Here is a 72,089-nt window from a genome sequence, read left to right on the forward strand (position 1 = left end):
GCGGCGGTGACTATCCTCGATGCCTCCCCGCACCTTAGGGTTTCTGGGAGATGAAGTACGCGAAAGGGCGATGGCCGAGGGGGTCGTGGGCCCCCTCCCCACGTGGCGGCGCGCCGGCCTTGGTGGACGCGCTGGCCTATGGGGAGGGCCCATGGCAGCCCTCCCCGGCCTCCCATTTTGGCTGGCTCCGTCATTTGGAAAAATAGGAGCTTCGGTATATTTTCCGTCAATTGTTGATCTTCAGAAATATTGTATCCTCACGGCGCTTTTTCCAGCAGAATCTTGACTCCGATGAGTAATTCTCCAATAATCATGAAACATGCAAAATAGGTGAAACAACACAAGTATCATCTCTAAATATGAAATATATCAATGAATAACAGTAAATTATGATATAAAATAGTGATGCAAAATGGACGTATCACGCGCCAGTACCTTCTTCTCTGTCGCGACGATCCAGTGCTGCGCAGCCCTCGACGCCCCTCGACGCCGCCGCCCTCGACGCGAAGCACTGCCCGGCCCGACGCCACCGCCGTCGCCTGTCCCCGCACCGCCGCCGCTGCCCTCGACGGTCTGCTTCTCCGCGCGCGAAGCACTGCCGATCGACGACGCGCCGATCGACTCAACGCGAAGCTAGCGCTCCCCGCGCCGCCGCCTCCACCGTATGTCCCCGCCGCCCGCCGCGCGCTTCCCTCCGCCGTTCCTGGCCCTGCGTCCGCCGCCGTCCACCGTACCGCGCGCCGGCCGGCCGCGCCGCACAGCACACCTACGGGAGGGGCGCCACAGTACATCGCCCCTCTCTCACATTTGTTTTTAAATTAACAAAAAAAATGAACTTAATAAAATTGTAACTTATTTTAACAATAATTTTAACTTAAAACAATAAATGTCACTTAACCAAAAAATTAACTTAATTAACCAAAATTTTAACTTAACAAATTTTTAACCAAAAAAAACACTGCGACCCCGCGCGTATACGGAGGGGCGGCGAGGGGGCGGCGCACAACACAACTAGTTGTGCGCCACCCCCCTCGCCGCCATGGTGACTTCACCACCGCCACCGCCCCCCTTTTGCCACCGCCACCGTCCCCCTTATTTACCAGGATTAATTAGTTTTTACTAATGTTTTCAGGAGTGACACATATGGCGGACGATAGAGCCGACCCGATAAGGGAAAACTATAATGCGGAAGCTGAGGCACATATTTTCGGCATCATAAACGGCGACATTCCTTATGTGGCGGCCGAAGAACATGAAGAACAGGATGTGTCTTCTTATCTGAACCTTGACGGCGACGGTGAAGGTCGTCAACAAGGTGATGACGAAGGAACAGGCACTGTCGATGGAGGTGAACCGTCGACGACAAACGACGATGGAGATAAGCAATTAGCAACCACCTCCGGCGAGGTATATATATACATTGAGCCTCTGGTGATACAAATTTACCGATTGAATAAATATGTGTATTAACTCAACTCTCTTTCTTATTTTAGCCGTCGGCCGGATCGTCGAAAAAATCGGTGAAGACAAAGCGTGGCAAAACCAAGACGCTGAAACAAGGAGTAACATATAACATCGATGTTATCAGTCCAACCGGCAGGCCGCTGGAGCCCGAAGCGCATTACACCAAGTTCATCAACCAATGCGGAGTCGTTGTTAGAGACAGCGTCCCGATCACCGTCCAGGAATGGCATGAGCCAGTGAAGGCACATGTTGGTTTCAGTTTCGTCAGCAAGAGAACGAAAAAGGAATGCTGGAGAAAGCTTATGGAGCATTTAGTTCTACCTCCGGAATACAACAAAAAAGATGAAGAGGGTAACGAGGTGGAGGGTGGACGTCAGAGGAGGAGGCTAGTCAAAGAGTTCGCTCTTCAGAAGATGGCCACAGCATTCCGGACCTACAAGAAAAATTTAGCGGCTCAATATGTCGAGAAGGGGAAGACTCCGGATTTCACTGGACAGTATGAGATGCTGAAAAATAATTGGCCCGAATTTGTGAGGCAAAAGCAATCGGAGCATTTCAAGGCCATATCAGAAAAGAATAAGGCAAATGCGGCTAAGAAAACGTACAATCATATTATGGGGCCAGGAGGATACCGCCTTTCGGAGCCTAAGTGGCAGAAGATGGAGGACGACCTGAGGCGGCGAGGAATCCCTCTAGGTACAGAGGGATGGGACCCAAGGGCCAAAAGCTGGTGGTACGGGCATGGGGGATCGCTAGACCCGGTGACAGGGGAGTGTGTTCACCGACAGACAACGTTTAAACCCACCCAAGCCCTTATTGACGCAATGAGGGATGCTCAAGAGGGGAAGATCAAGTTCAAAAGAGAGAATGACGCGCTGTCTAAAACCCTCGGGAATCCTGAACACGGAGGACGTATACGAGGCATGGGGGCCATTCTGTGGAAACTAGGGTTTTCCTAGGAAAATGACCCCTACAGTTACAGAAGCCGTAAGAGAAAGGCGGATCGGGATGCAGATGTTGTGGCGCGGTTGGCATCGGAATTCGATGAGATGAAGAAAACCCTGAATGTACTAGTACAAGAAAGATCGGCAGCTGGGACGCATGAAGATCATCCAGCGGATATCGGAAGCCAGCAGCGGAGAAGCAGCATGGCTTCCACGGAGGCCCCGCCGGCTGGTGCTAATGCACCGACGATCGATATTACTGCACCGGAGCCTCCTCGCTACCCCGTGGACGATGTAAAGGAGATGAAAGAATGTCATCTGCATTATCCAGTGGGGAACATTTCCATGAAGGTAGCCATCGGCAGTGCTTTACGATGTTTACCTGGAGCACTCCACCACAACAACCCCATTCAAGATGGCTATGCTCGTGTCACGGTGGAGGACATAGTCCAAGGGTTTGAGGACCTGGAGATTGACTATGCTACACCCGAAGGGGAGAGAAGACTTGGAGATGTCAAGCGCCAGTTCATTCTATGGAAAAAGAAGTTTATCAAGTTTCCAGGCGAGGCGCCAAGGCCAACAAGTCCACCCCCCTCCGGTGGTGGTGGTGGTGGTGGTTCACCTACACCTCCTTCACGTCAGCCGACGCCGCCCCCCAATCCACCTCCGGCGGGTAAGCAGACGCCACCCCCAGTCCGCCTCCGGCGGGTAAGCAGACGCCGCCCCCCAATCCACCTCCGGCGAAGAAGCAGAAGCAGTCCCGGACTATTAACCCGGACCCTTATGTACCTAAAACCACAAAGGTACCGGAGCCATCACTGAAGCCTCTCCCCACAAGGCCTTGGGAACGTAGTGCCGAGGAAGTCGACGCGGCCGCGGCTGCTCACCATGAGAAATGGAGGGCGGAAATGAAGGCGAAAAGAGAGCCCGAGCCCAAGCCAGTATTTTCTGAGAAGGAAAAGAAGTGGGCTAAGTCATTTTTGAGCACACCGTCCCAAGCCGAGAAGAATATGCCTGACGACTATGGACGTGAACTTCGTAGGCAAGCACACATATTGAAGGAGAAGAAAGACTTGGCGGAGAAGCAGGAGAAGAAAGCCTTGGAGGAGGCCGATAAAGAAGAAAGTAAAAAAAGCGGGAAACAAGTTGCCCAACTCGGGGAACAAAGTAAACAATCCATCCCCCCGCTCATAGTGAAAGCCGCCGGTCCGGATGCTGAACTAATGGACCCCGCTATCATAGCAGCTGCGGTGGCACAGTGAATGACTGTAACGGGTGCCAGAGAAAAAGCGGCCGAGATCGGTATGACTCTTCGTGCAGTGTTAGGCCTTGAGGAGGCGCCAATGAGTGAGGTATCAATTACATATGTGCCGAATGGGCCTCTCGTCGAGCCTGCGCAGGAAGAGGATCTACCTCCACAAATGAAAAATCTGCTACGTTGGTACAAGGGTTACATAAAAACTAACGTCGGCAAAGAATATATTTATGCGGAAGTTAGACATGAGCATCACTTCAAACATTACTATGTAACAATTCATATGAGTGAATTGTTCCAGCTGTTCAATCTGCGCGAGCTCGACAAATCTATCATCAGTTGCTACGTTACGTAAGTGATTTATTTCTACCTCATCTCGTTCATTGCCTGCACTATATATATTGTCCTAACTATATTGTTGTGTACGCTATTATGCAGAATGAAGATTCGGGAAATGCGAATAAGGAACATCCGTGATGTTGGGTTCATTGACCCACAAATCGTTAATGGATATGTGTTAGAAAGACACCCCCGAGACGTGGAGCAAGACCTGTGGCATTTTCTTACAAAGCAGGAAATCAAAAGTCAAATTCTATTTCCTTACCATTTTGGGTGAGTGTTTCTGTCTTGAGCACATTCTCTTTTGTTTACTCCATGCATGGTATGTCTAATCGATGAGTTATGCATGACTGTGCATGTATCGTGTCCGCAGGTTCCACTGGATTCTGCTCATAATTGAATTTCACACCTCCAGAGTTCTCTACATGGACTCTCTGAATATGGATCCAAAGCTTTGGCAAAACATGAGAAATATGCTGCAAACATAATTATTTTCAATCATTTGCGCTCTATATCGATCGGCCTCTTTCATTCATTTCCTAATATGAACTAATAACTCCCTTGTTCATTTAATTTTCTTTTCCCTGTAGGGTTTGGAGACGGTTCTCAGATCAAAGGGTCGGTGAATTCGAAAAAGAGCTAGATTTTAGAAAGATAACAAATGTGGATATTCAGCCAAAGGGGACCAATCTATGTGGATACTATGTTTGTGAGTTCATCCGGAGATTCACCTCTGAGCGGAAGCCGTCGGAGAACAACGGCAGGAGGAATGCGTTCCGGAAGACGCTTAGTCTAGAAGTTCGCTTCCGACCAATTCAAGAGGAACTAGCAGGATTTTTGATGAGGGAAGTCCTCCATCCTAAAGTAGAACACTATTACGAGGACGTAGAACTTCTGATGTCGTAAATTGTGTACGGAAACTTGTTCGAAATTATATATGGTCATCCGAGATTTAATATATATTGTATATTCCTCTTGAATTCTTCTTGGTTCTAATTTCAAACTTGTTTGAAATTGTACATTCATATGCATGTATATAGTAGCGTAGAATATGTGTACTGAAACTTCTTCAAAATTAAAATAAAACACAAAATAAAATATAAAAGAAATAAAAAAATACAAATTAAAAAGAGACCAGATTAGGGGGGAGGGGGCCAAAACCCTAAACCTGCGCAGGCCTTTAGTCGCGGTCCTCCGCCCTGACGCTCGCCTGCCACCCACGTGGACGGGCCTTTAGTCGCGGTTCGCAAGAAACCGCAACTAAAGGGGGAGCCTTTAGTCGCGCATATTTAATCCCGGTTGCGCAACCGGTATTAATGGCAGTTGCGAACCGGGATTAAAAGCCCTTTTTCTACCAGTGATAACACATAAAAGTACGTTACACTTAATATTTGGAGGGCTCGTCCATGAACAATAGTTTCTACTCATATTGCACATACAAATTCTAATAATTAATTAAACTGAAAGTCCTCTTGAGCACTCCCTTTCTAGGAGCATGAAAGGTTTTGATCCGACATGGTGTCAATGGATCAACCAGTATGTGAGTAAAGGAAGTGTTGGAATTAAAGTTAATGATCAATTAGGCCACTACTTTCAAACTAGAAAGGGATTAAGACAGGGTGATCCGTTATCACCAATTCTTTTTAATATCGTAGCGGACATTTTGGCCATCCTAATTGCAAGAGCAAAAGAGGATGGACAGATAGGTGGCCTAATTCCAGACTTAGTTGAAGGAGGAGTCTCAATTCTTCAATATGCGGACGATACGATTATTTTCATGGAACACGATTTTGATAAGGCTATGCATATGAAATTGATACTTAGCTTTTTTGAGCAACTATCGGGACTGAAAATAAATTATCACAAGAGTGAAATTTATTGCTTTGGTTAGGCCAAAGAAGCAGAAAATGAATATACAAATCTTTTTGGATGTGAGGCAGGCTCATTTCCACTAAAAATATCTAGGCATACCTATTCATTACCTTAAGCTCAAGAATAGTGAATGGAAACCGATTGAGGATCGCTTTGAAAGGAAGCTTGCGAATTGGTTGGGTAAACTTTTATCTTATGGGGATAGATTGATTCTTATTAACTCAGTTCTCACAAGCCTACCCATGTTCATGTTATCTTTCTTTGAAATTCCTAAGGGAGTACGAAAGAGATTAGACTTTTTTCGTAGCAGATTTTTTTGGGATAGTGATGGTCTGAAGAAGAAGTACAGACTTACAAAGTGGAATATCATTTGTCGGCCCAAGGACCAAGGTGGTCTAGGCATTGAGGTATTAGAAATTAAGAATAAATGCCTCCTTACTAAATGGCTATATAAAATACTTCATGGAGACGGGGTATGGCATGAGTTAATCATGAACAAATACTTGCATTCAAAACCACTATCTCAGGTTCAAACAAAAGATTCGGACTCACCGTTTTGGAAGGGTTTAATGAAAGTGAAAGATGATTTCTTCAGTAGAGGTCAATTTCAGGTAGGAAATGGGTTGGAAACACGATTTTGGGAAGATTCTTGGTTGGGTAATGAACCTCTGTCCATTCAATATCCCTCGCTTTACAACATAGTGCAAAACAAAAATGTCACGGTAGCCTCTGTCCTAACTAATACCCCTCCCCTTAATATTCGGTTTAGGAGAAGCCTTACAGGAAATAAATGGGGACGGTGGCTACACCTTGTTGAGCGGCTCATGCATATCCGAGTTAAATGATCAAGAAGATAATTTTACTTGGAAGTTGACAAGTAATGGTGTTTTTACGAGTAAAATCACTATATTTAGATCTCATGAATGACAACACTCAATTTTTGCATAAGGATATTTGGAAGTTGAAAGTACCACTAAAAATAAGAATTTTTATGTGGTTTCTTCACCGCAAAGTTATTCTAACAAAAGATAATCTAGCGAGGCGTAATTGGCACGGTAGTTTGAAATGTTGCTTTTGTAATCAAGATGAAACAATAGAACATCTCTTTATATCTTGCCCGCTGGTTAAAATTATGTGGCGCATAATACACATAGCTTTGAATATCACACCTCCCAACAATATTACACATCTCTTCGGTGACTGGCTGTTGGGTGTTGATAAACATGAAAAAATGCAAATCCAAGTTGGAGCTTGTGCACTAATATGGGCTATATGGAACACTAGGAATGACTATGTGTTTAACAAAACAAACAAAATATCTTTTTTGCGGGTTATTCCCCTCACTACACACTGGATCCGTACGTGGTCCTTGCTACAGCCGGAGGAGCGGCGACAGGATATGGCTATTGGGTGCAGCCGTTTGGAGATGGTTGCTCGGGATTTGTTCAACCAGTTCAGCTGGCGACCTGTTTTTAGAGTGACATGTTGATTAGACATATCACGTATCTCTTAGTTTTATTTCGATGGTTGATTCATGTAGCGACCTTATGTGATCCTTGAATTGTAACAGACACGATACCAAATAATGAAATAAATGAGGCCGTATGCATCAATTGATGCAGAGGCCGGGGTATTCCCATTTCGAAAAAAGGAGCATGAGGCCTTAGCAGCGCCGCCCGCTCTCTTGGTGGACGTGCACTTTTTTTTTCTATTCGGCTTGGGGTCTTCGGGTCTTCGATGTTGCCATTCTTATCATATATGTTTGCGATAGTTCGTTCGGCATAGCCTTAGAGAACTCCAAGCGACGCACCTGGCATACTTCACGATGCCACGGTGTGGTGGAGATCTTCGGTGAGTCAGGCTCCTCCAACGACGACTTTAGGCTGACCATAGTGCTAGTATCATAGGTAGTATCATGCATCCTAGGCCCATAAAAATGATGATGTGGCATCTAATTAAGGAAGAGAGATAGAACTAGAGTAACATAGGTGGATACAGTATCATAGCGCACGTTACGAGAAAAGTAAATGTCAAGTAGATCTTGTACATAGATTTACATTGAGATTCTACAAAACAATAAATTTAGAAGTTTATGATACTACTCTATAATACCACCCACTATAGAAATAGTATCATAGATAAGTATCATATGCATGATACTAGTATATGATACTATGCACTATGACCAGCCTTAGACTAGGGTCGGTGACCGGGGACGCGCGTTCACCAGGCATCAGAATTAGGACCGGGACACCAAATGCCTATGACTGGCCAGACGGCTCTACAGAAATCAGAGCCCTTAGTGCTGCCTCCATCTGCGCACTGAGGCGGCGAGGCATTGTTCCTGCATTTTTATCCAACCATTTTTGCATGTATAAGCTACCAGAGACACTCACTGTATTTATAGATGAGACGGGAGTGGTGGGAAGACAGCTAAATGGTAGAAAAGGGAAGCAGGAAAGGAAAACTAAGCGCGAAAACATCACACACAATTCGGCAAGAAATAGTCTTCATTGATAAAAGTACATCACACAGTTTTTTCACGTGGAAAAGTTTGCGTTATATCACATACGTATTTAATCCTTAGAATGTGTGCTATGTTTTTGTGGCTAGGTGGCAGACGGTGGTTTTTTTGTGCATCAGCATTCTTCCGCACTGCACACAAAAAAAGCTTTTCATGTGCTATGGAATGCTTTAAAAGGCCCCATGTGTAGTTGAGTTTGTTTCAGAAAAAAAGTACAGTAAAGTAAATGACACTATTAATGTAAAAGGAACAGGTAAAAGTCAAAATTTGTTGGGTTCGACAACTGGAATGGTAAAAAAAAAATTTGTTGGGTTCGACAACTGGAACAGGTAAAAGTCAAAATTTGTTGGGTTCGACAACTGGAAAGGTGGTCGAGCGAGAGGACGGGGTGATGTGCAAAAAAAAAAAATCCTCTCGCTCGACCACCTTTTTTTTTGCACACAAAGCGGGGTCAAACGACCCCAGAGGAGCTTTTTCATATATCCACACGTGGCAGGTACAAATTGCAGTAAGGTCCTCTAGCATCTCTTGCACTAACAAACCTAATATTTGAAGTGAGGACCTGACACTTTACACAAAGCACCCTACAAACATTGCAGAAAACGCGATCAAGTCCGGTGCCTCTGCCACCAGTCGCCGGCGAGCTCCAGGCGTCTCCGCCGAGCTCCAGAGCAGGATGCTCGCTAGCTCCTCTCCGGCGAAGAGATCCAGCTGCTGGCTGCCAGAAGAGGGCCGGGGACGAACCACTTGGACTTCTACCGGCGGCGAGCTCCAGCAGATGAACACGCAGGCCTCCGAGACGGAGGTAGAAGAAGGGTCTCCCAACAGACCAAGGATCACGGCGACAAACCTGTTCGCCGTGTGTTGCGCGCAGAGAAGATCAGCAGCTCCAGGTAGTCCCTCCATGGAATCCACAACAACCGCACCATCCAGCCTTCCCTCATCTTGCCCACCACCGCAGTGATTTGGAGGAGGAAGAGGCAGGGCGATGCCGCCCAGATCCAGATCCAGGGAGAGGATGAGCTTTATTGAAGGGGGCGGTGCAGCGTTTCCGCCATCCGCCTGCGGCTCCATCCCTTGGAGCACCACGGCCAGCATCAACACCACCACCTGCCATCGGGAGACGCTCGAGCTCCGCCATGGCCAGACCCTAGCGCCAAACTCCACAGGGGTAAACTCTACAAGAGAAAACCTAAACCTAGCCCTAGATCTAGCCCTATCTACTCCGGCACCTCTCCGAGACCAACTCCGGCCGGCTACTCCGGCGGAGAGGCCCTGGATCGGCCCGGCCGACCACGGGTGACTCTCAACGATACTGTAGCGGACTAGAAGAGGAGAAGGGGGAAAGTGGGCGGTTTGCTTGATATGATGCCCGCTCGACCACCTCACCGCTGACCATCTTCCAGCCCAAGTGGTTCCACAACAAAACGCTGGCCCGACCACTCCAAATCGAGGGCTTCGTCCGCCTACGTCGCCAAGGAGTGAGGCAAGTAGCCTGCTCGATCTGCCCGAGCTGGCAGCTCCAACTGCGAGGGAGCTATACACGCATGAGGCTGCCCCATCTTCTCCCTCAAGGTTCTCTAATATGGGTGCAGCAGCAAGCATATCGGAAATTTCTCCCTTGGCTTTCTTTTGGGTGAATCTTTTGCTGCTTCTATACCGGTGTGTCTTTCTGCTCCTGAGATGAGCGCATCAATTGTGCCATCAGCTACTGCTGATGTCGCCCGACTGGTGTTTGCTGAAATACCAACACCAAGCTCTTGGCATGGAACACATGCTACAACACCAAACTATTGTTATGGGCATCAAACACCAGTTCAGCGTTCCTGTATGCAAGATGGAAACACCAAGCTCAGCTGCAATCATCAGTCTTTTACACCTCCAAGGAATGACCAACTTTCAGAAAAAGGAGACATGTTCTGTCAGTATCCGTGATAAGATGGCGCGGATTCAGACTAAACTAAAGACCATGAGTGAGACTCAGGCCGTCAAGCATATGAAAGGTCCTGAGAGTAAGCAACCTACAGCATCACAACCTAACCCTTCCACTCAAGAGGCAAAAAACATGTCAGATGAAATGCCATTATATGATGTGTATGCTGAAGAAGAAAATAGTTGTTCGATTGGTTTATGTTTCAGATACCAACCTTGTCATTCAACAAGATGGAGAGGGCAAACCAGATATTGAACATATTCCCAAGTACTTCAGCAACCCATCAGAAAAGGAGATACCGTCCCAGCAGCCTGCGATGTCTGCTATTGCTACTCACCAAATACAGTTTGAGACATCCGAGAGCACGCCAAATTCTAATGTGTATGAGAAAGAAGATATTGCTTGCCTGAACATTATCTCAGATGTGTTGGATTTCACTCTTGAGCTGTAGCACCAACATGATGAGAGCGCATGCAAATGTCCAGTCCTAAAGGCCTACGATTCAGATGTCACAAGGTCCAGCCATGTCAGTATTGAGCATAGTATGAGTGAATACAGGCTACAATGGGATCCAGGAGCAGATACAATTCTGAGTTCAACATCGACTAGAGATAATGTAGGTTTTCTTCAGACCTCAGTACTGCCAAGAAGTGGTGTTTTTATACTCAATGATGTGCTATCAAAGAGAAGCCAATTTGGCATACCCAATTTTTGTGTCCCACAACGATGCTACTGCGGAATGCCATCAAGGCTGATAAATCATGGAAAATAAAATTCAATTTTTATGGGATCCAGGCATTGTGAACCAAATGGATATGATGCTATTAGTACTCTCTCCAAGTTACAGGGAAGTTCTAGAAGATTGCCTTGCTGACCAGGAGCTCATGTCAAATACTTCTTGCAAAGTCGCAGCGCTTACATGGCAGCTCAATAACCGGGACTCCATTCCTGCTACTGAACAATACTAATTACACGTGGGAATTGGGATCCTGGTGTTTTGTATATCATACACATTCGCAAAAAAAAAGTATATCATACACGATATGATGCTAGATAAATATGCAGTGGGCCATCAAGTTCAGTTCGTCCAGACGACGGCTGACTACTTATTTCTTAGCTTGAGTGCATGCATACAATATATTGCTTCTGATGGCATTAATCCTGTACTCCATGCTGCTGCTTGCTGGAGTTGCCTACATCTTAAAGTCGACATCACCAAACTAGACACTGAAGAAGTTAAGGTCAAGGTAAACAGTGGCGACCCAATAATTAGTCCTGGGGGACCTAGTGGTGGTATTCAGTTTCACCAATGGGATTCAACCGGATACTGCACTGCTTGTTGTGTGTTTCAACAACGCCTCAGATCATGCATTCAGTGAAGAGGCTGCAGATTTTACATTTCCACATGGTCCTGGCATCTTATATGAGCTACTAGATCATAATGGCGCACGTTGCCGCGCCCATCTATTATTCAGTAAATTGGTTGTAATTTTTTAAATATATGGCAACATGAAAGACGAAAATTACACTTGCAAGAACTGAATCATACATTTGGCATAACTGAATAGTTGATTTTTAACAAGTAATATTACAACCATTGTTGGAACTAAAAGCCCCAAATTTTTCTACAACACACAGATAATTAAGAGATCTCGGGGACTGAATAGATCAATGGTTGGGAGATCAGTGGTTTAGGCTAGCCAGACAATTTTTTCTATACTGTGGTCGAGTGAGTAAGACGAGGTTGAGTCTTGAGCCGATAGTACCCAGGATACAAGACCTGGACGTGACATTAGCAGGTCAATTGACCTTGGACGGATTCCAAACATCATCCATGTTGAGTGAGATCCCAATGCATTAGTGCGCATGTATGTTCAGTAAAATCGTTTACAATATTTTTCTTCAGTTAAACATAATACAAATCTCTATACAGCAGCAAACGTGTGGACCAAGGGAAAGTGTCGCGGAGGGGCATGGTGGGCGTGGCACCCAGGAGCTCCAATGCAATTCTCGACAAGACTGGTTATATAATAGGTTTGGAGTTGCTTTGAGCTTGGACCTTCAACTATATATGGTTATTATTAGGACATGTAGATGGTGAATACAAGTCAGTTCAATTGACCGAGAATACGAGCCATGGTGTGCTAGCTTAGCTGGTTGCATCAAGTCTAAGCATATCTGTGACAATCTTAAGGTCTTTCCTGTGGCTGGAAGGCGGTCTACATACTGGACATAAAACGATTTTAGGTTTTGTTATGGAGCCACCAAGCCAGATACTGACAACAAAAGATAGGGTAATACTCACAGTTCAAAAACACTAAAAGTTTATTGTCTCAAAAGGAATTCATTTAACGAATTTGCTTCAAATATAATTGTCCAGAAGCAAAATATAATAGCTGCAAATTTATGCTACAGTGGTACTATCAATAGGGGGGAAAAATATCATCAATAGGTTGCCATATGTGAATTCGTGGCACTTAGTGCCCACTTGGTGTCATGAGAAGAGGGTCAATCAGATAGCATACTGACCACCTTCAGATCTCGTATTTATGGTTTCCTGGTCTGTTTTGGTTATGTCTGCATCAGTCTTAGCATCACCACACTGCATAGAATGAGCTAGTGCAGTTTAGTTTACTCTTGGATGCGTAAACTGGATTGGCCTCTGGCCACTTTATGTACTACAGTACCTTGTTTCATCTTCGTCTATATATAAAAGAATGCAGCGCTGACTGCTTTCGTAAAAAAAGAACATGAGGTAATAGCCCCAAAATAACGGTGTTGTTTTTGAATTGGAGAATGCCACAAGAATATGTGAAGATAATTTAAATTAAATTGCTGTAGAACAGACCACCAGTTTATATGATTTTCTAAAATGAAAAGCAACTTACGTGCAATTACCTAATTGAACTTCCCAAGTCACAGACCTTCCACTCAAAAAGAACTTTATTTTGCAGTTAAGTACTAAATGAGCTTCACATCAAGCAAGATCTTACAGTCAGAACACCTTATTGCGACAGATGAGCATATCGTTTAATATCTACATTTAGAAGGACGCAACTGCGGGATGTGTGAACAAAAGGGAAGATATATACATATTACATACCTTGGACAACAACGACCCTCCAGAAATTATATGAAGAAACAGGTGAAGAAGAAATTGGAAAATGGATATGTGGCAAAGACAGCAACAAAAGCCAGTTCAAGGTACTGATTTGATGCATCAGTTAAACAAATATGCAAGGCTAAAATTGATCATTAAATCACTAAATATTGCATGTTTTGCTCTTTGTGATGAAACGTGGCGAGAAGAAGGCAGCAGAACATACAAAGAAACAAAATCCTACAGAGGCGTATTATGGAAAATGTATATAGAAGAACCATAACGATAGATTTGGGAATATAAATAATCTCATATATGCATAAAGTACTCTTTACAGAAACACAAAAAACACAGAAACACATAAACAAAATTATCAAATCACCATTGTGCTTACCAACATCATGCATCAATCTCTTAATATATCTTCTGTGCATCAATTCTTTCGGGGAAGAAAGTCACATCACCAATCTTCCAACAGATTTTGGGCTGTTGTACAGAAGTCCTGATGTTTGGCTTGTATAGTACACAAATAAAGAACTCTGATAGTCAAGGCTCATATTTCATTAAAAAAATCTTGAATAAGATATCATATTTTTTGGCAATGTAGTTGCAAATACCTGAAAGTGTCCATCTTGCTCACAATATGCTAGAATGAATTCGATGAAGAATCAGACATACACAGTAGAGCTTCCTATCTTTTGTCATGTACTGTTGTGGCACCACCGTCTAATTATCTCCACATAAATCTTCTAGATCAATCGATTCAGTAAGCGCTGAAACCAAACCATGATAAAAATGAATACAGAAAATATATATTCTTAACTTTGTAGCCAAAGAAAGTCAAAAATCAATGAGAAAATTGCATAATCAAGAACAGAACCTCACATTCCAAGTACCAAACTTTGATGATTCATCCAAGCTGGACTAACTCTGGTTTAGATAGTCCGAGTAATTACAGTTCAGATTTTGCAATAACGGAAGACAAAACAAAAACATGAGATTAATTAGTACGATGCAGAATCCATGATAGCACAGCAAGGGAGCCTTAGTTACAGTTCCAGAAAGAACTTGTAATTTATAGTCCAAGTTCACTGCTGCATCAAACCTACAGTTGTAGACAGAACTGTTTTCTTTTGATGCCACTTTCCTGAATATTATAAGTAACCATCACAAGGGGGCGGATGAATCTTTACATCATAGTCCATAGCTAATATTGTCTACTTTACTGACCCTCATGGTTTGGCGGGAGCTACAAACCTTTATTATTTCGACCAATTGATCAACTCCACATTCTGCAGGAAACATAATCTGCAATTTACCATGCTAACGGGAAAAAATAGTCAATAAAAAGTCCATCTCATGTACAAAAAGCAGTTTGCAAACAGAACAAACAATTATGAACTTGATTGACCAAGCATTAGCATTCTAAAATGAAATAACTTCAAATAAATATGCACCATACTTCAGTGATATGATATGTGGCGTTCTAGATGCTGCTGATCCACTCCAGTGTTCACAGACTCCAAAATTCTTACTTTCAGCAATAAACCAATAATAGACTCTATAATCGTAAAATAAAATCCTTCTTACGAAATCAATTTGTATTGTTTAAAGAAGTATAATATGAACTAATGAACTTGGATGGAAGAAATCTGAGCTTCCAGAATCAGATTATATACCTGACCAATCAGAAGCTCAGCTAGTACACAACCAACACACCAAATATCAGTTTCTGTTGTAAACTCTGTAGCTCCAAACATAAGTTCAGGAGCCCTATAATACCGGGGGGAAATGTACAAGATGTTTGGCTCTCCAGAGACCTGAAATTGGATCGTATTATCAGCAAAAGGACCATATGACTGAAGAATTGAGTTGGGACATTTGGGCATAGTCATTTCAAAAGCACAACATGCAAAATGAATATCAGGATTAACTTGAGTACTCAGAACAAATTGCAAAACAATTGTACTTAGTAGCGGTTAGGCAAAAATAAAGGTTCAGCATAAGGTTCTTAACAAATAAATAAATAATTGGATGTACTGCCAAAATTAAGCTTCACAACGCCATGAAATTATGTATACCAATTATGTTATTGCAAACTTAAGCAGCCCATCAGTACAGAATACATAACGAGGGTAGTGAATCAACATTGTTTTTAGTTGTTGACATCAAAGACAAAGTTATAAACCCGGAGAGCTAACCATGTCTGGTTATTGCAAAGTGATACTATCGGGGGCAGTACTCTCTCAGGTAATGACCAAACTAAATTTAGGACCCAGCAGATGCAAGTAAAACATAATAGAATGTTCACAACAGAAGCATTGGTAGTCAAAGCTGGGACCTAAATAAACTGCTACCTCATCAGTCATATGTAGAGGCCTCTAAACTGCTACCCAATCATGCTGCTCTTGCCCTGACCGCACCAGCCAGCAATGGAACCATCAAGAGCAAAATAAGGAAAACAAAACATTTTAAAGCGGCGTATGAGGAGTTAAACGAACATACTTCCTGAGCCGTGAAAAAACGTGGTTGGTAGGCATGGTTAACTTGGATTCGTGGTCGAGAACGCTTTGTGATTTTTTTCTATGGAGGCTTATCCTGTGATATATAGACGGTTACGAAGGGAAGGAAAGGAAGGTCGGGTACATAGAAGGATGCAGTTAGATACCAATGTTTGCTGAACTAAATAGTAGCACGCAGTATGAAACTATTTTAAGTGGACAAATAAATAACAAATAATCCATAAAGAGTGGTACAGTCCAATGAATCAGCAAGTGTACCTGTCCAGCCCCATTGTGAAATAATGAAGGTCACACAGTTGCTCCGAGAAATCCGTGAATAAGAATCTGGAAGAAACGAAGGCGACAATCCCTGGAACAAGTAAGAATATGTCATTTGGCAACCTAATTTTCGCGAGAATGTAATCATAACCAGAGATCAAAAACGTGATTGCAGCCAAGCAGAAAGTCAAACCTAAGCAACAAGTATCTTGGATGAATAATGAGACGTCCAATGTGAGATGGAAGTACTGAGGAAAGACATGGGCTGTGTCCACATATTTATATGAACGAGAAGGGAGAACTCAAAGTAACGCTCCAACTAATCGTCATAATCACGGGAGGGAGCATAATTGCAAGAATTAAGAATGGGTCGAAATTACCACCATCATCAATCCATCATTACGGCACCGGCAGATATAGTTAACTCGTGTAGAAGGAGAACCGTTCTTCCCATTCGGATGATGGGCCTGCTCTTCGAACGTGATGGACAATCATTTTTTCGATTCCAATGATGGGTCTGGTAACCGTTTTTCAGATTCTAATGATAGGAGCCCACTCGACGGCCTGAACGGTACTCAAACTTGGCCGGCGCCGTAGCCTGAGAAGAAACAAAATTGGTCAACGCAATTCTACAAATCAGGCTGAAATAGAACTAAAAAACGCCAAGATTGGGTAATTCGTAACCTACCTTCGTTGTTTAGCCATTCGTGCCCTTCTCGATCGGATCCAGTCGCTCAAACGGGAACAACACCGCCGCTGTCCTCCTCACCTTTCTTCTTTTTTTTTGGTGTAACTCCTCACCTTTCTTCGGGCGGGGGTAGCTGAGAGGGGCTCCAGCAGCAAGTTGGGAGGTGTAATGTGGTTCTCCTAATAGACGATCGTGGGCGGCCGCAAGGGATTTGCAGGTCTCGCCGGCAGGTGCTGTCATGCGTAACGGAGGATTGGCGGCCAGAGGAAAATAGGAGGCGCACGCGAACGAGAAGGTGGAAGATAGCATTTTTTCCGGGACCGACAGGTGAGTGTATTTGTTTGAAGCCCAAAGTACATAGGCCCTTTAACTGTTTTCGGGCCCAAGTAGTGTGAGGCGGCCTAACACAACTTCGGGTGTAGCAGCCCTAGAATGAAGATGGGCCTACAAAACGATAGAAAGCCTTTTTAGCGCGGGACCGATGCCTGTTCGGGAATGACATGGCTGTTCTGATCGCTATGAATTTTGGTCCGTCAGATCGTTCGATCAGACGGCTGACGAACTGAAATTGCTGTGGTGAGGCTATACTCGTTCCATTATACTGTTACTTAATGGCGGTTGACTAAAGGGACTGGATATGTATTGAGACATCCACTGGCTGTGAAGTTTGGTACTCACAATTACACTTACTTCATTGATACTACTGCCAGTATGTGTTGGCCTCCTACAAAATTAATGCAGCAAGGAAGAAAAATTGCAGCGCTGCTTTATTTTCGTCAATGCATCTAACCTATAATAGATGCCCCCCAACGGGGACCTCACAGGGCATCCACGCACGCCACCAGGCGAGCAAGGGCTGGCCGGTTGCCTCATTTCTTACTCCACCAAGTGGGCCACGTGTCGCCATTTAATTGGCTCAGGTAAGTCAACCGTGAAACAAAATCGGCAAACCCCGTCCCACGACCCCCAATCGCTCCCCAATCCCCAATCCTCTGCCCCGTCTCCACCCATCTCGCCGCTCGCAGCGCCGCCGCGTCGTGTCTGTCGCGAGGAGGAGCGCGGCCGGTGGCCGGCAGATGCGGATCGGTCCGTCTGCTCGGACCGCGCCGCTCGCCATGCTTGGCCGGGGAACAGCTGGTGGATCTCCATGGCCGGCAGATGCAGAGCAGCTCGCTGATCGCACCGCCGCCGCGCGCCATGCGTTGCCGCATGAGCAGCTGGTGGATCTCCGTCCGTCATATCTGTGTCGCCATAGATCCTCACGCTAGCCTCGCCCCAGGAGTACCAGTCGTCAGACACGGTGAGTCGCACGTCCGTTCCGGTGTGATTTTGCTGCCTTTGCTAGGTTGGATGGTGCGGGCGATCGGATGGAGTGGGCGAGTTAGCCCAAGACGCTGGTGGAGGTTAGGCTGTTTGGAAAGCTCCGACAAGGGATAATAATAAGGAGCGAGCGGGGATTGGACGAGAGACCATATGCGGCGCTGTCTGTATTCTTTTCTTTCTAATTTTTAAATCGCTTGATCAATTAGATCTTACATGTCCTCTATGCCATGCCGAGCCGATCCTGTAGAAGGAAGACCGGATGAATACAAACGTGAATATTTACGTGCGGTGCCGGTAATCATGATTAACCGATGATTGGTAAATCATTGGTCGATGATGTTGTTATTCCACCCGATCTACTTTATTTTCTACAACCGGAGTTTAAGATTATAGATAGGAATGTAGTGAATTATAGCATCCGGCTTTGACAATGAAAATGCATCTCCTTAGTAGTGATAAAAAGCTGGTCTCCCTGAAATTTTAATAGGTTCGAGATATGCTCAAATTAATAGGCCGAGCACCTTATAATCTATTTCTCACATAAATTGATTACTTATTACGAATGAAAATGAGGTGATATGGGAAAGAAAACTTTTTGATTCATTCTTGTTTTTGTTTTGACCTTTAAGCATATGTTTTGATAAGTGTGTTGATTGTCATAATTATTTCGAAATAATTATCATTTGAAGCAACCTATTTTCTGCGAGTTAAATAAGTATGTTTACTTATGTTTATTGATTTATTTTCAGGTGTATCTTCCTTTCCGATAGTGCAGCAAGTTGAACAGTCCCTACCTCCTCCTCGCCGCAACGGGAGGGCTCGCAAAGGTCGGGCGGGTCCCGGCTGCATGTGGAGGTCTTCAACGACGGAGTGCTTGCGCTTCTTGGATGCTAAAATTTCCCAATTCCGTGATGCGCCCCATTTTCGTTTACATCGACACATCATCCTCCAATGGAAATCACAGGCGCCGCCTCCTCTCGCCTTGCCTCCCACCCTCCTCCCTTACGCTTGCGGTCCTCCAGTGCCTTATTACTCCAGACCGAGGCCTCCTCACTTCATCCCCCAAGCACCGTACCTACAGGTTCTCCATTTGTCCCTTCCTCTCCCAGTTGAAGTGATAGTTTTAGTTTATAGGAATTGTTCAAGAAAAAGCTTAATTTTAAAATTAGAGATTGGAGAAGATCGGGGTAGGATTGGTCTCTCAGCCAACGACTTGTGTTAGTATGCCCTATGTGTTGGTGACTCATCATGGTACCTTGAGGGAGAGGTTTAGAAGTTCATTAAAGCTGGATCTTAGCTGAGTTAGCAGTTTCAAGGTTCGTAGCTACTATTTGGAATTATTCCTTAATTCCTCATATTATCATGTTTATCTTTCCTGATTTTCGAGGCTTCTTTGCTGATTTATATTAGCGACATGGGAAAGAAATAACTAATTCGCACTCTTGTTCTATTGCAGATTCGCTCTAAAAGCTATTTTAACGTTAGCAAGAATTAACTAATTCACTTTTATTCTACCATTGCAGATTGGCTTCAAAGACTATTTTCACCAGATTGACAATTGGCAGATTTTTTTTATCTCGCCTTGCAGGATTTTCAATATGATTTCAGTGTTTCCACATGAAGCTTATATTAATTAATGAACTATGCCGTTTATTTTAATTCAGTAAAAGGAGACAACATTTAGACTTCCATTATTATGTACAAAGATTGATTGACATCAGCTCTGTGATGTATGGGTATGCACAACAACTCACAAGCACAACAACCTTCGGATCAAACATTTCAAGCTGTACCGGCAAAATTGGCAAGTCTCTTATCATGTTTTTTAACTGGTTGATTTGAAGGTAACGACTAATCTCAATGGCAGTGGCTAATAATACTTTTACGTGTGAGTCATTGGAATGTTCCAGTAATATTTTCCTGGTGCAAATCAGCTCATCATTCACAAGAATGAAAAAATGGTCAACAAATGATGAAGTGGCAAGCCACTGAATTGCTGGCATAAGAAAATAGAGCATGTATTTCGTAATTTCAGTTAAGTTGTATGCTCTCCTTTTTTCCCCAAGTCGTCATACTCTCATTGGCTAACGATTTCATATTCATCGCGCTTGTTGACCTACCACTAACAACATTTCAGTAAAAAATGTAGCGATGCCCTTGCAGCCAAATATTTATTTCAGTAAATGATGCCTAATTTATCATGGTTATGTTTTGTTGAAGGAATATAGATGGGTAATTGACATGTGTTTTGGATCTTGATTCCTGTATACTACTGCCTACCAATGTGCTTGTCTTTGTTTGCTATAATATCGTTTCTTTTTACTGTAATTAAAATGGAATTGATAGGTGTGTTTGATGTTCTATCTTGGATTATAATTAGGTGAGTAGCTTCGGATGGCATGTTTTTCAATCTTTTGTTTTCTAAATATTATATGGTTGGTAAATTGTTCATGTGCGCACAACAGGGTCTTCCGGGCCAAGCTTATTGATTAGTTTCTAATCGTTTTTGCACATGTGCTACGTTTTTTGATAGTTTTATTTATGGTTTGACCTGCCAATGATCTTTGTTAGCAGCTGATAAAACACCACAGTTCGTTTCCTTATAAGTAGTTTTGCTGTCTAAAATTCAGCCTTCATGGTAGATTGGCTGGCGATGCAAGTCTAGTGTAAAATGTTTGTAGGTGCTGAGCGCTGCCGCAGAAAGCTCAGACTAATTGACCGCCCAAGGAGGCAGCGTAAATCTGGAGCAGGTATAATGTCTCAAATGTTTTGGATATATATAACTTTGTGTACTTTTGGGTATTCTTGCAATCCTTCTTACGAGAAGTAAATGTTAGGCATATAATCTTTATCTTGTGCTTGTTATTTTGGAAACATATGTTATTTCAGAACCATATGATCTATGCAACTCCTACGTACTGCTTCAAGTTGGGTTTAGTACTTGTGTTCAAAACATCCACCGTATCCAGGTCACACTTTGTTTAGTGCCTTTTCTCTCGCTAACCAAAACTACTCTTGCTTAATTACAAATTTATAAGCTGAATGGAATGAAAACGGCTTATGGTTTCTTGGAAAATTACTTTGAATATTCTTATGCTTTTCGGTTTTCTAAACGTGAGTATTTACTTAATCCTCTAGAACTGCGTGCAACTCAGCCTGGTCCTTCTAGCTAAGAAACACCCACCTGCACCTGATTGTTCAACTATGTGATCAAGAACAACTCGTGGCATGCCATTAGCCCTTCTACTATGTATATCAAAGGACATGTTCAATATGCTACTGTTCAATAGGCAACTATGTGCTCAGGAACAACCCCTGGCATGCCATTTCGTCTTTTTTTTTAGATAACAGGCAAGATATTGCCCGACTTTAAAATAATAAAGCCATACGGTTTTAAGAATACGATTACACATTGCTTGGGCATACAGCTTCGCCAAACTAAGGAATAGAACAACCGAGTTTAACAAAGCATAGGGTCGGCTCCCCATTTCGTCTTTCACTATATCGAAGGGCATGTTTCGTATGATCACTGTTTTCTCACATTCTATGCTCCAAATTTTAAGTCGATGTGCTGATGTGTTTCTTGGTTCTTGCAGCTTTGTGCGACTCCCATGGCTAAAGAGAAAGAAATCACTGTTACAAATGTAAATCTCCTCCATTTTCGTACATATCTTAGCTTTACATTTACCAAAAGGTTTACTCCTATTTGCAACAACAAAAAACATAAGTGCGCTGGTGCAAAATTGCTGGCTACATTTGATGCATCTGGTCCTACCCTGATATTATGAGGTATTGTGAAGAAGGTTGGCTAAACTTGAAACCTGAACATGCAATGAATTACTACAGCATCGCTTCCCGTACTAACACATTGTGGAACTTATGTGCATATTGTCCTAAACAAAACTCAAACTCTGAACATGCAAAGAGTTACGGGTAGTACATGTTTTTTTAGCTTCACGTTCGTTATGCATGTTGAAATTTAATTTTACGTGCCACTAAATTATCGGGTTCTTAAAAAATCAGTTTCTATGATCTCTCCGGTCTTCGAGGATGGATGTGGACACCGACTTGTCTTTTCAAATAAACATGAAATAAAAAATGATTGCTTGCATTTTACGGAAGATGACTATCAAAGAAGAATGTTTCTTTATAAGCAAGCTGGTCCATTCAAAGTTACCTCCCCACTGTGCACACTGATTTTCCTACAATACTTGCATGCAATGATTTTTTAAATTATTTATATGCTATAATGATGAAATCCGTTTCACGGGCATGGATACATAGCCTTCTTTTGCTCTACATGTGAATATAATCCATCGGAGCTACTTCCTTGGCCAATATCATTTGTTCTCTGCAGGACCGTGTTATTAAACTTGAATAAAATTCCCATATTGTACATATGAATTCCATTAGCTATGTTATGTAATAGACTTTCAACATTAAACTTATATGCCCTCCATGAGACATATTCACAAGATTGTGTCAAATAACCTAACCCCAAAATTGAGATACATGCGATCAACATTTCATTGATTTTTATTATCTTTATACAAAGTCTGCATCGGCACAAGTTTCACGGGATCGTGCGCCAAGGCGCACATCTAAATCTAGTATTACTAAGCAGTGTAGTATGTCCGTGGCACCCTGGCTGGCTGGAACTGACAGCAGTGAAGACATCAACTTGGTTACAAAGTCCATCACCAATGAGCAACACCTCTGGTAATGAAGACAACAGGAAGTTTATCTGTCAGCAAGGGTGTCCATCGAAATTACAATACAAAGTGTTTGCTGCTATCTTCAAAGGATGGTGTTAAGATTCGAGAAATGAGTATTATCTTCATAACATTTCTGCCTCCTTGATATGGTGAATGAATCCTCGAGGATAATTTACAATGATAAAAGTTTCTGAAGAAACTTATCCATTGCTGAGCAATGGTCTCAAAGGGGGGAGTAATGTCAGGGACTAATATGCACTACAGGAATGGCTCGCTGCGCCGACGGCCAAATGTCGGGGCCGTCGGCGTACGTCCGGTCCATGGCAGCGGCGTATGAATACCCTCGGCGTAGAGAGGGCTACGCCGACGGCCACCCTCGGCGTACGCAAGGCCGTCGGCGTAGCACAAGCATGTGCTCCGGTCCCGCTCCGGCCGTGACGGCTCGGTCACGGCGTCAACGAGGCGCCGAGGGCCACCCTCGGCATAGGGCATCACCCACCTATGCCGACGGCCACCCTCGGCATACATATTTTTTTTCTTTTTTTCTTCTCTCTCATTTACTTTATATTATGTTTGTTTTATTTATGTACTAGTATGAATTATGTAAAAATAGTTACTTTTTTAAAGGAAAAAATGGTAGATGGCATATGTAGATCCCACGAGTGACGCTCTTCGTAGACGGGTCGACGGGAGCCGATGAGGCCCAACATCTGCTATCGATGTACATATGTCCTAAAACAAAGGAAAAAAGTCCATTGCTAACCCTAACCCTAACCCTAGGGGTAGATTTGCATGGTCCCCGCCGTAGGGTTTATTTTTATTTTTTCCTCTCTTATATTACTTTATATTATGTTTGTATTATTTATTTACTAGTATGAATTATGTAAAAAATGGTTCTATTTTTTTAAGAATTGGTAGATGGCATATGTAGGTCCCACGAGTGACGCTCTTCGCAGACGGGTCAACCGGAGCCACTAGGCCCAACATTTGCTATCGATGTACATATGGTGCGGGGTCCCCGCCCTACGGTTTCCCTAACCCTAGCTCTAACCCTAGCTCTAACCCTAACCCTAACTCTAACCCTAACCCTAACCCTAGGGTTTCCACATACATTGCTAACCCTAACTCTAACCCTAACCCTAACCCTAGGGGTAGATCTGCGGGGTCCCCGCCCTAGGGTTTCCCAAGATACGAGATCATCGGAGCGTCAGAATTGTTGGAAAACTTGCATCTGCCCCTAACATATATGTACAAGTGTGATGTAAGGTTTGGCTAACCTTGCATGTACCCGGCGTTGACGATTTCCGCATACATGGGCTAGCACTTGGTAAAATGCAGAATCTGTATGTGTAAACTTCCGCCACGGCTCAAACAGAGCCTATTTTATGGTAAAGTATGCCCAACCTATGGTTTCCATGTACATATGTCCTAAATAAACCAAAGCAAGTAAAAAAGTCCATTGGTAAACCCTCACACGGAGAAAGCTATAGGGGTAGATCTGCGGGGTCCCCGCCCTAGGGTTTTTCAAGATACAGACCATCGGATCGTCGGAATCGCTGGAAAACTTGCATATGCCCATAATATATGTGTACAAGTGTGATGTAAGGTTTGGCTAACCTTGGATGTACCCGTTGTTGACGATTTCCGCATACATGGGCTAACACTTGGTAAAATCCAGGATCTGTATGTGGAAACTCCCGCCACGGCTCAAATGGAGCCTATTTTATGGTAAAGTATGCCCAACCTATGGTTTCCATGTACATATGTCCTAAATAAACCAAAACAAGTAAAAAATTACATTGGTAAACTCTCGCACGGAGAAAGCTATAGGGGTAGATCGCGGGGGTCCCCGCCCTAGGGTTTCCCAAGATACGGATCACCGGAGCGTCGAATTGTTGGAAAACTTGCATCTGCCCCTAACATATATGTACAAGTGTGATGTAAGGTTTGGCTAACCTTGCATGTACCCGGCGTTGACGATTTCCGCATACATGGGCTAGCACTTGGTAAAATCCAGGATCTGTATGTGGAAACTCCCGCCACGGCTCAAACAGAGCCTATTTTATGGTAAAGTATGCCCAACCTATGGTTTCCATGTACATATGTCCTAAACAAACCAAAGCAAGTAAAAAAGTCCATTGGTAAACCCTCACACGGAGAAAGCTATAGGGGTAGATCTGCGGGGTCCCCACCCTAGGGTTTTTCAAGATACAGACCATCGGATCGTCGGAATCGCTGGAAAACTTGCATATGCCCATAATATATGTGTACAAGTGTGATGTAAGGTTTGGCTAACCTTGGATGTACCCGTTGTTGACGATTTCCGCATACATGGGCTAACACTTGGTAAAATCCAGGATCTGTATGTGGAAACTCCCGCCACGGCTCAAATGGAGCCTATTTTATGGTAAAGTATGCCCAACCTATGGTTTCCATGTACATATGTCCTAAATAAACCAAAACAAGTAAAAAATTACATTGGTAAACTCTCGCACGGAGAAAGCTATAGGGGTAGATCGGGGGGTCCCCGCCCTAGGGTTTCCCAAGATACAGATCACCGGAGCGTCAGAATTGTTGGAAAACTTGCATCTGCCCCTAACATATATGTACAAGTGTGATGTAAGGTTTGGCTAACCTTGCATGTACCCGGCGTTGACGATTTCCGCATACATGGGCTAGCACTTGGTAAAATCCAGGATCTGTATGTGGAAACTCCCGCCACGGCTCAAACAGAGCCTATTTTATGGTAAAGTATTCCCAACCTATGGTTTCCATGTACATATGTCCTAAACAAACCAAAGCAAGTAAAAAAGTCCATTGGTAAACCCTCACACGGAGAAAGCTATAGGGGTAGATCTACGGGGTCCCGCCCTAGGGTTTTCCAAGATACAGATCACCGGAGCGTCAGAATTGTTGGAAAACTTGCATCTGCCCCTAACATATATGTACAAGTGTGATGTAAGGTTTTGCTAACCTTGCATGTACCCGGCGTTGACGATTTCCGCATACATGGGCTAGCACTTGGTAAAATCCAGGATCTGTATGGGCTAGCACTTGGTAAAATCCAGGATCCGGCGTGTACGGCCATACCGCATGTCCCGGCGGCCCCGTTTTGCACAGTTGGCAAAGCAAATGGAGCCAAAAAATCGAGCGGAGCCACGTGGCGTCATTTTATGTGTCCTAGTAACCACTGCAAAAGACGGAACTGGGATACGACAATTATCTTGAAAAACCCTTCATGAATAGGGCTATCACGTCCGGAGTTCTATGGCTTTTAGGGGAAATGAGTAGGAAACGGCCCGTTTCACCACATAGTTTGTCGGAACGAGGCCATATTTGGCACGTGCGTGGGCCTTAGGATGGGAAGCAAGGCCCCGGTCGCGGATTTCCAATCCGAACCACGGGCGACGGGTTTTCCATTTTCGGGGTGCCAGAAGGGTTTTTTTTTGTGAAGGAGCTGCATGGTGCGTATTTTAGTATTGCGCGGGACCTCCGCGCGGCGGTAGGATACCTCCTACGCACCACCTATCACATGCCATATGCGCGCGGCAGTGATACGTCTCCGACATTATGTTCCATGCCACATTATTGATGATATGCGCGCGGCGGTAGGATACCTCCTACGCACCACGTATCGATAATTTCTTATGTTCCATGCCACATTATTGATGATATCTACATGTTTTATACACATTATATGTCGTATTTATGCATTTTCAGGCACTAACCTATTAACGAGATGCCGAAGAGCCGATTCGTTGTTTTCTGCAGTTTTTGGTTTCGGAAATCCTACAAAGGAAATATTCTCGGAATTGGACGAAATCAACGCCCAGGGTCCTATTTTTGCACGAAGCTTCCAGAAGACCGAGGGGGAAAGGAAGTGGGGCCACGAGGCGCCGCCACAACAGGGCGGCGCGGCCTAGGTCTTGGCCGCGCGGCCCTGGTGTGTGGGGCCCTCGTGTGGCCCCCCGCGTTGCCCTTCCGCCTACTTAAAGCCTTCGTCGCGAAACCCCCAGTACCGAGAGCCACGATACGGAAAACCTTACTGAGACGCCGCCGCCGCCAATCCCATCTCGGGGGATTCTGGAGATCGCCTCCGGCACCCTGCCGGAGGTGGGAATCATCTCCCGGAGGACCCTTCACCGCCATGGTCGCCTCCGGAGTGATGAGTGAGTAGTTCACCCCTGGACTATGGGTCCATAGCAGTAGCTAGATGGTCGTCTTCTCCTTATGTGCTTCATTGTTGGATCTTGTGAGCTGCCTAACATGATCAAGATCATCTATCCGTAATGCTATATGTTGTGTTTGTCGGGATCCGATGGATAGAGAATACTATGTTATGTTAATTATCAATCTATTACCTATGTGTTGTTTATGATCTTGCATGCTCTCCGTTATTAGTAGAGGCTCTGGCCAAGTTTTTACTCTTAACTCCAAGAGGGAGTATTTATGCTCGATAGTGGGTCCATGCCTCCATTAAATGCGGGACGAGTGATGAGAAAGTTCTAAGGTTGTGGATGTGCTGTTGCCACTAGGGATAAAACATTGATGCTATGTCCAAGGATGTAGTTATTGATTACATTACGCACCATACTTAATGCAATTGTCTCGTTGTTTTGCAACTTAATACCGGAAGGGGTTCGGATGATAACCTCGAAGGTGGACTTTTTAGGCATAGATGCATGTTGGATAGCGGTCTATGTACTTTGTCGTAATGCCCAATTAAATCTCACAATACTCATCATGATCATGTATGTGCATTGTCATGCTCTCTTTATTTGTCAATTGCCCAACTGTAATTTGTTCACCCAACATGCTGTTTATCTTATGGGAGAGACACCTCTAGTGAACTGTGGACCCCGGTCCAATTCTCTTACATCGAAATACAATCTACCGCAATACTTGTTCTTTACTGTTTTCTCGCAAACAATCATCTTCCACACAATACGGTTAATCCTTTGTTACAGCAAGCCGGTGAGATTGACAACCTCACTTGTTTCGTTGGGGCAAAGTACTTTGGTTGTGTTGTGCAGGTTCCACGTTGGCGCCGGAATCTCCGGTGTTGCGCCGCACTACATCTCGCCGCCATCAACCTTCAACGTGCTTCTTGGCTCCTCCTCGGTTCGATAAACCTTGGTTTCTTTCTGAGGGAAAACTTGCTGCTGTGCTCATCATACCTTCCTCTTGGGGTTGCCCAACGAACGTGTGCAATACACGCCATCAAGCATATTTTCTACGGCGCCGTTGCTCGGGGAGATCAAGACACGCTGCAAGGGGAGTCTCCACTATCCCAATCTCTTTACTTTGTTTTGTCTTGCTTTATTTTATTTACTTTCTTGTTTGCTGCACTTCAACAAAACACAAAAAAATTAGTTGCTAGCTTTACTTTATTTACTGCCTTGCACTCTATATCAAAAACACAAAAAAATTAGTTACTTATATTTGCTTTACTTATTTCAACATGTTTCCTTTTAATTTTACCGTAAAAGACATACCGGTAGGACGTGGGTCTATAGTTGGGAGAAATAATATAGAACAATTTTTCAATCATGTTAGTACCGTTGAAGATTTTGAAGATAGACACTTGGTAGAACTTGCTCCTACTTATGAAATTGCTGCTGCTGCTTTAGTTCGCATGTTGGAAAATAAATTTGTTAATCTCAATCCTATAATCCAACACATGTTTCTTACACTCGGTGATATGGAAGAAGGGGAAAAGAAAGATTTTGTTTTAGAAACCCTTCTTAGAGAATTTGGTAGTATAGCAAGAGAGGCTAGAAAGGTTTTTATTAAATATAAGATGCTTGGTTCTTATACCAATTTTGTTAGTATCCTTGAAAAGATGGACATGGAGAGAGTAAGGTACACTAATAATATTAGTGATGGTGGGGAGATCAAAGCACCAATACCATGTAAGCTCCTAGCAATGAATGAAGCGCTAGAAAATAACTATGCTTGGCTTGTTCCTGAAAATTTGTTTGATGAGAGTAGCAAGCCCAAGACTAATGAAAAGGGAGCCGCTGAAACTTATGTATCCAATATACTATGCATGGTTGAGAAAACTCCAAACCCCGCTGAAGATGCATCATCTCTTGATAACACTTGATATACACTTTCTGCGCCTAGCTGAAAGGCGTTAAAGAAAAGCGCTTATGGGAGACAACCCATGTTTTTACTACAGTACTTTGTTTTATATTTGAGTATTGGAAGTTGTTTACTACTGTAGCAACCTCTCCTTATCATGTTTTTGTGCCAAGTAAAGTCTCTATGGTAAAGTTGATGCTAGATTTGGATTGCTGCGCAGAAACAGCATTGCTGTCTGTCACGAATTCGCGCAGAAGTCTCTGTAAAAAAATCAAAAAAATCTGCAAATTTACGTGCGTGATCCTCAGATATGTACGCAACTTTCATTAGTTTTGAGTTTTTCCGTTTGAGCAAGTTAAGTGCCCCTTCCAGGTTCGTCTTTACGGACTGTTCTGTTTTTGACAGATTCTGCCTTTTATTTCGCATTGCCTCTTTTGCTATGTTGGATGAATTTCTTTGATCCATTAATGTCCAGTAGCTTTGTGCAATGTCCTGAAGTATTAATAATGATTGTGTCACCTCTGAACATGTGAATTTTTGATTGTGCACTAACCCTCTAATGAGTTTGCTTGAAGTTTGGTGTGAAGGAAGTTTTCAAGGGTCAAGAGAGGAGTATGATATACTAAGATCAAGAGGAGTGAAAGCTCTAAACTTGGGGATGCCCCGGTGGTTCACCCCTGCATATTTTAAGAAGACTCAAGCGTCTAAGCTTGGGGATGCCCAAGGCATCCCCTTCTTCATCGACAACATCATCAGGTTCCTCCCCTGAAACTATATTTTTATTCAGTCACATCTTATGTATTTTGCTTGGAGCGTCGGTTTGTTTTTGTTTTTGTTTTGTTTGAATAAAATGGATCCTAGCATTCATTGTGTGGGAGAGAGACACGCTCCGCTGTTTCATATGGACAAATATGTCCTTAGGCTTTACTCATAGTATTCATGGCGAAGGTTGAATCTTCTTCGTTAAATTGTTATATGGTTCACTACAAGAAAAGTTCTGATAGACAACGTCTCAAAATCGTCCGCTAAGGGGTATTTTTCGTCGCCTATGGGCCTAACCCGACGATATGGGTTCTGTTGTGGAAACTGCGTCAGGCAAAGTCCTACGACGATTTTTTCGGTCCGTCGCGCTTGGGCGCCCTTCCGCCACGGAAAATCGGACCGTTGCCGAAGTGTTTCCGGGAGCCCGTTGACTGCTGACGTCATGCAAACTGACACGTGGCAGAGGCCGTTAACTGGCAGTTAACGGCGTTAACCGGCTGAAACCCCGTGGTAGATGGTAGGCCCACACGAGGCCTGCCACGTCTTAAGCGGGCGGCCATTAAGTTTGCGGGCCGGGCCGGTGACTTAGTTTGACCGGTCAACTATATAGGCTGAGGCTGGTCCATTAGTTACGTGGGCCGGGCCTAACCTCTAAGGTTGGCTGGTCAAAACTTTAATGGGCCGGCCCACTAAGCATGTGGGCGGGCCGAATGCACTCGTTTGACCGGTCAACGGGCAAAAGGGCCGGCCCACAAGACATGTGGGACCCACTTTCTGTTATCGGGCCGGCCCATTTACAAAGTGGGGTCCACATTAAAGCAGCGGGCCGGCCCAAGAAGTTAGTGGGCCGGCCCAATTAGCATGTGGGTCCCACTTTCCTGCTATCGGGCCGGCCCATTTAGTACGTGGGGTCCACATTTGATCAAATGGGCTAGCCCAACAAGCCAGTGGGCCGGGCCAAAAGCACCGATGGGTCCCACTTTCCTGTTAAAGGGCCGGCCCATTTAGTATGTGGGGTCCACCATATAGCAAGTGGGCCGGCCCAACAAGATAGTGGGCCGGGCCAAAAACACAGGTGGGTCCCACTTTCCAGTTAAAGGGCTGGCCCATTTAGTATGTGGGGTCCACCATATAGCGAGTGGGCCGGGCCAAAAAACTCTGGTGGGTCCCACTTTCCTGCTAAAGGGCCGGCCCATTTAGTATGTGGGGTCCACCATATAGCAAGTGGGCCGGCCCAACAAGATAGTGGGCCGGGCCAAAACGCTGGTGGGTCCCACTTTCCTGTTAAAGGGCCGGCCATTTATTATGTGGGGTCCACCGTATAGCAAGTGGGCCGGCCCAACACGCTAGTGGGCCGGGCCAAAAACACAGGTGGGTCCCACTTTCCTGTAAAAGGGCCGGCCCATTTAGTATGTGGGGTCCACCATAGAGCAAGTGGGCCGGCCCAACACGCTAGTGGGCGGGCCAAAAACACGAGTGGGTCCCACTTTCGTCTTAAAGGGCCGGCCCGTTTAGTATGTGGGGACCACCACAAAAGCAATTGGGCTGGCCCAACTAGTTAGTGGGCCGGCCCGGTGGTGGGTGGGGTCCACCTTAAAGCAAGTGGGCCGGCCCAATAAAGGGTGGGGTCCACGATAAATCAAGTGGGCTGGCCCAATAAGTAAGTGGGCCAGCCCGTTTAGTTCTTGTTTATATGCGGCGTAAAAGGCGCTTTAGGATTTTGCGGGCCGGCACGTATGTGATTTCGCTTAATTGGGCCGTTTAAGGGATGGGAATTCGTGATTTAGATGCGAGAATATTTACGCGGCATTGATTTACGTCGGATAGCCTCACTTACCACAAGCACCAAAGAAAAAATGCGCGAAAGAACTATAAAAACTAACTAAATATTACATCGAGCTGCAAGGCTTTGAAAAAATATTACAGAACCCAGAGAAATTGAATGGTAATTAAACCTAGCAATACAATGAAGCGATCCGGCAATCTTTTAAGTTGTCCATGCAGCACCTATATCTGAAACAAAGACATTACAACTTAAGACAACAACAATGGAAACGCAAAGACAACGCAATATTGTTTGCCAAAGAATTTGGAACTCATCATTTCGTCGTTATAACAAGATCATTGTAATGCGCACAATAAGCAAACAAAGAGTGCATGCCGCATACCAACGACCAATATAACGAGCATGTTAGAATGAAACGACGAGACTTACTACTTGTCGAGTCCCATGCAAACCAACATGTTCGGGGAGTACAAAATTGGCATGAACAACATAGTAGCGAGGCTATAAATTTTGTAACAACGGCTGAGCAAGATGAAGTTATGATGGCTACATCTACGGAAGCGAGGGAATGTAAACCAAAAATAGAAGTTACGATGGCAAAAGCTAAAGAGGAGGGAATGTGAACCAACATGTGCCAAGTGCAATTACTTCATTTTGGCCGTGAACTAAATAATACTCCTGAACTTATAGTGAAGGGGATGCAAATCAAGATGTTTCGGGATATAAACTTGTAATGAGCAACACATAGAGGATAGTTAATGCTGGAGCTTAGGATGGACCGGATACGGAATATAGTGGGATCACCTGTGAACTTGTATAAGAGGGAATGCAAACCAATATGTTCAGCTTTCCATATGTGAGCGTCATGCCAAGTCAGAGAAACAAGTCAATAATGCAGCTTTTGAAGAACAAGATGGCACGCAAAATTATTATCTAGTAGTATGACAAGTTTATTTGCACTACAGGCTAGATAGCAGAGTGATAGCATGCCAAACTAAGTCCTTACTTTGTTAGCTTACAATGAACTAGATACAAAACAATGGCATCACCTGTAGTACAGGGAATGCAAGCCAACATGTTCATGGAGTAAAAAATTGGCACAAACAACATAGTAGCGAGGCCATAATTTTTGTAACAACGACCGAGCAAGATAAAGTTATGATGGCTAGATCTACGGAGCGGGGAATGTAAACCAAATATAGAAGTTACGATGCCAAAAGCTATAGAGCGGGGAATGCGAACCAACATGTGCAATTACTTAAAATTGGCCATGAACTAAATAATAGCGAGGATGTTACTATAATACCTATAATTTTTGTAACAACGGCCGAGCAAGATAGAAGTTATGATGGCTACATCTACGGAGCAGGGAATGCAAACCAAAATGTTCAATCGCTTAAAGTTAGCAATGAAGTAGAAAATAGCAACGTGTTACGGTCATAGCTAGGAATGAACTAAAAGAGCTTCGGACAAACAAGCATCCGAACCCGGAACATGGCGCTAAAACAAGGGACTTACATTAGGAGAAGCACTCTGTGGGAGTCACGAGCAGATCTTCCTGGGGTTGATAGATCCGGTGATGAAGTACGCTACATGTGCTACTTGGGGTTGGAGAGACGGCCATTACACTTCATGATTACTCATCTCATCTGCAAAAACGTAACGGCGCGTCGTTAGCACAAACATGTTCCCCCAAGATTAAACAAGAACTTGCAGGCAAGCAATAGAAAAGCGACAGTAGAAGAGTTTAGATCATGCACGGCGCCGGTGAAGCAGATCCGGTTCGTGCACAGCGGTGTCGGTGAGCAAGATCCGATGCGGTGGACGATGGATCCGGCGAAGCGGCTCCGGTGGGGTGGATGATACCGCAGCTGAAGCGACTACGGTAGACTGCTAGATGAGCATATGGTTTCGAGGTTCGGCGGGGATGATCCGATCCGGTTGATGACGGCGTCGATGAAGCGGCTCCGGCAGGCAGCCGGATGACGAGGATCGCGAGGGCTCGGGTAGGCCTGGGAAGTCCGGCGGGGATGTTCCGGTGCGGTGGTCGTGGAGGTGGGAGAGAGGGACTTGGGAAGTTCCGGTGGGTGGTCTGAGGGAAATGAATTTTTTTTGGGAGGGTTTCCGGGCTAGGGAGGTGGTGATCCAAAAAATGACGGGCGGACCCCCCACCAACCGACTTTGCTTGTCATCTCCACAGGGGTAGAATGGGAATTTGGAAGCGTGTGAAATTTTTGTATTTTGTAGGCGGGAAGTTTTGCCGCTATGAGATTTTGAATTTCGCTAAGGTCCAAGTATAATGATAAAAAATTGTGAGACCGTACTAGTACCTCTTTTCAAGGCCGAGTGCAAAATCAAATCATCGTCACCTTGAATATTGGTCACTACCATGGCCATGATCTATCTACGAAATTAGCGTATCCGCTATATCTTGCAAAGTATAATGATAAAAAAAATTGTGAGACCGTACTAGTACTTCTATTCTAGGCCGAGTGCAACATCAAATCATCATCACGTTGAAAATTTGTTACCATGATCATGATCTATCTCTGAAATTGGCGCATCCGCTATATCTTTCAAAGTATAATGATAATAAAAATTGTGAGACCATACTAGTACTTCGTTCAAGTTCGAGTGCAACATCAAATCATCATCACGTTGAAAATTTGTTACCATGATCATGATCTACCTCGAAAATGGGCGCATCCGCTAAAACTTGCAAAGTATAATGATACAAAATTGTGAGACCGTACTAGTACTTATGTTCAAGGTCGAGTGCAACATCAAATCATCATTACATTGAAAAGTGTGTTACCATGATCATGATCTATCTCTGAAATTTGGCGCATCCGCTAAATCTTGCAAAGTATAATGATAAAAAAATTGTGAGACTGTACTAGTACTTCTGTTCAAGTTCGAGTGCAACATCAAATCATCATCACGTTGAAAATTTGTTACCATGATCATGATCTATCTCTGAATTTGGCGCATCTGCTAAATCTTGCAAAGTATAATGATACAAATTTGTGAGACCGTACTAGTACTTATGTTCAAGGTCGAGTGCAACATCAAATCATCATTACATTGAAAATTGTGTTACCATGATCATGATCTATCTTTGAATTTGGCGCTTTCGCTAAATCTCGCAAAGTATAATGATAAAAAAATTGTGAGACTGTACTAGTACTTATGTTCAAGGACGAGTGCATGATCAAATCATGATCACGTTGAAATTTGTTACAACGATCATGACATATCTCTAAAATTGTCGCATCCGCTAAATCCTGCACGTGGCGCATCTCGGTGCGGAGCAACAGGTCGGTGCTATCAAGGTTGAGGCGTCGGTAGCGTCATCGGGCTCTCCTCTCTTGATAGATATTCTACATGGCGCGGCGCACCGCCCGCCGAGAAGCGATCACATGTGAGACCGAGGTGGAGACGTCGTCGGCATCCTCAAGGCGCGGTCGCCCTTCTACGAGCCAGCGTCGACTCAAGGTATGAATCCATGTGTTGTCGCGCCCCTTCTGCCGATGAAGTGGGGTGCCTTAGATTTATTGTTCTTCTCTTACGATTATTTCGAGCCGAACATGTGTGCTCTTTCTCTGAATATATTACTTGAAAAGCTAACCAAGTTACTTAAATTCACTTTGTTCTTAATCTTGCGTGCTAATTTTGTTATTTTTGCTGACGGTGGTGCGCGCAATTAGATTTATTTGTGGGTGTGTTGAGCTGTTAGGCCTAAGTCGAAATCCTCAGCTAAATGAGGCCTCAGCTTAACACATAAAAAAGGTGTTCAATCTCGCCCACAATGTCCTCTTCTTTCCTCTTCCATTATTGGAACTTGTTTTGCAGACAAGGAAAGTGGCACATGTAATCTGAGTAAAACCCTCTTAGCCAAAATCAGCTACGAGCAAGATTTTACGTATTGTAGATGCCCCAATTGACTCTCATCCCCAATGTAGTCTTTTTTTAATGTCAGTATAGACTTCTTTACTGGATGTATACTATCGTACATGGCATGCATTTGCCTAATGAGCAGCATTGTATTGCTATTCTAGCCAACCTGATCGATCTGTCAAGCTTCATGCACGAGATGCCATGTTTAATTTACTCCCTCGCTCTGATCCATATTTCTTGGTGTAAAATGAATGTGAATCGGAGGGAGTACTTTTCTTAGATAGTACTATACCAGTTCAAAAAAAAGTACTACAACATCACAAATGCATCAAAAGAGTACTACATCACAAGACCACCACGGTTGTACTAGTAGAGTTTAATGCTTAACTTCCAAAGGGAATAAGATTACATCATTTAGACCAACCAAAAAAATTCAACCACCCTACACAAACCCTGGTCAAAACTAGTTTAACCAATATTACAAAAGTTGTACATAATTCAGAAACCGTCAGAAATATACGAAGCATTCAGGAGTCCCCAAATTCGGTGTCTTTGAGTCACTAACAAGTGTGGTCCACATGTCGGTCACCCAAAGTCATGGCAAAGTCAGCCGGCAAAGTCACCGAAGTTCAATCCCGTAAATGGCATCTTCGCATGTTGGACCATAGAATATCGGTATTGCTACGGAGTACATTACGTAGTTATCTCCCGAATCTTGTTACGTCATTCGTCCTACACTCCGATGGAGAAGCATCAATTCCCACTTGGAGGCGCGGGGCCCATGAGCGGTGGCAATGTCCTTTTAAATAGGAGGCGGAATATTTGACGGATGCGCGGAGGAGGGGGAGGGAGTCTCACTGCGAGGACCGACAAGAAGAGAGACGTTTGAGCGAGACAAAGCAAGCGGTGAACGGACAACTCCGTAGCACCGAAAAGGCTACTACCTTCTCTTCGGGATAAGCAAAAATAGCTGATCGGTATCGACGAAATGCACCGGGTACGCAATGTACTCCAGCTATAATAAGTGAAGCATGCCTACCACTGAAGAGGATTCAAGATTCCACCAGATCTCCATATCACTCTTTCGCAAAAAACACGGACTTATCTTTTGCACAATTCACCACTTAATCTATCGCAGCTCCCATCAGTTGGTCATCTAATTAACGATTTAACGGATTAGAAAAATAAGCGGTGGAATTAGAAGTACTAGTAGCGAAATGTGCAAAATATACTTGTCCTTCCCGAGGGGTTTGTCCGGAAGAGGGCCGGATGACAATGTCCCGGTGCATCCGGAAAGGAGAGGGGTAGTTTTTTATTTTTGCGAATGAGTGAGGGGTAGTTTCTAATACATGTAAGAAATTATTTTACAAAAAGGTACATACTAAGTAGATAGCCTTATGTTTTTCCTCAGTTTTCCCCAAGCCCTTTTCTGAAACCCTCAGAAGGAGCTCGGGCGGGAGGATTCCCGTTTAGTTGACTGTTCCGTGCTGACGTGTGAGGCCGCGTCGTGTGGGGTCGCGTCGCGTGGGGCTAGTAGAAAGGGACCGCGTGGGACGGGACGAGACCGCGTTTTGTTGTACGTGAGAGCTCGGTTCAGCTCTCTCGGCGCAAATTGGCATTTTTAAGAGCACCTTTTCCCCCTCTTTGTCTTTTTTCACCAAATCAGTACTATCAAATCTAGAGAAGCTTGCATTTCTGTCTTCTTCATTTATTTGTGCCTTTTTTGGCCCTCGTTGTTTGCCCAATATGGCAGCAAATCTAGTACTCCCTCTGGTCCATAATCTAGAAGCAAATCTCCAGGGTAATGTACGACAAATTCACGGTCATAGTAAATCGAGAAACAAAAGTAGGGCCAACAAAATATAGTAGAATAGGGATAGATTAATAGGGATCCCTCCCTAGATAATAAGCTGCACACACGGCAGCCAACATAGTAACAGGTTCGAGGTTCTTCGCAACACCATCATACTAACAACATAACACCAAGGGATCCCTAGCTAACAACAAAATAGAAGCTGCTTTGCAGCAGACGGCATACGTCCGGGACTCCGCCTACCCCATCTTCCTCTCGCCTCCACTTGTTGCTCCCCTTGGGAGCCTTGGGCTTGAGCGGAGGCATGCGCCGGTGGATATCTCCACCCGGCTGGATGCTTGCGGAGGTGCATGCCGAGCGCCCGTGCTTGGAGCGGAAGGAGTAGGGGTTCACCGTCGAGCCGACCTTGGGGAAGGTGTTGCCGATGTTCTCGGCATGCGTGAGGAGGCAGTTGAAGTCAGTGCCGTAGAGTCTCCGAGTGCAGAAGGGGCACCTGTAGACACCCTTGGCGAAGTAGGAGACGTACTGGCCGACCTGCAGCCTCCGCAGCACCTGGCGAGTCTTGACGTGCTGGTCCTCTTCGTCGCTGCCAACGTCGCTGCCAGACAGCTGATCCATATCAAACGGGAACTATGAGTGAATGAGTTGCAAGGATGACTAACGTGCATGATAACAAAGTAAGGAAAAACAGAGCCAACCTCTGTTAGAGTGGACACGATTATATGTCTACAGGGATGGAGTAAGTGAACCAAAGCTCATGCACAACAGATTTGTACACAGCAATGGTTCACTGAACCCACCCTGTAAAAATTTGTGCCCAACGATTCATCATAGGCAAAGAAACAGATTCCAGATCTGAATTTGAACAGATTCCAGATTATTTGCAAAATTAAACGGTTGATATCTTTTGATTCGTGCATAAAGTAACTGATTGAGATCTCATGATTACTTGCATAAATTAACTGATTGAGATCCCATTTTTACTTGCATAAATAAACCGAACGGCCGAACTCCAAATCACAAACGAAATCAAGAAGGGATCAAAGCAAAATGGAATAAAATGGGCGTAAATATTAACCCAATACTCATCCATCTACAGATCGGCACTAATAGTTACTAGGGAACCAGCAAAAATAGGGTTCAAAAAGGAATGGGGAACAAAAAGGGAGCAAACCATAGTTACCTCGTTCCATGGGTCGTCCATGCAGGTGTCGTAGGGGTTCGGAGGCGAGATGTACGGCACCGGCTCATAGGGGTCCCATCCCGGCGGGATACGACCGCCACCGGCGGCGGCCTTTGAGGGGACGACGTCGAAGAGGGAGGCGTCGCGCTTGGAGCCGACGGCGTCATGGACGATGGGATTCGCATTCTCCATGTCCATCTCGCCGGCAGAGAGGGAGAGGGTTTTTTGCTCTGGAGAAGATGATGGGACGTGAGAGGCGGCGTTGCATGAGCGAGTGTGAGTGACAGAGAGAGTGCGAGGAGGCGTCTATAAAGGCGAGGGCTGGTTAATGCGACTCGCGTCCTACGCGTCCACCATTTAACGTCTGCATGTCTTGGGCTTCTGCAACGCAACACGCGTCCACGATTGCACGTCTTCGACTTCTGCACCGCGACTCGCGTCAGTACCCGTCAACAATTGCACGTCTTCCACTTCTGCACCGCAACACGCGTACTCGAGTCTAACCCTGGAAATTTAGATATACTCTCGAGTCTTATATCGTAGCATTTTTTGTGTGCTCAGTTTTCCCCTTGAGTACTAATACTGGCTAGTGCAATATACTCAGTTTTACCTCAAGTGCCTGGTCAACGGAGAGTCAACAAATGGGATTAACTAGTTAAATGAGTCAACAAATGGGATTATCGGTTCGTTTTCACGTGTTAAACTTGTCTAAATATTGGTCAAACCTAGGATTTGACCAAGATTCAAATGGGCCAGAAAACTAAAAAAAACAGAAAAATGAAAAACCAAAGCACATAGTCTTCTTATGTCATATAGTAAGCATTAAAGGTGATAAACAAGGTCTAGACATATTCAAACCATACAAATCATGTATCTACCCCCTAACCCCTAAACTCTGTCTTATGAAGTCAAGCATGATGTGCTTGAGGCTAAGTTTGGGGTCTCGGACGCGGGCAGTGAACTATATGTCATGGAGCAATACTATGACTATAAGATGACTGATGAGCGTTCCGTTGTTGAGCAGGCTCATGAGATACAGTCCATTGCCAAGGAATTTGAGCATTTCACATGTGTGTTACCGGACAAGTTTATTGCCGGAGGCATAATTGCCAAACTTTGTCCTTCATGGAGAAATTTTGCTACCTCTCTGAAACACAAGAGACAGGAGTTTTTTTTTGTCACAGACCTCATTGGTACTCTTGATGTTGAAGAAAAGGCGAGAGCAAAAGACACACGTGCTCGAGGTGCCGAGGGAGGTCCTAGTGCCAATTTGGTACAGAAGAAAAACTTCCAGTCCGACAAGTTCAAGAACAAGAACAAGTACGATGGCAAGTGAAAATTTGATGGGAAGCACAATGCATCACAACCTACCAACTTCAAGAAGAATACTGATAAGAAGAAAGGTGTATGCCACGTATGTGGTGATCCTGATCATTGGGCTCCCAATTGTCCAAACCTCTTTGACAAGCAGCAGCATGGGAAAGGCGGCAAGACCGCCAATGTTGTCATTGGAGATACTGAGATGAAGGATGTTGGGTATGGTATATTTCCTACTGTTCTTTCGGTTTGTCGTTCTCCTGAGTGGTGGATTGACAAAGGTGGCAACGTACATGTTTTTGCTGATATCTCTATGTTTTCTTCTTATCAGGTCGCAGGGACTTCCTCCGTGTTGATGGGCAACGGCTCGCATGCTACTTTTCGTTGTCTTGGTACGGTCGATCTGAAGTTCACTTCGGGAATGACCGTGCGCCTGAAGAATGTGCATCATGTCCCTCCTATCAACAAAAATCGTGTTAGCGGATCCCTCCTATGTCGAGATGGCTAGAAGATTGTTTTGGAATCCAATAAATTTATTGTGTCAAAATTTGGAACCTTTGTTGGTAAAGGTTATGATGCGGAGGCTTGTTCCGCTTATCCTTGTCAGGAGTTGTAATAAAGTTGTTAATCATATTTGCACCAATATTGAGACAAAAAAATCAACTCGATTGAAAGATCAAGTGACTTATGTCCGATCGTGGTGGAGAGTATTTTTCCAATGATTTTGATTCGTTTTGTGAGGAACATGGTATAATCCATGAGAGGACGCCTCCCTACTCACCTCAGTCAAATGGGGTGGCCGAAAGAAAGAACCGTATGACAAGGTATCGACTTGTCAATGCCTACAAGTTGTAGACTAGGGTTTTGTCGGAAGTAGATGGCAAGTAGATATGGGTTTCAGCCGGAAAAGTACTCGACTGCTTATGAAAACTAGGGTTGCGTGAACAATGATTCGAGCCTCTCTTTGTCCCTCGACTCTCCCTTATATAGGAGGCGGAGCCGAGGGTTTCGTATTACACAAGTTTACAAACTCCGGGAGACTCTTTGAATCCAACCCGTAAAGTTACAAATCTCTTTATTCCTAATACAACTCTAACTTTCCTTATCAACTAACTGGGCTTCCGAGCTTCATATTCTTCGACTTCATGGGCTTTCAGTAAACCCTGGGTACCACCTTCGGCGGGCCCATTGGGGATGCCTATATCACCGTACTCTAACTAATTTGGTTAACGCCATGTTAGGCACATCGGGTCTCTCCAAGGCATGGTGGGGGATGCGATACTGACTGTGTGTCATGTCCTAAACCGAGTTCCCACAAAGAACAAATAAATAACTCCATTCGAGAAATGGGAGAAGAAAATATTAAAACTCTCTTACCTACGTACTTGGAGCTGTTTGGCAAAAGTCAATGTTCCAATTCCCAAGAAGCGCAAATTTGGACCAAAAACCGTGGACTATGTTTTTCTCGGCTACTTTTCATAGCATTGGCTATAGATTTTGTATAGTAAAATTTGAGGTATCCGACATGAATGTTGGTAAAATCATGGAGGCGAGGCGAATGATGCGACTTTCTTTGGGGATATTTTTCCCATGAGATATATACCTAGCTCATCGAATCAGGGGATGCCCAGTACATCTGGTCAGGAGTTAGCTACAATTCTCCAACCTACCATTCCGATAGAACACACTGGAAAAACCCGAGGAGGGTAATAATAAAACTCCTAAACGGAGCAAGAGACAGAGGACTGCAAAGTCCTATGGTGATGATTTCATTGTGTACCTCGTGGATGAACTCCCACTTATATTTTAGAAGCGTATGCATCTCTGGATGTTGATTGTTGGAAGCAAGCCGTCCTTAGTGAGATGGATTCTATTTTGTCTAACGGAACCTGGGAAATCACTGACCGTCCCTATGGGTGCAAACCTGTAGGGTGTAAGTGCGTGTTTAAGAAAATGCTTAGACCTAATGGTACTATTGAAAAGTATAAATCAGGGCTTGTGGCCAAGGGTTATACCCAAAATGAAGGTGAAGACTTTTTTGATACTTACTCACATGTAGCCAGATTGACTACCATTCGAGTACTACTATTATTGGCTCCCTCATACGGTCTTCTTGTTCACCAAATGGACGTGAAGATGACTTTCATAAATGGAGAGTTGGACGAGGAAATTTACATGGAGCAGCCAGATGGTTTTGTAGTAAATGGTCAAGAAGGAAAGGTTTGCAAGTTATTGAAGTCTTTATATGGTCTTAAGCAAGCTCCTAAGCAGTGGCACGAGAAGTTCGAAAAAACTTTGACCGCTGAAGGCTTTGTAGTAAACGAAGCTGACAAGTGTGTGTACTATCGCCATGGTGGGGGCGAGAGAGTCATTCTTCGCTTATACGTCGATGACATATTAATTTTTGGCAACCTGAATGTGATTAAGAAGACCAAGGATTTCTTGTCTCGTTGTTTTGAGACGAAGGATCTTGGAGTAGCTGATGTAATTTTGAACATCAAGTCTGCCGAGAGATGACAATGGTGGGATTACTCTGCTTCAATCTCACTATGTGGAAAAGAACTTGAGTCGTTTTGGGTTTAGCGACTGCAAATCTTCCCCAACACTCTATGATGCTAGTGTGCTTCTTCGAAAGAATAAAATGGCTGCTAGAAATCAACTGAGATATTCTCAGATTATTGGCTCGCTTATTGATGTCTACGGGTGCTTCTATTCTTGTTGACAGTGTTGGGCCTCCAAGAGCAGAGGTTTGTAGAACAGCAGCAAGTTTTCCCTTAAGTGGATCACCCAAGGTTTATCGAACTCAGGGAGGAAGAGGTCAAAGATATCCCTCTCAAGCAACCCTGCAATCACAATACAAGAAGTCTCTTGTGTCCCCAACACACCTAATACACTTGTAAGATGTATAGGCGCACTAGTTCAGCGAAGAGATAGTAAAACACAGGTGGTATAGATGGTGGTAGTATTGCAGGAAGTAAAGATGCAGTAAAACAGTAAACAAGCGGTGCCAGAAAATAGCTTGCCGGCGTGGGAAGCAATTCTCTGTGGTGTAACTTTCTATTTGGAAACAAGGCCTAGGGATCATACTTTCACTAGTGGACACTCTCAACATTGATCACATAACTGAATAAACAAATACTACTTTCTCTACACTCTCTTGTTGGATGACAAACACCATTCATTGTGTAGGGCTACAAGAGCTCCTCAATGCCGGAGTTAACAAGCTCCACAACATTCGATGTTCATATTTAAATAACCTTAGAGTGCATAATAGACCAACACAATTATACCGAGTACTAACATAGCATATACACTGTCACCATTACACTATGAAAGGAGGAATAGATCGCATCAATACTATCATAGTAATAGTTAACTTCATAATCTACAAGAGATCACAATCATAGCTTATACCAAGTACTACATGATGCACACACTGTCACCATTACATCACGAAGGAGGAATAGACTACTTTAATAACATCACTAGAGTAGCACATAGATGATATTCAACTAGATCACAAAGCTCATGATCACATAAAGATCACATGGGAGAGAGAGATGAGCCACATACCTACCGGTACAGCTCTTAGCCTCGAGGGAGAACTACTCCCTCCTCATCATAGGAGACAGCAGCGGCGATGAAGATGGCGGTGGTGTCGATGGAGATGCCTTCCGGGGGCACTTCCCCGTCCCGGCGGCGTGCCGGAACAGAGACTTCTGTCCCCCGAATCTTGGCTTCGCGATGGCGGCGGCTCTGGAACTTTTCTCGTATCGTGGCTTTTTCTTCCGAAGTTTTTAGGTCAGGAAGGCTTTTATAGGCGGAGAGTCGGAGTCGGAGGGGGTCTGGGGCAGCTAGACAACAGGGGGGCGCGCCCCCCCTTGGGCCGCGCCGCCACCATGTGTGGTGGCCCTGGGCCTCTCCTCTGGCCCCTCTCCGGTGTTCTGGAAGCTTCGTGGAATTATAAGATACGGGCGTTGATTTCGTCCAATTCCGAGAATATTTCCTTACTAGGATTTCTGAAACCAAAAACAGCAGAAAACAGGAACTGGCACTTCGGCATCTCATCAATAGGTTAGTTCCGGAAAATGCATCAAAACGATATAAAGTGTGAACAAAACATGTAGGTGTTGTCATAAAACTAGCATGGAACATAAGAAATTATAGATACGTTTGAGACGTATCAAGCATTCCCAAGCTTAGTTCCTGCTCGCCCTCGAGTAGGTAAACGATAACAAGGATAATTTCTTAAGTGACATGTGATACGTCTCCGACGTATCGATAATTTCTTATGTTCCATGCCACATTATTGATGATATCTACATGTTTTATGCATACTTTATGTCATTATTATGCGTTTTCCGGAACTAACCTATTGACGAGATGCCGAAGGGCCGCTTGTCGTTTTCTGCTGTTTTTGGTTTCAGAAATCCTAGTAAGGAAATATTCTCGGAATTGGACGAAATCAACGCCCGTGGTCCTATTTTTCCACGAAGCTTCCAGAAGTCCGAAGGGGAAACGAAGTGGGGCCACGAGGTGGGGACACAGTAGGGCGGCGCGGCCCAAGCCCTGGCCGCACCAGCCTAGTGTGTGGCCCCACCGGGACTCCACCGACCTTGCCCTTCCGCCTACTTAAAGTCTCCGTCGCGAAAACCCTACCACGTTCGACGAAACCAGAGAAAACCTTCCAGAGCCGCCGCCATCGCGAAGCCAAGATCTGGGGGACAGGAGTCTCTGTTCCGGCACGCCGCCGGGACGGGAAGTGCCCCCGGAAGGCTCCTCCATCGACACCACCGCCATCTTCATCACCGCTGTTGTCTCCCATGAGGAGGGAGTAGTTCTCCACCGGGGCTGAGGGCTCCGCTGTAGCTATGTGGTTCATCTCTCTCTTTATGTGATCTAGTTGAATATCATCTATGTGCTACTCTAGTGATGTTATTAAAGTACTCTATTCCTCCTCCACGGTGTAATGGTGACAGTGTGTGCGCCGTGTAGTACTTGGCGTAGGTTATGATTGTGATCTCTTATAGATTATGAAGTTAACTATTGCTATGATAGTATTGATGTGATCTATGCCTCCTTCATAGTGTGATGGTGACAGTGTGCATGCTATGTTAGTTCTTGGTGTAATTGTGTTGATCTATTATGCACTCTAAGGTTATTTAAATATGAACATTGAATATTGTGGAGCTTGTTAACTCCGGCATTGAGGGTTCGTGTAATCCTACACAGTTAGTGGTGTTCATCATCCAACAAAAGAGTGCAGAGTGGTTTTATTATGTGATCAAAGTTGAGAGTGTCCACTAGTGAAAGCAGGATCCCTAGGCCTTGCTTCCAAGCATCGAATCTCCGTTTGTTTACTGTTTTGTTGCATGTTTACTCGCTGCCATATTTTATTCAGATTGCTATTACCACTCATATACATCCATACTACTTGTATTTCACTATCTCTTCGCCGAACTAGTGCACCTATACATCCGACAAGTGTATTTGGTGTGTTGGGGACACAAGAGACTTCTTGCTTTGTGATTGCAGGGTTGCTTGAGAGGGATATCTTTGACCTCTTCCTCCCCGAGTTCGATAAACCTTGGGTGATCCACTTAAGGGAAACTTGCCGCTGTTCTACAAACCTCTGCTCTTGGAGGCCCAACACTGTCTACAAGAATAGAAGCACCCGTAGACATCAAGCTATTTTCTGGCGCCGTTGCCTAGGAGGAAAGGTAAAAGGCACTCATACTCCGGTCCCAGGTAACCAAGTTATTTTCTGTTGCCGTTGTAAGTGCTCGAAGCTATTTCCTTTAGATCCTGCAATTGCATCTTTTTGTTTCTTGTTTACACTAGTTAGGCATAATGGACAACAATGAGCTTCTTATTCTATTTCCTGATTTAAGACATGGATGGTTTGATGCGAAAATTAAAAAACCTATGGAACACATTAGTATGAACGCTTTGAACACCATTGTTGCTAATGATATGGAAAATTCTAAGCTTGGGGAAGCTGGCTTTGATGAGCATGATATTTTTAGTCCCCCAAGCATTGAGGAGAAAATTTTCTTTGATGATACTTTGCCTCCTATTTATGATGATTATAATGATATTGGTCTTTTGGTGCCACCTACTATGGAGGATAAGTTTAATTATGATTACAATATGCCTCCTATATTTGATGATGAGAATAATAATGATAGCTACTTTGTTGAATATGCTCCCACTACATCTAATAAAATTGATTATGCTTATGTGGAGAGTAATGATACTTTTATGCATGTGAATAAGAATGCTTTATGTGATACTTATATTGTTGAGTTTGTTCATGATGCCTCTGAAAATTATTATGAGAGAGGAAAATATGGTTGTAGAAATTTTCATGTTACTAAAACACTTCTCTATATGCTGAAATTTTTGAAGTTACACTGGTTTTATCTTCCTATGATTGTTACTTTGCTCTTCATGAACTTGTTTATTTACAAGATTCCTATGCATAGGAAGCATGTTAGACTTAAATTTGTTTTGAATTTGCTTCTTTATGCTCTCTTTTGCTTCAACTCTTATTTCTTGCGCGAGCATCATTAAAATTACTGAGCCCATCTTAATGGCTATAAAGAAAGAACTTCTTGGGAGATAACCCATGTGTTTATTTTACTACAGCAATTTTTGTTTTGTTGAGTCTTGGAAGTTGTTTACTACTGTAGCAACCTCTCCTTATCATGTTTTTGTGCCAAGTAAAGTCTCTATGGTAAAGTTGATGCTAGATTTGGAATGCTGCGCAGAAACAGCATTGCTGTCTGTCACGAATTCGCGCAGAAGTCTCTGTAAAAAAATCAAAAAAATCTGCAAATTTACGTGTGTGATCCTCAGATATGTACGCAACTTTCATTAGTTTTGAGTTTTTCCGTTTGAGTAAGTTAAGTGCCCCTTCCAGGTTCGTCTTTACGGACTGTTCTGTTTTTGACAGATTCTGCCTTTTATTTCGCATTGCCGCTTTTGTTAAGTTGAATGAGTCTATTTGTTCCATTAATTTTCAGAAGTTTTGTGCAATGTCCAGAAGTGTTAAGAATGATTGTGTCACCTCTGAACATGTGAATTTTTGATTGTGCACTAACCCTCTAATGAGTTTGCTTAAAGTTTGGTGTGGAGGAAGTTTTCAAGGGTCAAGAGAAGAGGGTGATATAAGATCAAGAAGAGTGAAAAGCCTAAGCTTGGGGATGCCTCCGTGGTTCATCCCTGCATATTTCAAGAAGACTCAAGCGTCTAAGCTTGGGGATGCCCAAGGCATCCCCTTCTTCATCGACAACTTATCAGGTTTGTTCTCTTGAAACTATATTTTTATTCGGTCACATCTTATGTACTTTACTTGGAGCGTCTGTTTGTTTTTATTTTTGTTTTGTTTGAATAAGTTCATCCTTGTGTGGGAGAGAGACACGCTCCGCTGGTTCATATGAACACATGTGTTCTTAGCTTTTAATGTTCATGGCGAAGGTTGAAACTGCTTCGTTAAATTGTTATATGGTTGGAATCGGGAAATGCTACATGTAGTAATTGATAAAATGTCTTGAATAATTTGATGCTTGGCAATTGTTGTGCTCATGTTTAAGCTCTTGCATCATATACTTTGCACCTATTAATAAAGAAATACATAGAGCTTGCTAAAATTTGGTTTGCATAATTGGTGTCTCTAAGGTCTAGATAATTTCTAGTAAAGAGTTTGAACAACAAGGAAGACGGTGTAGAGTCTTATAATGTTTACAATATGTCTTTTATGTGAGTTTTGCTGCACCGGTTCATCCTTGTGTTTGTTTCAAATAAACCTTGCTAGCCTAAACCTTGTATCGAGAGGGAATACTTCTCATGCATCCAAAATCCTTGAGCCAACCACTATGCCATTTGTGTCCACCATACCTACCTACTACATGGTATTTCTCCGCCATTCCAAAGTAAATTGCTTGAGTGCTACCTTTAAATTTCCATCATTCGCCTTTGCAATATATAGCTCATGGGACAAAATAGCCTTAAAAACTATTGTGGTATTGAATATGTACTTATGCACTTTATCTCTTATTAAATTGTTTGTTGTGCGATAACCATGTTCCTGGGGACGCCATCAACTCTTTGTTGAATATCATGTGAGTTGCTATGCATGTTCGTCTTGTCTGAAGTAAGGGCGGTTTTCACAATCAAATGGTTTGAGTATGCATACTGTTAGAGAAGAACATTGGGCCGCTAACTAAAGCCATGAATCATGGTGGAAGTTTCAGTTTGGACATAAAACCTCAATCTCTTATGAGAATATTAACTGTTGTTGAATGCTTAAGCATTAAAAGAGGAGTCCATTATCTCGTTGTCTATGTTGTCCCGGTATGGGTGTCTAAGTTGAAGAATGATCAAAAGCGAGAAATCCAATGCGAACTTTCTCCTTAGACCCTTGTACGAGCGGCATAGAGGTACCCCTTTGTGTCACTTGGTTGAAACATATGTTATGCAATGATAATCCGTGTTAACCCAAGCTAATTAGGACAAGGTGCGGGCACTATTAGTACACTATGCATGAGGCTTGCAACTTGTAAGATATAATTTACATAACTCATATGCTTTATTACTACCGTTGACAAAATTGTTTCTTGTTTTCAAAACCAAAGCTCTAGCACAAATATAGCAATCAATGCTTCCCTCTGCGAAGGGCCTTTCTTTTACTTTTATGTTGAGTCAGTTCACCTATCTCTCTCCACCTCAAGAAGCAAACACTTGTGTGAACTGTGCATTGATTCTTACATACTTGCATATTGCATTTGTTATATTACTCTATGTTGACAATTATCCATGAGATATACATGTTACAAGTTGAAAGCAACCGCTGAAACTTAATCTTCCTTTATGTTGCTTCAATACCTTTTACTTTGAATTATTGCTTTATGAGTTAACTCTTATGCAAGACTTATTGATGCTTGTCTTGAAGTACTATTCATGAAAAGTCTTTGCTTTATGATTCATTTGTTTACTCATGTCATTACCATTGTTTTGATCGCTGCATTCATTACATATGCTTACAATAGTATGATCAAGGTTATGATGGCATGTCACTTAAGAAATTATCTTTGTTATCGTTTACCTGCTCGGGACGAGCAGGAACTAAGCTTGGGGATGTGATACGTCTCCAACGTATCGATAATTTCTTGTGTTCCATGCCACATTATTGATGTTATCTACATGTTTTATGCACACTTTATGTCATATTCGTGCATTTTCTGGAACTAACCTATTAACAAGATGCCGAAGTGCCGATTCTGTTTTCTCGCTGTTTTTGGTTTCAGAAATCCTAGTAAAGAAATATTCTCGGAATTGGACGAAATAAAAGCCCCAGAGGCCTATTTTCTCACGAAGCTTCCAGAAGACCGAAGACGAGACGAAGAGGGGCCACGGGGTGGCCAAACCCTAGGGCGGCGCGGCCCCCCCTTGGCCGCGCGGCCCTGTGGTGTGGGCCCCCCGTGCCGCCTCTCGACTTGCCCTTCCGCCTACAAATAGCCTCCGTGACGAAACCCCCAGTACCGAGAGCCACGATACGGAAAACATTACTGAGACGCCGTCGCCGCCGATCCCATCTCGGGGGATCCAGGAGATCGCCTCCGGCACCCTGCCGGAGAGGGGAATCATCTCCCGGAGGACTCTACGCCGCCATGGTCGCCTCCGGAGTGATGAGTGAGTAGTCTACCCCTGGACTATGGGTCCATAGCAGTAGCTAGATGGTTGTCTTCTCCCCATTGTGCTATCATTGTCGGATCTTGTGAGCTGCCTATCATGATCAAGATCATCTATATGTAATTCTATATGTTGCGTTTGTTGGGATCCGATGAATAGAGAATACTTGTTATGTTGATTATCAAAGTTATGCTTATGTGTTGTTTATGATCTTGCATGCTCTCCGTTACTAGTAGATGCTCTGGCCAAGTAGATGCTTTTAACTCCAAGAGGGAGTACTTATGCTCGATAGTGGGTTCATGCCCGCATTGACACCGGGACGATGGATGAAAGTTCTAAGGTTGTGTTGTGCTGTTGCCACTAGGGATAAAACATTGATGCTATGTCTAAGGATGTAGTTGTTGATTACATTACGCACCATACTTAATGCAATTGTCTCGTTGCTTGCAACTTAATACTGGAGGGGGTTCGGATGATAACTCGAAGGTGGACTTTTTAGGCATAGATGCAGTTGGATGGCGGTCTATGTACTTTGTCGTAATGCCCAATTAAATCTCACTATACTCATCATGATATGTATGTGCATTGTCATGCTCTCTTTATTTGTCAATTGCCCAACCGTAATTTGTTCACCCAACATGCTGTTCGTCTTATGGGAGAGACACCTCTAGTGAACTGTGGACCCCGGTCCAATTCTCTTTACCGAAATACAATCTATCGCAATACTTGTTTCTACTGTTTTCTCTGCAAACAATCATCTTCCACACAATACGGTTAATCCTTTGTTACAACAAGCCGGTGAGATTGACAACCTCACTGTTTCGTTGGGGCAAAGTAGTTTGGTTGTGTTGTGCAGGTTCCACGTTGGCGCCGGAATCCCCGGTGTTGCGCCGCACTACATCCCGCCGCCATCAACCTTCAACGTGCTTCTTGGCTCCTCCTGGTTCGATAAACCTTGGTTTCTTTCTGAGGGAAAACTTGCTGCTGTGCGCATCATACCTTCCTCTTGGGGTTGCCCAACGAACGTGTGAAATACACGCCATCAAGCTCTTTTTCTGGCGCCGTTGCCGGGGAGATCAAGACACGCTGCAAGGGGAGTCTCCACTTCTCAATCTCTTTACTTTGTTTTTGTCTTGCTTTATTTTATTTACTACTTTGTTTGCTGCACTTATATCAAAATACAAAAAAAATTAGTTGCTAGTTTTACTTTATTTGCTATCTTGTTTGCTATATCGAAAATACAAAAAAATTAGTTACTAGCATTTACTTTATCTAGTTTGCTTTATTTACTCGTTGCTAAAATGGCCAACGCTGAAAATACTAAGTTGTGTGACTTCACAACCACAAATAATAATGATTTCTTATGCACACCTATTGCTCCACCTCGCTACTACAGCAGAATTCTTTGAAATTAAACCTCGCTTTACTCGAATCTTGTCATGAAAGATCAATTTTCTGGAATTAGTTCCGATGATGCTCGCTGCCCATCTTAATAATTTTGTTGAACTATGCGAAATGCAAAAATATAAAGATGTAGATGGTGATATTATTAAACTAAAATTGTTCCCTTTCTCATTAAGAGGAAGAGCTAAAGATTGGTTGCTATCTCTGCCTAAGAATAGTATTGATTCATGGACTAAATGCAAGGATGCTTTTATTGGTAGATATTATCCCCCTGCTAAAATTATATCTTTGAGGAGTAGCATAATGAATTTTAAACAATTAGATACTGAACATGTTGCTCAAGCTTGGGAAAGAATGAAATCTCCGGTTAAAAATTGCCCAACCCATGGATCGACTACTTGGATGATCATCCAAACCTTCTATGCAGGACTAAATTTTTCTTCACGGAATTTATTGGATTCAGCTGCTGGAGGTACCTTTATGTCCATCACTCTTGGTGAAGCAACAAAGCTTCTTGATAATATGATGATCAACTACTCTGAATGGCACACGGAAAGAGCTCCACAAGGTAAGAAGGTAAATTCGTCGAAGAAACCTCTTCCTTGAGTGATAAGATTGATGTTATTATGTCTATGCTTGTGAATGATAGGACTAATATTGATCCTAATAATGTTCCGTTAGCTTCATTGGTTGCACAAGAAGAACATGTTGATGTAAACTTCATTAAAAATAATAATTTCAACAACAATGCTTACCGGAACAATTCTAGTAACAACTATAGGCCATATCCTTATAATAATGGCAACGGCTATGGTAATTCTTATGGAAATTCTTACAACAATAATAGGAACTCACCCCCTGGACTTGAAGCCATGCTTAAAGAATTTATTGGTACACAAACTGCTTTTAACAAATCTGTTGAAGAAAAGCTTGGGAAAATTGATATACTTGCTTCTAAAGTCGATAGTCTTGTCTGCTGATGTTGATCTTTTGAAATCAAAAGTTTTGCCTAATGAGAATCATCATAATAAGATTGCTACTACAGCAAATGCCATTCAAGTTAGAATTAATGAGAATATAAGATTAATGGCTGAACTGCGTGCTAGGTGGGATAGAGAAGAAAATGAAAAACTAGCTAAAGAGAAGAATATAGCTAAAGTTTGGACTATTACCACCACTAGTAATGCTAATGCTACACATGTTGCTGCACCTCCTACTCATACTAATAAAAGAATTGGTGTTAGCAATGTTTCCACTTCTAATGCAAAGCGCGAAAACTGCTCGAAACTGCTAAACCGCTGAAATTGCCCGTGATAAAGCTGCTGAAATTTTTTCCAACATTGGGGATGATGATCCCATTGCTTTAGATTATAATGGTTTGAATTTTGATGATTGCCACATCTCTGAAGTTATAAAGTTCTTGCAAAAACTTGCTAAAAGTCCTAATGCTAGTGCTATAAATTTGGCTTTCACGCATCATATTACAAATGCTCTCATAAAAGCTAGAGAAGAGAAACTAGAGCGCGAAGCCTCTATTCCTAAAAAGCTAGAAGATGGTTGGGAGCCCATCATTAAGATGAAGGTTAAAGATTTTGATTGTAATGCTTTATGTGATCTTGGTGCAAGTATTTCGTTATGCCGAAGAAAATTTATAATATGCTTGACTTGCCACCGCTGAAAAATTGTTATTTGGATGTTAATCTTGCTGATCATTCTACAAAGAAACCTTTGGGTAAAGTTGATAATGTTCGCATTACCGTTAACAATAACCTTGTTCCCGTTGATTTTGTTGTCTTGGATATTGAATGCAATGCATCTTGTCCAATTATATTGGGAAGACCTTTTCTTCGAACTCGTTGGTGCTATTATTGATATGAGGGAAGGAAATATAAAATATCAATTTCCTCTCAAGAAAGGTATGGAACACTTCCCTAGAAAGAGAATGAAGGTACCTTATGATTCTATTATTAGAACAAATTATGATGTTGATGCTTCATCTCTCGATGTTACTTGATACACACTTTCGCGCCTAGCTGAAAGGCGTTAAAGAAAAGCGCTTATGGGAGACAACCCATGTTTTTACCTACAGTACTTTGTTTTTATTTTGTGTCTTGGAAGTTGTTTACTACTGTAGCAACCTCTCCTTATCTTAGTTTTGAGTTTTGTTGTGCCAAGTTAAGCCGTTGATAGAAAAGTAAGTACTAGATTTGGATTACTGCGCAGTTCCAGATTTCTTTGCTGTCACGAATCTGAGCCCACTGCCCTGCAGGAAGCTCAGAAAATTATGCCAATTTACGTGCATGATCCTCAGATATGTACGCAACTTTCATTCAATTTGAGCATTTTCATTTGAGCAAGTCTGGTGCCATTTTAAAATTCGTCAATACGAACTGTTCTGTTTTGACAGATTCTGCCTTTTATTTCGCATTGCCTCTTTTGCTATGTTGGATGAATTTCTTTGATCCACTAATGTCCAGTAGCATTATGCAATGTCCAGAAGTGTTAAGAATGATTGTGTCACCTCTGAATATGTCAATTTATATTGTGCACTAACCCTCTAATGAGTTGTTTCGAGTTTGGTGTGGAGGAAGTTTTCAAGGATCAAGAGAGGAGTATGATGCAACATGATCAAGGAGAGTGAAAGCTCTAAGCTTGGGGATGCACCCGGTGGTTCACCCCTGCATATATCAAGAAGACTCAAGCGTCTAAGCTTGGGGATGCCCAAGGCATCCCCTTCTTCATCGACAACATTATCAGGTTCCTCCCCTGAAACTATATTTTTATTCCATCACATCTTATGTGCTTTTTCTTGGAGCGTCGGTTTGTTTTTGTTTTTGTTTTGTTTGAATAAAATGGATCCTAGCATTCACTTTATGGGAGAGATACACGCTCCGCTGTAGCATATGGACAAGTATGTCCTTGGTTTCTACTCATAGTATTCATGGCGAAGTTTCTCCTTCGTTAAATTGTTATATGGTTGGAATTGGAAAATGATACATGTAGTAATTGCTATAAATGTCTTGGGTAATGTGATACTTGGCAATTGTTGTGCTCATGTTTAAGCTCTTGCATCATATGCTTTGCACCCATTAATGAAGAAATACATAGAGCATGCTAAAATTTGGTTTGCATAATTGGTTTCTCTAAGGTCTAGATAATTTCTAGTATTGAGTTTGAACAACAAGGAAGACGGTGTAGAGTTTTATAATGTTTTCAATATGTCTTTTATGTGAGTTTTGCTGCACCGGTTCATCCTTGTGTTTGTTTCTAACAAGCCTTGCTAGCCTAAACCTTGTATCGAGAGGGAATACTTCTCATGCATCCAAAATACTTGAGCCAACCACTATGCCATTTGTGTCCACCATACCTACCTACTACATGGTATTTTCCAGCCATTCCAAAGTAAATTGCTTGAGTGCTACCTTTAAAATTCCATCATTCACCTTTGCAATATATAGCTCATGGGACAAATAGCTTAAAAACTATTGTGGTATTGAATATGTAATTATGCACTTTATCTCTTATTAAGTTGCTTGTTGTGCGATAACCATGTTTATCTGGGAACGCCATCAACTCATTGTTGAATTTCATGTGAGTTGCTATGCATGTTCGTCTTGTCTCGAAGTAAGGGCGATCTACACTGAGTTGAATGGTTTGAGCATGCATATTGTGAGAGAAGAACATTGGGCCGCTAACTAAAGCCATGTTCCATGGTGGAAGTTTCAGTTTTGGACAAACATCCTCAAATCTCTAATGAGAAAAGAATTAATTGTTGTTGAATGCTTAAAGCATTAAAAGAGGAGTCCATTATCTGTTGTCTATGTTGTCCCGGTATGGATGTCTAAGTTGAGAATAATCAAAAGCGAGAAATCCAAATGCGAGCTTTCTCCTTAGACCTTTGTACAAAGCGGCATAGAGGTACCCCTTTGTGATACTTGGTTAAAGCATATGTATTGCGGTGATAATCCGGGTAGTCCAAGCTAATTAGGACAAGGTGCGGGCACTATTAGTACACTATGCATGAGGCTTGCAACTTATAAGATATAATTTACATGATGCATATGCTTTATTACTACCGTTGACAAAATTGTTTCATGTTTTCAAAATCAAAGCTCTAGCACAAATATAGCAATCGATGCTTTTCCTCTATGAGGACCATTCTTTTACTTTCAATGTTGAGTCAGTTCACCTATTTCTCTCCACCTCAAGAAGCAAACACTTGTGTGAACTGTGCATTGATTCCTACATACTTGCTTATTGCACTTATTATATTACTCTATGTTGACAATATCCATGAGATATACATGTTACAAGTTGAAAGCAACCGCTGAAACTTAATCTTCTTTTGTGTTGCTTCAATACCTTTACTTTGAATTATTGCTTTATGAGTTAACTCTTATGCAAGACTTATTGATGCTTGTCTTGAAGTGCTATTCATGAAAAGTCTTTGCTTTATGATTCACTTGTTTACTCATGTCATCACCATTGTTTTGATCGCTGCATTCTCTACATATGCTTTACAAATAGTATGATCAAGTTTATGATGGCATGTCACTCCAGAAATTATCTTTGTTATCGTTTTACCTCGCTCGGGACGAGCGTAACTAAGCTTAGGGATGCTGATACGTCTCCAACGTATCGATAATTTCTTGTGTTCCATGCCACATTATTGATGTTATCTACATGTTTTATGCACACTTTATGTCATATTCGTGCATTTTCCGGAACTAACCTATTAACAAGATGCCGAAGTGCCGCTTGTCGTTTTCTGCTGTTTTTGGTTTCAGAAATCCTAGTAAAGAAATATTCTCGGAATTGGACGAAATAAAAGCCCGGAGGCCTATTTTCTCACGAAGCTTCCGGAAGACCGAAGACGAGACGAAGAGGGGCCACGGGGTGACCAAACCCTAGGGCGGCGCGGCCCCCCTTGGCCGCGCGGCCCCGTGGTGTGGGCCCCCGTGCCGCCTCTCGACTTGCCCTTCCGCCTACAAATAGCCTCCGTGACGAAACCCCCAGCACCGAGAGCCACGATACGGAAAACATTACCGAGACGCCGTCGCCGCCGATCCCATCTCGGGGGATCCCGGAGATCGCCTCCGGCACCCTGCCGGAGAGGGGAATCATCTCCCGGAGGACTCTACGCCGCCATGGTCGCCTCCGGAGTGATGAGTGAGTAGTCTACCCCTGGACTATGGGTCCATAGCAGTAGCTAGATGGTTGTCTTCTCCCCATTGTGCTATCATTGTCGGATCTTGTGAGCTGCCTATCATGATCAAGATCATCTATATGTAATTCTATATGTTGCGTTTGTTGGGATCCGATGAATAGAGAATACTTGTTATGTTGATTATCAAAGTTATGCTTATGTGTTGTTTATGATCTTGCATGCTCTCCGTTACTAGTAGATGCTCCGGCCAAGTAGATGCTTTTAACTCCAAGAGGGAGTACTTATGCTCGATAGTGGGTTCATGCTCGCATTGACACCGGGACGAGTGACGAAAGTTCTAAGGTTGTGTTGTGCTGTTGCCACTAGGGATAAAACATTGATGCTATGTCTAAGGATGTAGTTGTTGATTACATTACGCACCATACTTAATGCAATTGTCTCGTTGCTTGCAACTTAATACTGGAGGGGGTTCGGATGATAACTCGAAGGTGGACTTTTTAGGCATAGATGCAGTTGGATGGCGGTCTATGTACTTTGTCGTAATGCCCAATTAAATCTCACTATACTCATCATGATATGTATGTGCATTGTCATGCTCTCTTTATTTGTCAATTGCCCAACTCGTAATTTGTTCACCCAACATGCTGTTCGTCTTATGGGAGAGACACCTCTAGTGAACTGTGGACCCCGGTCCAATTCTCTTTACTCGAAATACAATCTACTCGCAATACTTGTTTTTACTGTTTTCTCTGCAAACAATCATCTTCCACACAATACGGTTAATCCTTTGTTACAAGCAAGCCGGTGAGATTGACAACCTCACTCGTTTCGTTGGGGCAAAGTAGTTTGGTTGTGTTGTGCAGGTTCCACGTTGGCGCCGGAATCCCCGGTGTTGCGCCGCACTACATCCCGCCGCCATCAACCTTCAACGTGCTTCTTGGCTCCTCCCGGTTCGATAAACCTTGGTTTCTTTCTCGAGGGAAAACTTGCCGCTGTGCGCATCATACCTTCCTCTTGGGGTTGCCCAACGAACGTGTGAAATACACGCCATCAGATGCTGATACGTCTCCGACGTATCGATAATTTCTTATGTTCTATGCCATATTATTGATGATACCTACATGTTTTATGCATACTTTATGTCATTATTATGCGTTTTCCGGAACTAACCTATTGACGAGATGCCGAAGGGCCAGCTTGTTGTTTTCTCGCTGTTTTTGGTTTCGGAAATCCTAGTAAGGAAATATTCTCGGAATTGGACGAAATCAACGCCCGTGGTCCTATTTTTCCACGAAGCTTCCGGAAGTCCGAAGGGGAAACGAAGTGGGGCCACGAGGTGGGGACACAGAGGGCGGCGCGGCCCAAGCCCTGGCCGCGCCAGCCTAGTGTGTGGCCCCACCAGGACTCCACCAACCTTGCCCTTCCGCCTACTTAAAGTCTCCGTCGCGAAAACCCTACCACGTTCGACGAAACCAGAGAAAACCTTCCAGAGCCGCCGCCATCGCGAAGCCAAGATCTGGGGGACAGGAGTCTCTGTTCCGGCACGCCGCCGGGACGGGGAAGTGCCCCGGAAGGCTCCTCCATCGACACCACCGCCATCTTCATCACCACCGCTCGTCTCCCATGAGGAGGGAGTAGTTCTCCACCGGGCCGAGGGCTCCGCCGTAGCTATGTGGTTCATCTCTCTCTTTATGTGATCTAGTTGAATATCATCTATGTGCTACTCTAGTGATGTTATTAAAGTACTCTATTCCTCCTCCACGGTGTAATGGTGACAGTGTGTGCGCCGTGTAGTACTTGGCGTAGGTTATGATTGTGATCTCTTGTAGATTATGAAGTTAACTATTGCTATGATAGTATTGATGTGATCTATGCCTCCTTCATAGTGTGATGGTGACAGTGTGCATGCTATGTTAGTTCTTGGTGTAATTGTGTTGATCTATTATGCACTCTAAGGTTATTTAAATATGAACATTGAATATTGTGGAGCTTGTTAACTCCGGCATTGAGGCTTCGTGTAATCCTACACAGTTAGTGGTGTTCATCATCCAACAAAAGAGTGTAGAGTGGTTTTATTATGTGATCAAAGTTGAGAGTGTCCAGTAGTGAAAGCAGGATCCCTAGGCCTTGCTTCCAAGCATCGAATCTCCGTTTGTTTACTGTTTTGTTGCATGTTTACTCGCTGCCATATTTTATTCAGATTGCTATTACCACTCATATACATCCATACTACTTGTATTTCACTATCTCTTCGCCGAACTAGTGCACCTATACATCCGACAAGTGTATTTGGTGTGTTGGGGACACAAGAGACTTCTTGCTTTGTGATTGCAGTGGTTGCTTGAGAGGGATATCTTTGACCTCTTCCTCCCTGAGTTCGATAAACCTTGGGTGATCCACTTAAGGGAAACTTGCTGCTGTTCTACAAACCTCTGCTCTTGGAGGCCCAACACTGTCTACAAGAATAGAAGCACCCGTAGACATCAACATGCTACCAACATAATCTTGATCAACACTATTGTAAAGCATATGAGATGAATGAAGTGATTCAAAGCAATGGTAAAGATGATGATTAAACAACTGAATCATATAGCAAAGACTTTTCATGAATAGTACTTTCAAGACAAGTATCAATAAGTCTTGCATAAGAGTTAACTCATAAAGCAATAGATTCAAAGTAGAAGGCATTGAAGCAACACAAAGGATGATTAAGTTTCAGCAGTTGCTTTCAACTTGTAACATGTATATCTCATGGATAATTGTCAACATAAAGCAATATAACAAGTGCAATAGGTAAACATGTAAGAATCAATGCACACAGTTGACACAAGTGTTTGCTTCTAAGATAGAAAGAAGTAGGTAAACTGACTCAACATAAAGGAAAAGAATGGCCCTTCGTAGAGGGAAGCATGGATTACTATTTTTGTGCTAGAGCTTTTCATTTTGAAAACATAGAAACAATTTTGTCAACGGTAGTAATAATTCATATGTGTTATGCATAATACATCTTATAAGTTGCAAGTCTCATGCATAGAATACCAATAGTGCCCGCACCTTGTCCTAATTAGCTTGGATTAACACGGATTATCATTGCATACATATGTTTCAACCAAGTGTCACAAAGGGGTACTGATGCGTGCAGTTAACACACGTCCGTTGGGAACCCCAAGAGGAAGGTGTGATGCGTATAGTAGCAAGTTTTCCCTCAGAAAGAAACCAAGGTTTATCGAACCAGTAGGAGCCAAGAAGCACGTTGAAGGTTGATGGCGGCGAAGTGTAGTGCGGCGCAACACCAGGGATTCCGGCGCCAACGTGGAACCTGCACAACACAATCAAAGTACTTTGCCCCAACGTAACGAGTGAGGTTGTCAATCTCACCGGCTTGCTGAAAACAAAGGATTAAACGTATTGTGTGGAAGATGATGATTGTTTGCGAAGAACGAGTAAAGAACAATTACGATAGATTGTATTTCAGATGTAAAGAATGGACCGGGGTCCACAGTTCACTAGTGGTGTCTCTCCCATAAGATAAATAGCATGTTGGGTGAACAAATTACAGTTGGGCAATTGACAAATAAAAAAGGCATAACAATGCACATACAAATATCATGATGAGTACTATGAGATTTAATCAGGGCATTACGACAAAGTACATACACCGCTATCCAGCATGCATCTATGCCTAAAAAGTCCACTTTCAGGTTATCATCCGAACCCCTTCCGGTATTAAGTTGCAAGCAACAGACAATTGCATTAAGTATGGTGCGTAATGTAATCAACACAAATATCCTTAGACAAAGCATCGATGTTTTATCCCTAGTGGCAACAAGACATCCACAACCTTAGAACTTTCCGTCACTCGTCCCAGATTTAATGGAGGCATGAACCCACTATCGAGCATAAATACTCCCTCTTGGAGTCACAAGTATCAACTTGGCCAGAGCCTCTACTAGCAACGGAGAGCATGCAAGAACATAAACAACATATATGATAGATTGATAATCAACTTGACATAGTATTCAATATCCATCGGATCCCAACAAACACAACATGTAGGATTACAAATAAACGATCTTGATCATGATAGGCAGCTCACAAGATCGAACATGATAGCACAATTAGGAGAAGACGACCATCTAGCTACTGCTATGGACCCATAGTCCAGGGGTGAACTACTCACACATCGATCCGGAGGCGATCATGGCGATGAAGAGTCCTCCGGGAGATGATTCCCCTCTCCGGCAGGGTGCCGGAGGCGATCTCCTGAATCCCCCGAGATGGGATTGGCGGCGGCTGCGTCTCTGGAAGGTTTTCCGTATCGTGGCTCTCGATACTGGGGGTTTCGCGACGAAGACTATATGTAGGCGGAAGGGTAGGTCAGGGAGCGTCACGAGGGGCCCACACAATAGGCCGGCGCGGCCAGGGCTTGGGCCGTGCCGCCCTGTTGTGTCGCCACCTCGTGGCCCCACTTCGTTTCCTCTTCGGACTTCTGGAAGCTTCGTGGAAAAATAGGCCCCTGGGCGTTGATTTCGTCCAATTCCGAGAATATTTCCTTACTAGGATTTCTGAAACCTAAAACAGCTAGAAAACAAGAATCGGCTCTTCGACATCTCGTCAATAGGTTAGTGCCGGAAAATGCATAATAATGACATATAATGTATATAAAACATGTGAGTATCATCATAAAAGTAGCATGGAACATAAGAAATTATAGATACGTTTGAGACGTATCAAGCATCCCCAAGCTTAGTTCCTACTCGCCCTCGAGTAGGTAAACGATAACAATGATAATTTCTGAAGTGACATGCTATCATAATCTTGATCAATACTATTGTAAAGCACATGAGATGAATGCAGCGATTCGAAGCAATGATGAAGATAATGAGTAAACAACTGAATCATATAACAAATACTTTTCATGAATAGTACTTTCAAGACAAGCATCAATAAGACTTGCATAACAGTTAACTCATAAGCAATAAATTCTTAGTAAAAAGCTTTGAAGCAACACAAAGGAAGATTAAGTTTCAGCGGTTGCTTTCAACTTCAACATGTATATCTCATGGATAATTGTCAACACAAAGTAATATAACAAGTGCAATAGGTAAACATGTAAGAATCAATGCACACAGTTTACACAAGTGTTTGCTTCTAAGATAGAAAGAATAGGTAAACCGACTCAACAATAAAGTAGAAGAATGGCCCTTCGCAGAGGAAGCATGGATTACTATTTTTGTGCTAGAGCTTTTCATTTTGAAAACAAGAAACAATTTTGTCAACGGTAGTAATAAATCATATGTGTTATGTATAAGATATCTTATAAGTTGCAAGCCTCATGCATAGTATACTAATAGTGCCCGCACCTTGTCCTAGTTAGCTTGGATTAACACGGATTATCATTGCATAACATATGTTTCAACCAAGTGTCACAAAGGGGTACCTCTATGCCGCCTGTACAAGGGTCCAAGGAGAAAGTTCGCATTGGATTTCTCGCTTTTGATCATTCTCAACTTAGACACCCATACCGGGACAACATAGACAACAGATAATGGACTCCTCTTTTAATGCTTAAGCATTTAACAACAGATAATATTCTCATAAGAGATTCAGGTTTTATGTCCAAACTGAAACTTCCACCAAGATTCATGGCTTTAGTTAGCGGCCCAATGTTCTTCTCTAACAATATGCATACTCAAACCATTTGATCATGAAAATCTCCCTTACTTCAGACAAGACGAACATGCATAGCAACTCACATGATATTCAACAAAGGTAAAAGTTGATGGCGTCCCCAGAAACATGGTTACCGCGCAACAAGCAACTTATTAAGAAATAAGACACATAAGTACATATTCTTCACCACAATAGTTTTTAAGGCTACTTTCCCATGAGCTATGTATTGTAAACGCAAAGAATAGAAGTTTAAAGGTAGCACTCAAGTAATGTACTTTGGAATGGCAGAGAAATACCATGTGGTAGGTAGGTATGGTGGACACAATTGGCATGGATTTTGGCTCAAGGATTTGGATGCACGAGAAGAATCCCTCTCAATACAAGGCTAGGCTAGCAAGGTTGTTTGAAGCAAACTCAAGTATAAATGGTGCAGCAAGACTCACATATAAACATATTGTAAGCATTATAAGACTTTACACCGTCTCCTTGTTGTTCAAACACCTCAACCAGAAAATATCTAGACTTAGAGAGACCAATCATGCAAACCAAATTTTAACAAGCTCTATGTAGTTATTCATTAATAGGTGCAAAGTACATGATGCAAGAGCTTAAACATGATCTATATGAGCACAACAATTGCCAAGTATCAAATTATTCAAGACATTATACCATTTACCACATGCGGCATTTTCCGTTTCCAACCATATATCAATGAACGAGGTAGTTCAACCTTCGCAATGAACATTAAGAATAAAGCTAAGAACATATGTGTTCATACGAAACAGCGGAGCATGTCTCTCTCCCATACAAAGAATGCTAGGATCCGACTTTATTCAAACAAAAACGAAACTAAAGCAAACAGACGCTCCAAGCAAAGCACATAAGATGTGACTGAATAAAAATATAGTTTCACTAGAGGAACCTGATGATGTTGTCGATGAAGAAGGGGATGCCTTGGGCATCCCCAAGCTTAGATGCTTGAGTCTTCTTGAAATATGCAGGGATGAACCACGGGGGCATCCCCAAGCTTAGACTTTTCACTCTTCTTGATCATATTGTATCATCCTCCTCTCTTGACCCTTGAAAACTTCCTCCACACCAAACTCGAAACAAACTCATTAGAGGGTTAGTGCATAATTGAAAATTCATACATTCAGAGGTGACATAATCATTCTTAACACTTCTGGACATTGCACAAAGCTACTGAAAGTTAATGGAACAAAGAAATCCATCAAACATAGCAAAACAGGCAATGCGAAATAAAAGGCAGAATCTGTCAAAACAGAACAGTCCGTAAAGACGAATTTTACAGAGGCACTTAACTTGCTCAGATGAAAATGCTCAAATTTAATGAAAGTTGCGTACATATCTGGAGATCACGCACGTAAATTTGCAGATTTTTCTGAGTTACCTACAGAGAATTCTGCCCAGATTCGTGACAGCAAGAAATCTGTTTCTGCGCAGTAATCCAAATCTAGTATTGACTTTACTATCAAAGACTTTACTTGGCACAACAATGCAATAAAATAAAGATAAGGAGAGGTTGCTACAGTAGTAACAACTTCCAAGACTCAAATATAAAACAAAAGTGCTGTAGTAAAAACATGGGTTGTCTCCCATAAGCGCTTTTCTTTAACGCCTTTCAACTAGGCGCAGAAAGTGTGAATCAAGTATTATCAAGAGATGAAGCATCAACATTATTACCAGGGGTGTTGGGAGTTTCCTCCACAATGCATTGTATCTGTTCTATATAAGTAACTCCTCTTTGTAAGCTTTTAGGCTTACTATTCTCATCAAACAAATTTTCAGGAACAAGCCAAGCATAATTATTTTCTAGAGCTTCATGCATTCCTAGGAGCTTGCTAGGTATCGGTGCTTTAATTTCCTTACCATCATTAACATCACTAGTGTACCTTATCCTATCCATATCCATCTTTTCAAGTGTTCTTTTAAAATAAGGGAACAAACCAAGCCTCTTATGCTTGATAAAAACTTTTCTAGCTTCTTTAACTATATCTTCAAATTCTCTAACAAGGACTTTTAAAACAAAATTTCTCTTTTATCCCCTCTCCATATCAGAAAGTGTAAGAAACATATGTTGTATTATGGGATTGAGATTAACAAATCTAGTTTCCAACATGTGTACTAAACAGCAGTAAGCACTTTCATAAGTAGGAGCAAATTTTAATAATGGTATATCTTCAAAATCTTCATCCATACTAACATGGGTGAAAAATTCTTCTATATTATCTCTTCCAATGATAGACCCTTGTCCTACCGGTATTTTTTCCAGAGTGAACTTAGGAGGAAGCATGATGAAATAAACAAAAAGTAAATAAAGTAAATGCAAGTAACTAATTTTTTTGTGTTTTTGATATAGAGAACGCAAACAAGATAGTAAATAAAGTAAAACTAGCAACTAATTTTTTTTTTTGTGTTTTGTTTAAGTGCAGAAAACAAAGTAGTAAATAAAATAAAGCAAGGCAAAAACAAAGTAAAGAGATTGGAAGTGGAGACTCCCCTTGCAGCGTGTCTTGATCTCCCCGGCAACGGCGCCAGAAAAAGAGTTTGATGCGTGCAGTTAACACACGTCCGTTGGGAACCCCAAGAGGAAGGTGTGATGCGTACAGTAGCAAGTTTTCCCTCAGAAAGAAACCAAGGTTTATCGAACCATTAGGAGCCAAGAAGCACGTTGAAGGTTGATGGCGGCGAAGTGTAGTGCGGCGCAACACCAGAGATTCCGGCGCCAACATGGAACCTGCACAACACAATCAAAGTACTTTGCCCCAACGTAACAGTGAGGTTGTCAATCTCACCGGCTTGCTGAAAACAAAGGATTAAACGTATTGTGTGGAAGATGATGATTGTTTAAGAAGAACAGTAAAGAACAATTGCAGTAGATTGTATTTCAGATGTAAAGAATGGACTGGGGTCCACAGTTCACTAGTGGTGTCTCTCCCATAAGATAAATAGCATGTTGGGTGAACAAATTACAGTTGGGCAATTGACAAATAAAGAAGGCATAACAATGCACATACAAATATCATGATGAGTACTATGAGATTTAATCAGGGCATTACGACAAAGTACATAGACCGCTATCCAAAGATGCATCTATGCCTAAAAAGTCCACTTTCAGGTTATCATCCGAACCCCTTCCGGTATTAAGTTGCAAGCAACAGACAATTGCATTAAGTATGGTGCGTAATGTAATCAACACAAATATCCTTAGACAAAGCATCGATGTTTTATCCCTAGTGGCAATAGTACATCCACAACCTTAGAAATTTCTGTCATTGTCCCAGATTTAATGGAGGCATGAACCCACTATCGAGCATAAATACTCCCTCTTGGAGTCACAAGTATCAACTTGGCCAGAGCCTCTACTAGCAACGGAGAGCATGCAAGAACATAAACAACATATATGATAGATTGATAATCAACTTGACATAGTATTCAATATCCATCGGATCCCAACAAACACAACATGTAGGATTACAAATAAACGATCTTGATCATGATAGGCAGCTCACAAGATCGAACATGATAGCACAATTAGGAGGAGACGACCATCTAGCTACTGCTATGGACCCATAGTCCAGGGGTGAACTACTCACACATCGATCCGGAGGCGATCATGGCGATGAAGAGTCCTCCGGGAGATGATTCCCCTCTCCGGCAGGGTGCCGGAGGCGATCTCCCGAATCCCCCGAGATGGGATTGGCGGCGGCTGCGTCTCTGGAAGGTTTTCCGTATCGTGGCTCTCGGTACTGGGGGTTTCGCGACGAAGACTATATGTAGGCGGAAGGGTAGGTCAGGGAGCGTCACGAGGGGCCCACACAATAGGCCGGCGCGGCCAGGGCTTGGGCCGCGCCGCCTTGTTGTGTCGCCACCTCGTGGCCCCACTTCGTTTCCTCTTCGGACTTCTGGAAGCTTCATGGAAAAATAGGCCCCTGGGCGTTGATTTCGTCCAATTCCGAGAATATTTCCTTACTAGGATTTCTGAAACCAAAAACAGCAGAAAACAACAACTGGCTCTTCGGCATCTCGTCAATAGGTTAGTGCCGGAAAATGCATAATAATGACATATAATGTATATAAAACATGTGAGTATCATCATAAAAGTAGCAGGGAACATAAGAAATTATAGATACGTTTGAGACGTATCAGGTACCTCTATGCCGCCTGTACAAGGATCTAAGGAGAAAGTTCGCATTGGATTTCTCGCTTTTGATTATTCTCAACTTAGACACCCATACCGGGACAACATAGAAAACAGATAATGGACTCCTCTTTTAATGCTTAAGCATTCAACAACAGATAATATTCTCATAAGAGATTGGGGATTTGTGTCCAAACTGAAACTTCCACCATGATTCATGGCTTTAGTTGGCGGCCCAATGTTCTTCTCTAACAATATGCATACTCAAACCATTTGATCATGAAAATCTCCCTTACTTCAGACAAGACGAACATGCATAGCAACTCACATGATATTCAACAAAGGTATAATAGTTGATGGCGTCCCCAGAAACATGGTTACCGCTCAACAAGCAACTTATAAGAAATAAGATACATAGCAACATATTCAATACCACAATAGTTTTTAAGGCTATTTTCCCATGAGCTATGTATTGCGAAGACAAAGAATGAAATTTTAAAGGTAGCACTCAAGTAATGTACTTTGGAATGGCAGAGAAATACCATGTAGTAGGTAGGTATGGTGGACACAAATGGCATAGTTTTTGGCTCAAGGATTTGGATGCACGAGAAGAAATCTCTCTCAATACAAGGCTTAGGCTAGCAAGGTTGTTTGAAGCAAACTCAAGTATAAACCGGTACAGCAAAACTTACATAAGAACATATTGCAAGCATTATAAGACTCTACACTGTCTTCCTTGTTGTTCAAACACCTTAACCGGAAAATATCTAGACTTAGAGAGACCAATCATGCAAACCAAATTTTAACAAGCTCTATGTAGTTCTTCATTAATATGTGCAAAGTACATGATGCAAGAGCTTAAACATGATCTATATGAGCACAACAATTGCCAAGTATAAAATTATTCAAGACATTATACCAATTACCACATGAATCATTTTCTGTTTCCAACCATATAACAGTGAACGAAGCAGTTTCAACCTTCGCCATGAACATTAAAAGTAAAGCTAAGAACACCAGTGTTCAAATGAACGAGTGGAGCGTGTCTCTCTCCCACACAAGCATGAATTTATTCAGAGAATGAAAATAACAAAACGAAAATAAAAGCACACAGACGCTCCAAGTAAAGTACATAAGATGTGACGGAATAAAAATATAGTTTCACTAGAAGTGACCTGATAAGTTGTCGATGAAGAAGGGGATGCCTTGGGCATCCCCAAGCTTAGATGCTTGAGTCTTCTTGAAATATGCAGGGATGAACCACGGGGGTATCCCCAAGCTTAGACTTTTCACTCTTCTTGATCATAGTATATCATCCTCCTCTCTTGACCCTTGAAAACTTCCTCCACACCAAACTCGAAACAAACTCATTAGAGGGTTAGTGCATAATAAAAAATTCACATATTCAGCAAGGACACAATCATTCTTAACACTTCTGGACATTACACAAAGCTACTGAAAGTTAATGGAACAAAGAAATCCATTCAACACAGTAAAAGAGGCAATGCGAAATAAAAGGCAGAATCTGTCAAAATAGAACAGTCCGTAAAGACGAATTTTTCTGGGGCACTTAACTTGCTCAGATGAAAAAGCTCAAATTGAATGAAAGTTGCGTACATATCTGAGGATCACGCACGTAAATTGGCAGAATTTTCTGAGTTACCTACAAAACGGGGCTGCTCAATTTCGTGATAGTAAGAAATCTGTTTCTGCCTAGTAATCCAAAACTAGTATCAACTCTACTATCAAAGACTTTACTTGGCACAACAATGCAATAAAATAAAGATAAGGAGAGGTTGCTACAGTAGTAACAACTTCCAAGACTCAAATATAAAACAAAAGTGCTGTAGTAAAATAAAGACATGGGTTATCTCCCAAGAAGTGCTTTCTTTATAGCCATTAAGATGGGCTCAGCAATTTTAATGATGCACTCGCAAGAAATAAGAGTTGAAGCAAAAGAGAGCATCAAGAAGAAAATTCAAAACACATTTAAGCCTAACCCACTTTCTATGAAAAGGAATCTTGTAAATAAACAAGTCATGTAAGCATAATGCAACAAGCATAGAAAAGCAATACAAGCGCAACTTCAAGATTCTCAACATAAAGAGGGGAAACTTAATATTATTAAGATGCATATAACCATGTTACCCTCTCTCATAATAACTTTCAGTAGCATCATGAACAAACTCAACAATATAACTATCACATGAAACATTCTTATCATGAGCCACATGCATAAAATAATTACTACTCCCAACATAAGCATAGTCAATTTTATTAGTTGTAGTGGGAGCAAATTCAACAAAGTAGCTATCATTATTATTCCCATCAAGTGTAGGAGGCATAGTATAATCATAATAAAATTTACTCTCCATAGTAGGCGGCACCAAAAGACCACTATCATTATAATCATCATAAATAGGAGGCAAAGTATCATCAAAGAAAATTTTCTCCTCAATGCTTGGGGGACTAAAAATGTCATGCTCATCAAAACCAGCTTCCCCAAGCTTAGAATTTTCCATATCATTAGCAACAATGGTGTTCAAAGCGTTCATACTAATATCATTGCTACTAGCATGCAAATAAGATTCCATAGGTTTTTTAATTTTCGCAGCAAACAATCCATGTCTTAACTCAAATAGCTTAAAAAGCTCATAGTTGCTTTCCATTATGCCTAACTAGTGAAATAAAAACAAGACACAAAAAGATGCAATTGCAGGATCTAAAGGAAATAGCTTCGAGCACTTACAACGGCACCAGAAAATAACTTAGTTACCTGGGACCGGAGTATGAGTGCCTTTTCCTTTCCTCCCCGGCAACGGCGCTAGAAAATAGCTTGATGTCTACGTGTGCTTCTATTCTTGTAGACAGTGTTGGGCCTCCAAGAGCAGAGGTTTGTAGAACAGCAGCAAGTTTTCCCTTAAGTGGATCACCCAAGGTTTATCGAACTCAGGGAGGAAGAGGTCAAAGATATCCCTCTCAAGCAACCCTGCAATCACAATACAAGAAGTCTCTTGTGTCCCCAACACACCTAATACACTTGTCAGATGTATAGGCGCACTAGGTCGGCGAAGAGATAGTAAAACACAGGTGGTATAGATGGTGGTAATATTGCAGGAAGTAAAGATGCAGTAAAACAGTAAACAAGCGGTGCCAGAAAATAGCTTGCTGGCGTGGGAAGCAATTCTCTGTGGTGTAACTTTCTATTTGGAAACAAGGCCTAGGGATCATACTTTCACTAGTGGACACTCTCAACATTGATCACATAACTGAATAAACAAATACTACTTTCTCTACACTCTCTTATTGGATGACAAACACCATTTATTGTGTAGGGCTACAAGAGCTCCTCAATGCCGGAGTTAACAAGCTCCACAACATTCGATGTTCATATTTAAATAACCTTAGAGTGCATAATAGACCAACACAATTATACCGAGTACTAACATAGCATACACACTGTCACCATTACACTATGAAAGGAGGAATAGATCACATCAATACTATCATAGTAATAGTTAACTTCATAATCTACAAGAGATCACAATCATAGCTTATACCAAGTACTACATGATGTACACACTGTCACCCTTACATCATGAAGGAGGAATAGACTACTTTAATAACATCACTAGAGTAGCACATAGATGATATTCAACTAGATCACAAAGCTCATGATCACATAAAGATCACATGGGAGAGAGAGATGAACCACATAGCTATCGGTACAGCCCTTAGCCTCGAGGGAGAACTACTCCCTCCTCATCATAGGAGACAGCAGCGGCGATGAAGATGGCGGTGGTGTCGATGGAGATGCCTTCCGGGGGCACTTCCCCGTCTCGGCGGCGTGCCGGAACAGAGACTTATGTCCCCCGAATCTTGGCTTCGCGATGGCGGCGGCTCTGGAACTTTTCTCGTATCGTGGCTTTTTCTTCCGAAGTTTTTAGGTCAGGAAGGCTTTTATAGGCGGAGAGTCGGAGTCGGAGGGGGTCTGGGGCAGCCAGACAACAGGGGGCGCGCCCCCTCCCTTGGGTCGCTGATACGTCTCCGACGTATCGATAATTTCTTATGTTCCATGCCATATTATTGATGATACCTACATGTTTTATGCACACTTTATGTCATATTCGTGCATTTTCTGGAACTAACCTATTAACAAGATGCCGAAGAGCCAGCTTGTTGTTTTCTCGCTGTTTTTGGTTTCGAAATCCTAGTAACGAAATATTCTCGGAATTGGACGAAATCAAGACCCGGGGTCCTATTTTGCCACGAAGCTTCCGAAGACCGAAGAGGAGTCGAAGTGGGGCCACGAGGGGCCGCCACCATAGGGTGGCGCGGCCCAGGTCTTGGCCGCGCCGACCTGTGGTGTGGGGCCCTCGTGTGGCCCCCCACGTTGCCCTTCCGCCTACTTAAAGTCTCCGTCGCGAAACCCCTGATGCGAAAAACCCCGTTACGGAAAACCTTACTGAGACGCCGCCGCCGCCAATCCCATCTCGGGGGATTCTGGAGATCTCCTCCGGCACCCTGCCGGAGAGGGGATTCATCTCCCGGAGGACTCTACACCGCCATGGTCGCCTCCGGAGTGATGAGTGAGTAGTTCACCCCTGGACTATGGGTCCATAGCAGTAGCTAGATGGTTGTCTTCTCCTCATTTTGCTTCATTGTTGGATCTTGTGAGCTGCCTAACATGATCAAGATCATCTATCCGTAATGCTATATGTTGTGTTTGTCGGGATCCGATGGATAGAGAATACCATGTTATGTTAATTATCAAGTTATTACATATGTGTTGTTTATGATCTTGCATGCTCTCCGTTATTAGTAGAAGCTCCGGCCAAGTTTTTGCTCTTAACTCCAAGAGGGAGTATTTATGCTCGATAGTGGGTTCATGCCCGCATTGACACCGGGACAAGTGACAGAAAGTTCTAAGGTTGTGCTGTGTTGTTGCCACTAGGGATAAAACATTGATGCTATGTCTAAGGATGTAGTTGTCGATTACATTACGCACCATACTTAATGCAATTGTCTGTTGCTTTGCAACTTAATACTGGAAGTGGTTCGGATGATAACCTGAAGGTGGACTTTTTAGGCATAGATCCAGTTGGATGGCGGTCTATGTACTTTGTCGTAATGCCCAATTAAATCTCACTATACTTATCATGACATGTATGTGCATTGTTATGCCCTCTCTATTTGTCAATTGCCCGACCGTAATTTGTTCACCCAACATGCTTTTATCTTATGGGAGAGACACCTCTAGTGAACTGTGGACCCCGGTCCATTCTTTAATACTGAAATACAAATCTGTTGCAATACTTGTTTTACTCGTTTTCTCTCGCAAACAATCATCTTCCACACAATACGGTTAATCCTTTGTTACAGACAAGCCGGTGAGATTGACAACCTCACTGTTTCGTTGGGGCAAAGTACTTTGGTTGTGTTGTGCAGGTTCCACGTTGGCGCCGAAATCTCTGGTGTTGCGCCGCACTACATCCCGCCGCCATCAACCTTCAACGTGCTTCTTGGCTCCTCCTGGTTCGATAAACCTTGGTTTCTTTCTGAGGGAAACCTTGCTGCCGTGCGCATCATACCTTCCTCTTGGGGTTCCCAACGAACGTGTGAGTTACACGCCATCAAGCTCTTTTTCCGGCGCCGTAGCCGGGGAGATCAAGACACGCCGCAAGGGGAGTCTCCACTTCTCAATCTCTTTACTTTGTTTTTGTCTTGCTTTATTTTATTTACTACTTTGTTTGCTGCATTATATCAAAACACAAAAAAATTAGTTGCTAGTTTTACTTTATTTACTATCTTGTTTGCTATATCAAAAACACAAAAAAATTAGTTACTTGCATTTACTTTATCCAGTTTATTTTATTTACTACTGCTAAAATGAGTAATCCTGAAGTTGAAGTTCGTTCATTTAAGCAACAAGGGGGAGAATGTTTAAAAGATGCTTGGTATAGAATTAGTGATGCCCATAATAGGTGCACTAAGAAACACTCCACCACTATCCTACTCAGGAATTTTTAGGTTGGTATTTCTAGCTGGAATAGATATGTTCTTGATTGTCTCGCGGGAGGTAACTTCCTAGGCACTCCCACTTTAGAAGCTAGTTGCATTATTGAGAGTTTATTTGGAACACCACCTGTTAATGAAACTAAAATTGAAACCTCCCTTGAGGATGTTATGAAAAAATTGGAAACCATAGATA

At 42.9% G+C, this 72,089-nt stretch overlaps 1 long non-coding RNA gene across 10 annotated transcripts; it reads right to left on the bottom strand.

The window, feature by feature from the left end:
* Nucleotides 1-8,047: 8,047 nt before the first annotated feature.
* Nucleotides 8,048-17,165, bottom strand: LOC124650594. 10 transcript variants are annotated; one of them, XR_006987055.1, is made up of 11 exons: nt 17,013-17,165; nt 16,900-16,980; nt 16,405-16,809; nt 16,212-16,302; nt 15,937-16,029; nt 15,789-15,844; nt 14,317-15,251; nt 14,049-14,204; nt 13,826-13,944; nt 10,546-10,826; nt 8,048-8,218 (listed from the first exon to the last, which is right to left on the bottom strand). It is a non-coding gene; the product is annotated as an uncharacterized LOC124650594 (long non-coding RNA). The 10 variants fall into 10 exon arrangements; XR_006987061.1 differs by lacking the exons at nt 8,048-8,218; nt 10,546-10,826 and having other exon boundaries at nt 11,291-13,944; nt 14,317-14,754; nt 15,111-15,251; XR_006987056.1 differs by lacking the exons at nt 8,048-8,218; nt 10,546-10,826 and having other exon boundaries at nt 11,291-13,944; nt 14,317-14,992; nt 15,111-15,251.
* Nucleotides 17,166-72,089: the final 54,924 nt, after the last annotated feature.

The sequence above is a fragment of the Lolium rigidum genome, chromosome 4 (genome assembly GCF_022539505.1).
Source record: "Lolium rigidum isolate FL_2022 chromosome 4, APGP_CSIRO_Lrig_0.1, whole genome shotgun sequence".
In the NCBI taxonomy this organism is placed as follows: domain Eukaryota; kingdom Viridiplantae; phylum Streptophyta; class Magnoliopsida; order Poales; family Poaceae; genus Lolium; species Lolium rigidum.